This window comes from Otolemur garnettii, unplaced genomic scaffold (assembly GCF_000181295.1).
Source record: "Otolemur garnettii isolate 467f Iridium unplaced genomic scaffold, OtoGar3 scaffold00015, whole genome shotgun sequence".
NCBI classification, from domain to species: Eukaryota; Metazoa; Chordata; class Mammalia; order Primates; family Galagidae; genus Otolemur; species Otolemur garnettii.
This window is the reverse complement of record NW_003852410.1, coordinates 29126183-29196937: the sequence shown is the minus strand read 5'-3', so window position 1 is coordinate 29196937 and position 70755 is coordinate 29126183. Positions and strand designations below refer to the sequence as shown.

The window sequence follows — 70755 nt, the reverse complement described above, 5'->3', positions numbered from 1 at the left end:
TGCCTTGCATAAAGCCGAGGGCATAAGAGGTCACTAAATATTGGTGAATGAATAAATGAAGGAATGGAGTAGAGATGACAGGTATACAGCATTTGACCAAGAGAGGGCAATAATGAATATCTACCAATCATTTGCCATTATTATCATCACTATTCTCAAGGATGGATCTAAGTTTGAATGTGTTTTCTGTCTCTTTGTGGGGGTAGAAAATGTTTCTTAGCAGCCAGTGAGCAAGCTGCTCAGGGCTCTCTGAGCCTCAGCCTCCTCTTCTATCAAATGGAGATGGTAATCAATCAATGTCCTTGTAGGGTTGTGAGGAGTGAAGGAGCCACCACACAGTGCCCAGCACACAGCTAAACGCTTCCTCAGTAAAGCGCTCCCTCCCCTCCAGAGAGGCCTCTACTCCCTTCCCAGTTTGTAGCTGAGTGTGGTACAGTTATGAGGGCAAAGCATGTGGTACCCCGATGACTCTGACATGTTTGCTATTCCGGATAGGTTGAAATCTAGGAGTGTGAGGTTCACAGCTGCAGCGCCGGGATAAGGGGAACAGTCTCCACCTTGGGAGAAGATAAGAACTGGGTGGGGTCACTCAGGCCGAGTGTTTGGATTTGAAATCAGACCCGTATGATTACATCCTTTCCCTCTGTCTGCCCGCCTCTGCCAGAACTTCAGAGCCGTCTGATTACAGGGCTCCTTTCCCGTCTAAATTAGAAAGACACCCAGTTCCCGCGGGGACCGGTGGGGCACTGCAGACCCGCAGCCGGTTCAACTCGCGCTCTTGGCTCCAGGGGTCTGCGGGCAGGAGTACCGGTGGGGCGGGCTCTTTGCCGGAGGAAAGGGATGGCTGACCTGTGAGCCCAAGTGCCTTGGCATATTGTAATCACGAGCCCCCCGCTGGCAAGGACCGGCACCAGGCCGATCATCACCTCTAAACACCTCTCCCCGCACAGAGCACAGAGCACGCAAGGAAAGGCGCGGAAGGCTTGCGGTGGGCCTTCGTTTTCTTCTTCCTGCCTGCCCGTTTCCAAAATATTTGGAAACTGATCATATACTACGTTTTCTTTATTTCCCTAAAAACCCCTCTTATCGTCCCGAGTAGAAAGGTAATAGGTGCTCACCGCAAGCAAGCAAACCAAAAGACTTCGAAAATAAACACACCTGTCATCCAACCCCCATCCTCAAAGAATAAAACCACAGTGTTTCCTTCCAAATCGCTGCACGCAATACACAGAAAAACGGTTCCTCCCCGTACCTGTAACTTGCTCCCCTTCCTGTGTAACGCCCCACTGGATGCCAGAAGTCCTTCGCCGGCCGGCTACCCGGCTGCGCCTCTTTCCGCCCCATGGCTGGCTGCTACTGGGTGGTGCGGACCCGCTCTCCCGGCCCAAACCTCACGCCCCTCCGGACGCGCGCTGTGAGTTTCTGCAGAGGGGAACCTCGCAGGACTTTTGAAGTTAAGAAAGTGTGTGTGCGCTCATGTGTTAAGAAGAAGACAATATATGTAAGAACAAATCCCCAAAAGGATGAATGTAGGAAGAAAAAAGGAAAGAGGGAAGGAAAAAAGGAACGAAAGAAGAAAAGGGGGAAAAATAACTTTAAAGGATGGTGGAGGGATAGGAAAGCAGAGCTACACAGGACGGAGGCGCCCAGAGGCCGGGCCAGCCAAGGGCTGGCTCTGTGCACCCAGCGCCCTTCTGGTGTCTCCCTGTGGCGAGGGTGGGAGCGGAGGGCACTGCCCCACTTACCCGACCTGAGCAGCACGGCCCGGTACAGCCCGGTGGCCTCGGCGGGTCCCCGCGCCCACTCGCCCAGCCTCTGCGCCATGCGCCCGAGCGCCCGACTGCGGAGTCGGCACTGCGGGACCCGAGCGCACGGCGGGGGCGGAGGCCCAGCCTGAGCGCCTCGGCCACTGTGACGTTGACCTGCTGCCCAAACCCCGCCGCGGCTCAGGTTACCGCGCGACGGGAGGGGCGGGCAGGAGACGCCGCCGGGAGAAGGGGGGGCCGGGGTGAGGCCGGTAGGTATCTGCGCCCAGATAGTGGGCAGGGAGAGAGTGAGAATTTGGCGGGAGGACTCCCAAACCCGGGGTTTCAGCGCCAAGGTGAGAAGAGCCGAGTGCTGACTTCCAGCCTCTGGCTCCCGCCCACTCTTCTCTATTCTTTGGCCCTTGGCCTCGTTGAATACGACCAGAAGTGGGGTTCTGAAGTGCCATACCTGGGATCAGTTCCCAGTGCCACCAATAGCTGTGTGACCTCACAACTTAGTTACTTGACCTTGAAGAAACTGTTTCCTCATCTGTAAAACGGGGATAACCAGAGTGCTTCTCTCTCAGGATTGTGAGGTTAACCAGACACACACGCATACACACACACACACACACAAATAGTGGGATGTATATATATATATATATACACACACCTTAGAACAGTGGCTGGCATAGAGCAAACACTACTAGCATACTAGCACTTTATCAAAAATTATCCCAAGCATCTTGGGGTGGGTGGCACTGAGAAGGAGGGGACTTTGCGGGGGGGGGGGGAGAAGGTTGAGAGTCAAGGTCTGTGGGACTGCACAAGATTGATTTCCTAGGCTTTGATGACTGCCTTTAACAGTTGGAGACAGGAAGACCAATCAAAAAGAGTCTAAAAGTGAGAGGGGCAAAGTCAGATGGGTGGGTTGAAAGATGTTAGCTCTGATTATCTATTCTGCGTCTGGTGCTGTGCTAAGATTTGTTTAAAAAAAACACTAATGTTTATTGTGTGCTTCTTGTTTAATCTTCATGACCTTATGAAGTGAGTCTATTAGCAGTCTCACTTCACAGGTGAGAGAAAACCGAGGTTCAGAGAGGTTAAGCAACTTCTCTGAAGTCACACAGGGTGGAGCCAGGAAACGAGCTCAGATGGTCTGACTTTCAGACATAGGCCATTCTGCGCCTCTGTATCTTTAACTATTTTATCTCATTTACTCTTAGCATTAGTCCTGAAGGGTAGGTATCACTATCACCTCCAGTTTAGAGGTGAGGTAATTGAGACTTAAGGAAGTAAGGTGGCTTGCCCATGCTTGCAGTCAAGATCCAACCCAGTTCTCAGCCCACAAAACTTGCGCCCCTGAAATCTAGAGATCTCTGGAGCTGTCCAGGGTACTGGATAGTCTTCGTTCAAGGCTGTGCCTGGGTGGGCCAGGGAATGGAGCTGACTGTTAGGGGTCTCAGCCACACAGCACCACCTCCCTCTGCCTCTGTGTCATCTCCAGCCTTGGTGCCTCCTAAGCCAATTTCTAGCCAAGCCCTCTTTGGATGGTCCTTGGCCACTTTCCAGGCCCGTTTTGCTCTGAATCAGAGATCCTTGCACTTCTTTGTCCCTCTGACACCACCCAGTGTCCTGAGGATCAACCTGACACACCTTAGACACCACCCAGGGTCTCAAGGGGACACTTGCTCTTCAGGGGGCTCACTGATTGGTCATATTGATCAAGTCTCTTGTCAACAACCAGCCATCAGGAGTGCCAGGCATGATGCCAGACCTTTGCCGTTCTGAAACTATATCCAATTTACAGTTCATCTCACTTAATCCACTCAATAGCTCTTTGATCAAGCTATGGTTATGTCCCTTTTAGAGATGAGGAAAATAAGGCTCAAGTGACTTGACCAAGATCACATAACTATTTAGTAGTGGAGCTGGAATTTGAACCCAATGGAGCCAAAACTTTTGCTGCAAGAGGAAAACCAAATCAGCTATTGAGCAAAGGGGTGGCTAAGGGACGGGCTTTTGTGGAGCATGTGGAAAGAATTAACTCCAGTTGCACCGGAAGAATTCTAGGTGGGTCTGACTTACCTGAGTCATTTAGTTTCTGCTTCTCATTTTCACTATGAAATCTGGCCTGTGGAGAGTATTCTTTCTGTAAACAGAAAGAAAGTAGGTGGAGGTGAGGATCCCTTGTTTCTTGGCAGAGGGGGGGATGATGAGAAATTCATAATGTCCCTACATCTTTTGGCCACAGAAAGATCTGGCTGGGATCAAAGTCCCCTCCAGAGGAAAAAAATTGCTATAGTTCTCGGGATGTGTGTGTGGTGTGTGTGGCATTTATAAGACTCATGTTCTTTTTTTTTTTTTTTTTTAAATAGACTTTAGTTTTTAGAACAGTTTTAAATTTAGAGAAGAATTAGGAAGGTAGTACAGCATTCCCTTCTACTGTACACCCAGTTTCCTATTATTAACACCTTACATGTATGAGGCTGTACATGTATGTCGTATAATCACTTGTTATGATTAGTGAGCAAAGATTAACCATTACTAACTAAAGTCCACAATTTATTTATTTTTTGGCATTTAAAAGTGAACTTTATTAAATATTAAATAATATAGTAGTGTTGAATACATTTAATAACTGTATTGTGCATATTTGATTACATTTATAGTATTAATGAAAGAAATATACACAATTGTATATGTTTATCTTATAATGTTGCACACTAGGTTACTAAAATGGAAAATAGAGAAAATAGGAATACATCCCAGGGAGCATTTTTCTGAATATAAGGATGAGTAAGTGACCCTGCTCCTCAGGCCAGGAGCCTGGGTGTCCACAACCTCACAGTCATCAGATCACTGTGGCTTGGTGAGTTTACTTCCTGGTGAATCTCTGGTGTCCAGCCACTTCTCCCCAGTTCCTCATGGCTCTGCCTCCAGCCTAGGTGCCACCACCAGGTATGTAGGTACTGACCGTAGATGCTCTCCTTTGACCCATTTTCCACACAGACCCAGAGTGAGCTTTTAATCTATAACTCAGACCCTGATTCTGCCTCACTCAGACCCTTCAGTGCCTTCCCTTTCTTTGCTCTTGGAATCAAACCCAGGTGCCTTCCCCTGGCCCACAGGGCCTCTGGAATCCAGCCCCTCCCTGCCAGCCTCTCAAATCCTATTTCTTCCTTTTGCTGTTCAAGGGCTTGGGTTGCCTCAGTGAGCACAATGAAGGTTCCTGTCCTTGTGGTGCACACAGGGGGAGATGGACGATGAACATATTGAGTCGATAAAGTGGCAGAGAACAGTGGTTAATACTAGAGGAAAAGGAAGAGTACAGGGGGGAAGGGCGGGGCTCATGGAAGTGGGGACAATATGGGGTGACAAATAGGCCTCATTGAGAAGGTGAGATGTGAGCACAAACTTGAAGGAAGCAGAGAGTTGGCCAAATAAATGGCTGGGGGGAGAGTCAGGTCCTGAGGCTGGGCTGTGCCTGGCATGTTCTGGGAGCAGCAAGGAGGCCAGGGTGGCTGGAGTGCAGGGAACACTGGGGCAGTCAAACGAGGGAGGCTCAGGGAGGAAATAGGGGCTGGTTTCCCTTACATCCCACACTCCTGCCACTAACAACTACTTGGGTTCCCTGAGAGCCATGCTTTCTCCCTCCTCCCAGCAACTATGGGAGCTGTTCCCATCACCCGGTACACTCCTCCCAACCTGCTTGGCTGATGCCTTCTCATCCTTTTTAGGTCTTGGAGGAAACACCACTTCCTGAGGGAGATCTCCCTGAACATGTGCTCCCACAGCACCCCAGACTCCCCCATATCAATAGTCCCCACTGAATTGTGATCCTTTAAGGCGTGTTTTCTCCACTGGTCTGCACTCAGCTTGACATGGGGATTGGGCCGTGTTCCCAGTGTCTCCCCAGAGCCTGGCCCAGAGCTGGGCTTAGAGGAAATGTCTGATGGAGACTTGATGAAAGAATGAATGAATTATTGAATAAATGAATGCAGCCCCCTGAGGAGCTTTGTGCTGTTTGGTGACAGTGGGTGATTCCCCAGAGAGTAAGCCAGGGCCAGAGCAAGAAAGGCCCTACTTGTTGCACTCCAAGGATTATCCAAGGTGGGCAGAAGGGTCTGAGGTCCCACTTTGAGTTCTACCACCAAAGAGGGCACAGAAAGGGAGGGTGTTTGAAATTTGTCTAAGTCTCTTTTGTGTGAGTGTGTGTTTGTTTTTTAACAAAAGGATTAAGGGGACAAGTAACTTCATCTGTGGAAGAAAATTCCAGGACATAGAAAAAGAACCCACTCCAGAGGGTTCAAAGGGGATCAGAGCTGCTTCTCACATCTCCCCACACAGCCCTGAGAAGTAGGGCTGGACCCCAAGGACCTTTGTATTAACATCACAAAGCCAGAATTTCATAAGGAGCAGCTCCTAGACTTGGAGATTAAAGAAATGTCCCTCACATGCCTGCCAACTCCTTTGCATGAGAGCCTTGTTGGAAAATAAGGCCAACCTGTGTCTGTCTAAAACCTCAATGACCAGGTGGAGGCCTCTTTTTCCCTCCAATGACTATGGTTTGGTGAGTGAGAAAATTCCACCTGGCTCTTTGCTGACGTATTACTGATGACTAAGAGTCTTCTCCAAGACTTGTGCTAAGAAATACAACCAACTTCCATTTCTTCACACCATTTAGAAACTGGGAGATGCTGGCTTAGTTATCATTTTTTACAATTTTGGCTAGTGAAAGTTAGCACGCACAATTTTTAGAGGAAATCTTCTCGTATAATGTACCATACACTCAAATTTGGCTGAGAACAGCTCAATCTTGGCTAAAGCTGAAGACATTTGCCTTTCTCCCTACCTGGCTCTTTTTCACAGCCTGACTCTGTACCCTAGAGGCTGAGGCCTCAATTTGAAGTGTCAAGGACACCGTGGATCCGACCCGCATCCATCAGAGTCTTCTTTGCTCACCAGGCAACATTCAGGGGACTTGCTTAGTTTTCAAACATTTAAAATTGAGGTGTAGCAGACAGTCCACTATAGGGGTGTGCAGTTCAGTGAAGTTTTACAGGTGTTCGCCATATAAACTCTTCCGACCTTGAGGTATAAAATATCCCCTGACCCCTAGAAGGTTCACTTGTGCCCCTCCCCAGTAAATCCCCCCCTTCTCCCAGGGTAAGCACCTTTCTGGCCTCCATCACCATAGTTTAAGTTCTCTTGTTTTAGAACTTTACATAATGGAACAATAAAATTTACTCATTTGGATTTGGCTTCTTTCTCTCAGTCACGTGTTTGAGTTGCATCCATGTTGCCTGTATCAGAAACCGTAAGAGTATTGCTTAATTAAGTATTCCACGTTATGGCTCTGTCCAACATTCTCCTGAGAATGAACATTTGGGTGGCTTCCAGTTTGGGGCTATCACTAATAAAGCTGCTATGCATATCCTTCTGTGAGTTTTTGGGAACAGAGGGTGCTCATTTCTGTGGGGCAGATACCCAGTGGTGGGACCGCAGCGTTATAAGTTAGGCGAATGCTTAGTTACAGCAGATACTGCCAACACTGATTTATCAATTTGTATGTTGTGCTTTTGACATCTTCAAAACATAGAGATTTTGGACACATAGAGGTCTCTTGTATGCACAGCTCTTGGCACAGAGAAGGGAGATATTGCATCTGAAACACAATTCTGAACTTAAAAGAGATGAGAGTAGGACCTTAGGATATTTGTCTTTGAAACCTAGAGTGATGTCTCTGGGTGTCTTTATTTACCATCCGCAGCCCTACCTTAGACTTTAAAGACCATGAGAACGGAGACTGTGACTTATTCAGGGAGTGCCTTCAATTCAGCAGTTCTTGGTTCATAAGTGTTTAATAAATAAAAATTAACCCAGTATCGTGACACTGGTTTATGGAGCACATCCCAGTGCTGGGCACTGTGGTAAGACCTTACTGATATGATCTCATTTAAGCCTCATAATAGTCCTTTGAGGTTAAGGAAGAGTGAGGTTCTTGTTTTACAGACGAGGAAGGGAAACTGAGGTTAAGATACACAGCTGGTAGGTGGCAGCTTCATAAGTAGACTCAGGGCAGTCTGACTCAGGAGGCTTCGTGTATGTGTAGGGGCAAGAGTCTGCACCCCATCTTACAGAGGAGAAACTGAGGCTTAGAGGGGGTAAAGAACCCTTCTCCACAGTCCCTGGTGTCAACTGGGCCAGTCTCTTCACCAGGCTAATTCTTATAGGTTGAATATTTTAAATGCAGAGACCTGGCTACTCATCCTGTTATCCCCCAGCAAGTCCATAGCCCCAGGATGTCACGAGGCCCAGCCTGAGCCTCTGCCTCAGCACCTCATGCTCACAAAGCCATCCTGTTGCGTGAGGCGACACCTGCCACCTCACTCTCCTTCATCCCTAGGGACAGAGAGAATCAGTCTTGGTGATTCTTCTTTTAAAGTGCTGGGCACTATTTGGGGCAGGTGCCAAACCCTGGGACTTGTTCCTTTCCAGGGGTCCGTTTACATCACACTGGTGTTGAGTTCTCAGCCAAGGTGCAAGAATGAGGTCACTGTATTCCTTCAAAAGAAGCCTCCTCAATTCTGGTCTCCAGGGCCTTCTCACTCCACCATTCATTCAGTCCCTTAGGTCTTGGGGGCCCAGAAAACTGCCCTCCTGGAACCTAAGCTGAGGCATTGGGCAAGAGCCATCCACCCTACCCGAGGCAGAGAGGCAGTCTTCCTCTCCACATTGGGTCTTGGGGGGTGGGATGTTTTAGTCCCCTTAAACCTTGCAAAATAGTTCACCAATCCACTTCTGCTTTAAATTTTTGGAACAACCAAGTTGCTTATAGATTTTTAAAAGTAATATTTTTCCTCACTGTCCCAGTTGTGCCTAATCCCACCCCCTTCCCAGAGTCATCACTGTTTTTGATGCTGTGTGTGTGTTTCGGTCAGTTTTCTGCAGCTTGCTTTTTAAACTCCGTGTCTTGGAGATATTTCTGTGCCACATAGGTCTGACTGTTGCATATAGAATAGTGTGAGGTCTATAGGTTTTCTTTTAAATCCATCCCCCTTTTGCTGGCTATTTAGGGGTTGTGTTCTTCTCCAAACGCCCCTGTGCTTGACTCTCTGCCCACGTGTGTTTTTCTCTAGGGAAGACACTGTGAAGTGGAAGTGTTGGACCAAGAAATATGCATATTTTAACTTTTAGTACATGGTGCCGAATTACCCTCCATAATGGCTATACTCTTTTCCATATCTGCCACCAGTGTCTGAGATTACTGGATTGTCAACACCCTCACTCCCATTAGGCCTTATGAATGTAAGTTTGTGTACTGGTGGGGGGCAATAGTGGAAGGGAAGAGGCAGGAGGGGGCTTCTGGGGTGCTGTTGCTGTTCTGTTTCTTGATCTGAGTGGTGGTTACACAGGTACACAGGTATTTTCAGTTTCTCAAAATTTGTTAAGTGGTGCTATGGTACTGCACTATTTTATATGCAAGGTATTCTTCGATAAAAAATCCAAACTCCTCCCTCCTCTGCCATCTAATAGGTGAGCCTTCTTTGGTTGAAACATTGACCTTTTGGATCCCTTCTTCTGGAATATTTTACTTCTGGGTGTGGTGGGAGTCTTTGCCTGGCAGAGGAAACCCCCTTTCAGAAAGGGGAAGGGGGACTTGACAGTCCTGAGCATCCATTATGTGCTCTCTCATCCTCACATCAACCTTTCAGGGTGGCTGCCATTCACCCCATTGTATAGACATGGAAACGAGGGCTGAAAGCAGACCCGGTCAAAAAAAATTGTCTGACTGCAGAGTCCTATCCTCTGCTTTACCCATTAAGTGACAGCTGCTTGAGTGACACGCTTTGGGCTAACATGAAACAGGCATGATCTTAACTGACCCCTGCAACAGCCCAGTGAGGTAGCTATTAATACATGTGTATTGTCACCCCCTTTACAGATGACAACATTGAGGCCTAGAAAAGTTTAATGACTTACTTAGTAAGAGGTGGAGCAGGGTTTGAGTCCATGTCTACCTGACTCTAAAGCTGAGAAGGGCAGTGCCAGCTAATGGAATGTTCTGCGATAATGGAAATGTTCTATTCCTGTCTGATGACATAGGAGCCACCAGTCACATGTGGCTATTTAGCACTTAAAATATGGCTACTGAAACTGAGGACCTTAAATTTTAGACTTATTTAATTTTAATTAATTAAAATAGACTGTATTGGTTGGTTCAACTCTAAGGAGGGTCAGGAAGAGAAAAGCTGCAGGGCCCAGGCACAGATGACAGCAGCCTCCAGGTGGCTAACTCTCCAGCCCACCACAAAGGACTCACCCAAGGACCCTGCAGATCCTGACAAAGCCCTTGAAGTTCTTGCTTTGGGCATCAGAACCATGCCCTGTGGAAAGAGCAGGGTTTTGTAAACAGATTCTGCCATAAAAAGCCCCATAACCTAAGACTCAGTTTCCTCCTGTGTAAAGTAAGTGTCACAATAGGGCTGGTTTTAAGATTAAACGAGAGAAACACAGTGTCTGGTGCACAGTTGGTACTCAGTAAGCTACTTAATAATCATATTGTTATTACCATAATTATTATTATGGTACACAGGCTCATTTTTGAACTTTTAAATAAGTTTTTTCATTATACAAGTTGCCCATAAAGTTCATAGGTATATGCATGTATACATATATGGATACCATGTATAATGGGAAAGCATACTCACAGTAGTAATTTAAACGATACAGATGGGTGTAAAGTGCAATCTAAAAATCTCCAAGTACTTCCACCCCCTCATCTCTTTCCCAGATTAAACCAATGTAAGTAGTTTCTTTTGCATCCACCCAGGAATTGTCTCTGCTTCTGTAAACATCAGAATGATTCTGATCTACTCTTTGGACAAGTGCAAGTGGGGTTACACTAAATGCACTCGTCTACATGTTTCCCCCCTTGCACATTCAGATTCACCACATTATGTTAGTCTTCACATAATGGTTCATGGTTAAGGTCATTTGTAAATTATTCTGTGGGTCCTTGGTGATGGGCATTTAGGTTGTTACCATTTATTTTGCTGTTATAAACAATGTTTCAATAACTACCTCATATACCTGGACAAGCATGCCCACCCAGAGGAAAAGTTCTTATAGGTGGAATTCTTGGGTCAGTGGCTGGTGTTTTTCTAACTGTGCTAGATCTTGTTATATGGGCAATCTCATTTTAAACCTCTCAGGAGCTCTGGGCTGAAAAGGAATATTCTGGTAAATGCTTCTGAAAAGATTCCTCAAGTTATGCTAATAATCACCCCTGGAATGTATTGTTGAGTGGGTTTGGAATTTGAGAGAAAACAGATTTTTTTCTTTAAGCAGATCTGGTTTCTGAAGTCTCTGCAGTGTAGGGTTGTGGTTGGGGCCAGGAGAGGGGACTTGGTGAAGGGGGGCACCTGGCGGTCAAAGAACTGGATCCCACTAATCTCATCTTGGGCTGACTGCCGGGCAGAGGGTGGAACTCTGCCCTCTTGGGGTCCAGTCCTGCAGGAAACAGTCTTGAGAGCTTGTGAAGTAGCCTGCCAAGGAGCCACTGAGCCTGGGTTCAGGTTAGGGAAGGAGGAAGAGAGGAGACACTCAGGAGTGCCTTGCCAGCAGTGAATAGACAAGGGCAGTACTCAGCAGATGAAATCCAAACAGCCCACAAATGTAAGAAAATATGCTTGGCCTTCCAGAAACCAAAGAAAATGCACACTCAGGCCACAATGGAGTATTATCTTTCACCTATGAGAATGGCAAAAATTAAACATAATGCTATACAGTGTTGGAAAGGGTATGGGTAGTAGAGCCATCTTGCAGACGAATGTGTGATCAAAAGTCCCCAAACTGTGCATTCCAATATCTGTGCTATTCCATCTCTAGCAATTTGTTTTAAGAAAGTAATTGAACATGTACAACAAAGATACATGGTCAAGCATGTGCATTAAGCAGCATTATTCATAATAACAAAAAGATTGGCAGTAAAGTAAATGGGCAGGGATAGAGGATTGGTTAAATAAACAGAACTATTTCTATAGAATGTAACAGTCTGTGGCTAAAAATGGATATTGTAGACCTATGTTTACCAATGTGGAAGATGTCCACTCATTATGTATGAAAATAAGCAAAGAAAAAAACAGGTTACAGAATTGATTATGTATTTCACTACATATATAGTGTTACACTATATATTTCATGTTACATATGTAAGTTTACATGCAGTGTTACTGGTATCAATTATAGATACATATTTTTACATAGGAATGTGCCTGTGTGTGTCCATACATATGTATGTTACGTGAATTTGTACAGAAAATATTGAGAAAGAGGTGAGTTAAAATGCCCTGAGTGATTATACTTAAGTGCTGGGAAACTTTATATATTCATTCATTTTTGTAGTTCTCTACATTTCTTAAGGTTTTTTGCAGTAAACTTGTATTACTTTTATAATCAGAAAAATAATTTTTTAATACTAGTTTAGGAAACAAAGAAAGTTTTAACTCTGCCTCAATTGTTTTAGCCAGTCTAAATGTGATTATTTCCCCACACCAAGACTTCCCCAGCCCTTGTGCACATTAGAAAGCCCCATCTGATCCCAAGCCTGTCGTCAATTATGATAGTAATGAGATGTTCATTTATTGCCAGACATTGGTTAAATACTTTATGTGCATTTTTTTGTTGGATCCTCCCCATGACCTGAGGGGTAGTTACTACCATGTCTTCAGATTTCCCAGAAGGAGAGCCCGAGATGGAGATTATGTGCAAGTGACTTGCTGAGGGAGAGTGTTCATGGAGAAATCTGTAAAGAAGAAAGGGAGGGAGCAGGATGGAGCAGCAGGAGAAGTTAAGCAAGGTGCGGGTTCAGCTGACATCTACCTTCAGCTGGTTCCATGGGAAGTCTGGAGTACAAATGGTACCATGGCTTTGTCCCACATTGATGGAAGGGGGCTGGCCTTGTTTATCGCCATTTCAATTCATTGTTGGCTATAGAACAATGGGATGGAGGTATCCCAAGAGATGGGCTGCAGCTCCAAAGTATTTCTATGTGTGGCACCTCCCATCAGCCATGGGCAACTGTGCCAGGAAGGGTTCAGCTGTGAGCAATGAGCATGCACAGTAATGGGAGGGGTGGGAGTGCTGGACCAGTAAGAGGGATGTGAGTGGAGCACCAAGCTCCATTTTACAGATGGAGAAAATGTGGCTCAGAGAGGTTAAGCACCTGCCTAGGTTTACACAACTAGTAGGAACTGGGTTTTGAGCTCATGCTAAAGCCCTGAAGCTAGACTGCTTATAATTTCACAAAAGGGAAGGAGGTTGAGGCAGTCACCTAGACCCTCTCAATGTCCTCTGCTGCAGTACCCCTTCACCTGCTCTTCTGCATCATGTTAGCATCTCAGCTGGTAAGCAGTTTCAACCTGGGCTTTTGAAGAAGGGAGCAACAAAAGCCTTTGTGTTTCTGAAAAGGTCCCTGAAGGTTGTAATCTTGGTGGAGGTGGTTGCTAGGAGACATTTCTGAAGAAAGGTTCCTCTGGAAAATTATTATACCTGGAAGAGTGACATCCCAACGTGTGTTCCCTTCCAGCTATTTAAGGTTGATCCAATTCCTTTTCCAACTGAGCCTCCAGCTCAGAGCATGGTATCCTAGATGATAACAGTTTCTGTTCCAGACAGACTCAGAATCCTGGATAGAAAGGGCCTTTTGCGATGATCTACATGCCCTCCTCAATATATAAATAGGGAAGCTGAGCAACAGAGCATGGAGAGTCTCATTCAGTGAATTAGTGGCAGAATCATGATTTATTTTTAATGCACATGATGACCACATCCCTGCTCTCTGGTACCTATACAATCAATCAGCTGGAGCTCAGAGGATTGGGTGCATTTTCCTTTATTCTTTGTATTTCAAAGTCTTTCAGGGTCAATTTATTACTTTGCCCAAATCAAACTGAGCAGCTGGCATTTGTTGGGTATCTACTTTGTGCCAAACACTGAGCTAGGTGCTTTGGGGTCTTCTTCTGCTAACTATGACCTCTGGATTAACTTGGAGTCAGTATCTACTGTCTGTTTTGTGACAAGGGGTCACATTTTCCTGTTTCTTTGCATGTCTAGAAAATTTTGGTTGTATACTAGAGTGGGGTATGTGTTTGTGTGTGTGTGGTGAGAGAGAGAGTGAGAGAGTGAGAGAGCGCAATGTTGTAGAGACTCTGGATTATGTTATTTTCTTCTGAAGAGTATCAAGTTTTGTTTAGCAGGCAGTACAATTACTAAGTGATTCCTTAGAAATTCCGTGGGTTTGGTTTTGTACTTTTTTGGGGAGGACTTGTGCAAAGCCCAGGCTATTTCCAAAATCCTTCTAACTAGGCAGAACTCACTTCCAACTTTCTCTTCTGAGGATCTTGATGAATTTGGTTCTAGGCTTTGTTAGGGCATGTCTGGAGTATCCCTACACAAGAGCATGGTCTTCACTTCCGGAGTCTCAGCTTGGTGTCTGGGATGAAGGTCTCTCTAATGTCTTCCTACACTGTCTGACCTATAGTATTTCATGTTGCTCTCAACCCCATAATGGCTGCTCTCTGGTAGGTCTCAGATAATCTCATCCTATGTGTGCATACCCCAGCCCTTGGACAAGAATCTGTGGGTCCTGGGGATCCTCATGCAGATCTTTGAGGCCTTCATTTATGCAGTTCCCTCCTCTCCAATGCCCTGTCTTGCAGATTCCTCTGCTTTTGTTGTTGCCTCAAACTCCAATCTTTGCCTCCTGACCTCAGAGGAACTATCATGCTCTATTTGGGGTCTGTTATTCTGTGCCATACTTGTCCCAGGATAAGAGTGTGGGTGATGAGGGACTCACTTTGTGGGTCTTACTTCCCTCAGAGATCACTGTGCCTTTGTTCACTGCCTGAGAACAGTTGTCAAATGTCATGTTGTTTTGGTGGGAGGGCTAGATTGGTACCAGGTCCTCCACTGTGGCTGGAAGGAGAAGTCCAGCTTGTAACCAGCACCGCTCTGTATATAATCTTGGAATGCTACAAGGACCCTGAGAAAGGACCTAATGTCCTTGTTTAACTAGGAAACCAAGGTTTGAAGAGGCACAATAACTTGCCCACAGGGCATAGTAGTAGAGCCAAAAACCAGCTTTACTGGACTTCACAGCACAAGCTGTCTTTGTGCTGTCCCTGCTTTCCCTAGAAAAGCTAAAATCAAAACCAAATTTCACTGTCACCAAGAGGCAGCATTTTCTGAGCCAATTAGCGCATTTCTCTGTGTTTCATCTCCGCTTTATCCCTTTATTCCTGTTTCTGCCACTGGCCCTCTGCTCTGAGCAGTCATCACTCTTTACCTGCGTGATTACACAGTCACCTCCGCAAGGAGCGTCCCCTGTATTCTTCCCAGAACACTTTCACTGTCTTACTCTCTTGCTCCATGGCTTTCAGTGGTTCCTTTCTTTAAAAATTTCAGATTAATATGAGGGTACAGATGTTTAGGTTACATTGTTTTCATTTCTAAGGTAAAGTTCAAATTGTAGTTTGCCCTTCCCCCAGGAGGCATGTCAAACACCCTCACATTGTGCACATTAGGTGAGGTCCTGCCAATCTCCCTCCCCCTTTCCTCTCCCCTTCTCCTCCTCTCCTCTCTCCCTTGCTAGACTATACTTCTGATTTTCTTTCATGTGGATGTGCAGTTGTTTATATCCTGGTTTCATATTAGTATCGAGTACATTGGATACTCGCCCCCATTCTTGAGATACTTTACTAAGAAGGATGTGTTAATTCCATCTAGGTAAACACAAAAGATGTTAAGTTGGGGCAGCGCCTGTGGCTCAAAAGGGTAGGGCACTGGCCCCATATGCTGGAGGTGGCGGGTTCAAACCCAGCCCTGGCAAAAAAAAGAAGATGTTAAGTCTTCATTTTTTCTTATGGCTGAATAATATTCCATGGTATACATATGCCAATTTATTAAACCATTCATGGGTTGATGGGCACTTGGGTTGTTTCCACATCTTGGCAATTGTGAATTGAACTGCAATAAACATTCTGACACAAATGTCTTTGTTGTAAAATGATTTTTTCTTCTGGGTAGATACCTAGCAGTGGGATAGTAGGATCAAATGGAAGGTCAACTTTTAGTTCTTTGAGAATTCTCTATACTTCTTTCTACAGAGGCTGTATGAGTTTGCAATCCCACCAGCAGTGCATAAGTGTTCCCTTCTCTCCACATCCACGCCAGCATCTGCAGATTTGGTGGTTCCTTTTGACCCAGAGTGGTACTTGCCAAGGTCTAGAAATTGAGAGCTGCACCTTCAGGAATGCTATGGTCCACAGCGCTCCTCTTAGAGACTCACAGCTAGAAATGTGAGCGCACAGAGGCTCTGCAGAGAAGAAACCCATTTAACTGGGATTAGCCCAGTCTATTGAACCTGAAACTCTTGGTTCATCTAACAGCTATTAAAGTCTTGGGGAACACACTGGAAAATGTCAGACCACAAAGTAAAGGCTAACATTTTCTGTCTGCATTCCAATCCTTCTACCTTTCAATCTACTTTCATTTCCTTGACTTCTTGTCAATAAGCCACTCCCCCTACCTATTTCCCCCTCCAGCCTTCACATTCTTCTAGCTATACGAGTAATAAAATCCCACAACTGCAGGGCATTTCCATGAAGGTGACTGGCCCAGGAATGAGGGGAACCAGGGGAAAGTGGAGTGGTGAGGAAGACAAAGACAAGGTCCTGAAGGCTTCATTTAAAACCCTGGGTCCAGCCTTGCCTGAAGCTACTCCTCCTAGACTTTTAGCAACAAGAGCAAATACATTGCCTCCCCACCCCCACCTTAACTCAGGGCTCTTGCAATCAAAAGAGCACACGACTGGTGTATCTTTCCTACCTTTTGCTAAGTTTTCTGAGATTGAGCCCTATGTCCTGTCTACTTCTGTCACTCCCCACCCCACTGTCCTGTTTTTTGCACAGCATGGCACCAAAGGTTGGGGTTCCAATGTCTCTTAAATATCATGAACCACAAAGGCCACTTTCTTTGGTTCAGGATATGACAGGATGTTTGTAACATGGAGCTAACTTTGCAGCTACCAGCCTAAAGTGGAATTTTCTCCTGAAGAGTGGAGGTGCAGATTGGTGGGGAAAGGGGGGGAATGACAGTGGTGGGAAGAATCTGGGTGTGGGAGCCTGAGCCTGACCCTGAGGTAGCCTCCAGGACTCCCACCTCCTGCTGCTCCCACTTGCTGTGGCCCCCGCTGAGTGTGTGTGGGAGCTATGACAAAAGTAATGTGTGTCACTCCAAGTGATCATGCTAATAGATACAGAGGGTGCCAAAAAAAGTATATACATTTTAAGAAAGGAAAGAACTGTATTAAAATTGTAATACTCAAGTCACATTGGACTTGTGCAATTATAAGATATACAAGGTACAAAATACAAGATAACAAATGTTGGCATATATTGAGTATTACAATTTTAATAAATATTTTTCTTTGTTAAAATGAGTATACATTGTTTGACACCCTATGTATTTTTATATGTGTATGTGCCTATGTTCACACATATGTGGGATTCTGTGCTGTTAGCATGCAAGAGATTTTTCCTTGCTGGCTTGCTGAAGTCTGAAGCTAGGTATGGGAGTCCCCATGGCAAGGAACTGTGGGTAGTCTCTAGGCCCTGAGGTCAGCTTCCAACAAGCAACCAGCAAACCTCTGGGACCTTCTGTCTTACAGCTGGAAATAAATGCTGCCAACAACTCTAGTGAGTTTGGAAGTGCATTCTTCCTCGAGGTAGCCTCCAGATGACAATGCAGCCTGACTTCCACCTTGACTGTGGCTTTGTGAGATTGAGCAGAGGACCCAGCTGAGCCCTGCCTGGATTCCTGCCTATGGAAGCTGTGATAATGTGAGTTCTTTTAAGACACCAATTTTGAGTAATTTGTTATGCAGCAATAGAAAACCCTAATAATGGCCTTTGAAGTATGAAGGACTCCAGTTTGATTTCTGCCCCACTTACCAGCTATAATATTACCTCTGAGCCCTGGTTTTCTCATCTATCAATAGGGGGTGGGCTTGGGGAATTAGAGGTAATGCATGTAAAGCACCTAGCATGGGGCCTGGCACAGAGGAAGCACTCAATAAATAGTAGCAGTTATGAGTTACGACTTTTAATTTTCTTTATTCATTTGTCTAAATTTTTAATAGCGATCATGGATTTCTTTGACAAATAGAAAAAACAATTTTGCTTAAGCTAATGGAGTGGCACACAGACTTGTGTGAGGTCTCACAGCTGGTCAGCAGTAGGTCAGAGGAGAGAACCTGAGTCTGCCGGGCCAGGACTGTTTCTAGCACAACTCCTTCCTCATTCTTGGAATGACGACAGTAGAAGCAAAGGTGACAGTTACCTTAGAGCCAGGCACCTCCCCTATACCAAATCTGCAAGGTGGGCTAATTCTCTCTATTGTATAGATGAAGAAATTGGGACTCAGAGAGGTGGAGTCACTTGCCCAAAGGCCCATAGCCTGTGGTGGCAGAGCTGGGATTTACCTTTTGCACCTGGAAGGAACCACCAATCCAGAGCATCCAAACCTGGCCTGGGTTATCCCTCCCCAGGCCCCCTTGGAGGTGGCATGGGGGACATCTGGGCTTACTGGAATGAGGCAAAGGCAAGGAAATCAGCAGTGAGACCTGGCCCAGATCCCATTACGCCAGGCGAGATCGCATTTCCCCTCCTCTGGCGCCGTGAGCAGGGCAGAGGAGCGGGCAGGCAGCCACTTCCCTGGTTATTCAAGTAGAAAATTACAGGTGCCCGAAATAGCCTGGGCATTTCTTTTATTAATGAATAAGCAGTGAGTCGGTGGAGCTGGAATGGGGATTTATGTGCATGTCTTTCCACAGGACGCTGTCCTGAGATCTGCAGGGGTCCCTGGTTCTCACAGGGGATTCTCTCAGGAGTTGGGAGAGCTGGCAGAATTGGTGGGAGCATTTTAAGAACCTGGTCATGGGAAAAAATGACCCCTGTCATCAGGAGCTGGAAATGCCCCTGGTCCTGAGGGTCTGGGTTTCTAGCAGGTGCAGGTGAGAGGATGGCAGACACAGGTCCAGTCCTGCCACCTCTGTTAGCCATGTGATGGCATAATCTCTGGGCCTTGTTTCTTGTGTAAAATGAGGTAAATCTTAAACTCACAGAAAAGTTTGTTTTCTCTTGACCATAAAATTAACACTTGCTCATTGTAGACAATATAAAAAGTGGAGAAAAAATTACAAAAAATGACTATTATATCTTCCCTTTCCCAATTGGGAGAATCAGGGTTATGGTAATCCATGGTAGATATTTTTTCGGTCTTTTCCCTATGTGTATATGAAGAAATGGCTGGTACAGCCCAATACCTGAGCTGCTGTGCTCTAGGTATGGAACCATCACTTACCATTAGCCAATAATAATCAGTCATCAACATTCACTGCCCTGGGCTCTGGGACAGCATGGACATGGGTTTCCCAGCAGCCTCCACATCCTCGTTTTGTTTCTCAAGCCCTTTGGCAACAACCCCCCAACTTCAAGCTCTCACTCAGAGCCACTTAAGGGGTTGGGGAGGAGGGAAAGCCATTTTGTGGGTCCCAGACATGGATGTGGGGCCAAAATTGGGGCCCAGAGTCTCCCCATGGGGCCGTCTATGACCTTTCCCTCTGGCAGGCCTAGTCACAGGGGCTGGCCTGACCTGGGCTCACTGACTTTTGTCTCCTTCCTGGGTCAGAGTAAGAAGCAGCGGTCCTCTCTTGGAATTATTTCCTCAAGAGGTTATTAAGCTCTTGACTGGTTAATATGTAAAGTGCTTAGAATGGTGCCTGGCATACAGTGTGCAGGCAAATATATACTGGCCTCCAATGTGACCATTATATCATTATTGTTACTAGTCAGTGGAGCACTGCACGAGGCCATTCTCCTTTGGAGACCTGATTTGTAATGAACCTGAGGAGACAGTGGCTGAATTAATTGCAATATAGAAATAACTACAGCACTAATGACAACTACTTCCGTCTGTTGAGTCTAATACCATGGGCCGGACACTGTGCTCAGTCATGTCTTTTGCAGCTTACAACTGCCAAACTAAACGGTATCATTGGTCTCCTTTTCATAGATGAGGAAACAAGGGCTCAGAGATGTTAAGTAATTCTCCCAAGGGCACACAGCTGGCAAGTGGTGGTAAACAGGGACTTCATCCCAGGTTTGTCTATTGCAGGGTCCCTCATACACCCACCCCACCCCCCAGGCTCAGCCTTTTGGGAATAGGAAGCTCTGCTCCCTGCCCCCAAGGAGTTCACTGATGGGAGAGCCCAAATTTGGAACTTCACCTTGAGTTCCCTGGGTTTGCCAGGTGTGGAGGGAGAAGTGTGTGGGTTCTGAGGTCAGACTGCCTTGGTAGAGACCCCCACTCTGACACTCCCCACGTGTGACAGGAGCCAGTCACATGCTGCAGAGTGTTTTTTCTGTAGCAGAGGTTCCTGACTCTGGGAAATGAGCTTCCTTAAGGATCTGACAAGGTTCTCACTCCTTGGTAGGTCCTCATGTACACATAGCATTTTGTACCCAATTTTATAAAAACTCATCATCAGCCTAAAAGTGAAATTTATCCCAGAGAAAGAATAAAGGATATGCACCAAAATATATCCTCTAGGATCTGAAGGAAAGAAAACAACCTAAATAACCAGTTACCAGGGATGGGTCAAACAAACTGTGACATGGCCATATTGGTGGAATATTATGTACCCACAAAAAATGTCTGGCCTTGAGAGGAGGCCCCTGATGCATCAGCCCTGCCCCACGTCTCAGGTACAGCACAGGCAACCACAAGGGGGGCCAGCACCTGAAAGGATTCACACATAGTGTGACAGTGGTGACACTTTCTGATTTTTCTATAGTAAAAATGTATTATTTAAGGAATAAAAAATAAGAAAAGTTTAAAGATGGACAGAAGCAAAGTTTGTTTTTTAAAATAATAAAAATAAAGTGTTACGGAAAGTTTAGAAAATAAAGAGGAAAAAAGCAAATCACCTCTCACTCCCTGCCTGTCATGCCTATTATCACTCAACTTCAGGCACTGTGTGGAGCGGGTTTATTCTCATTGCACCAGCAACCGTATGGAGTCTCTTTCCCCCTAGGAAGCAACCCTGCTTGGCTCCCCATTCCCACTCTGTGGCAACTGGCGGAGTACATGGAGTAGCTTCCACCACTCTCCTCCATTGCTTGTTGACCCCTGTGCTGGGGTGTCAGTCATCACCTTTCTGGAAGGATGCACACTGCTGATGAAGATACTCCATACTGCCAGCCATGACGCTCCCATGAGCTGCAGCCCCAGGGAGCCAACTGCCTGGCCAGATCGAAATAACAAAAATAGCACCCATTTGTTGAACTCAGAATGCTTGCCAGTCACTGCACTCAGCAGGTTCTGTTATTAACCCATTTTATAGATGAGAAAACTGAGGCTAAGGAAGATCACGTTTACCAGGTGGCCAAGGTTACAAGCTAGTGAGAAGGGGAGCGGGAGCCAATGACTTCATGGCCCAGGCTCCCAATGCTGCACTAGAGCCACTCCAACCAGCTGACCTCAGCCCTCCCCTGCCAAGCTCCTCAGCCTGGTCCTCCAGCTCACCTCTGGCCCCTGTGTCCTCTCTTTTACAGCTGTCATCCCTCTGCCTGCCCTCACCAGTGTCTGCCTCCTGCTCTGGCCTGGCAGAGTTGCTCACAGTGCCCAGAGCAGCAGCATGGCCTCTCCCTCCTGGCTTTTGTGCAAGCATGTCTCTCCACCTGGAATGCTGGTGCTCTCCTCTTTGTCTGGCCCGTTCCTCCAGCACTCTGCTTAGATGGCATTTCCTCTAGGAAGTCTTCCCTGATGCTCCCTTCCTAGTGTCAGGTACCCTAGGGCCATGACCTTCCTAGGAGGAGGATCTAGGGGGAGGCCTAGCCCTCAAAGAGCTCAGCTTCCCATGGCTGCCAAATCCTTGACCTGGCATGGTGGAGAGTTTGCTGGGCAGGAGGTAGAAGGCAGGAAGCTACAGCCTTATTCCCTGACCAAGGCCTACAGCCTCAGACAGCCTTTTGGCCCTGGCTCCTGCAGGCACCACACTCTCTGCAGCTGGTGGCCCCTGGGGAGACAGGCCAGGGACAGAGGAGCCGTGTACCAGTGGGCTGGACTGGACACACTGCGTAAGTCATGGTGTTTACCTGGCCACCTAGATGGGACATCCCTGGAAAAACTTCCACTGGAACTTTCCACTAACTCTGGCCTGACTCTGGCTCCAAAGGAAAGAGAGACTGTGGCCATTTCAGGGCTGAGCTCGTTAGCTGCTGTCCTAGCTTAGACTCACAGAGAGAAGGTGTTGGTGACACACAGGCTAAATACAATTTCAGTGCCACCAGGTCCTGGCTGTGGGATTTTGGAATCCTGCTTAAGGTTGTTTTTTGCATCTATGTTCATGAGTTGTTGGCCAGCAGTTTACTTTTCTGTCATTGTCCTTGTTAAATTTTGATATCGAAGTTATTTTATTGTTATAAAATGAGGTGGATATATTCCCTTATTTTCTGTTATCTAGAAGATTTTATATAAAATCAAATTAAAGAATTCCTTTTATGCATAATAGAATTCACTATAAAACTGATGTTCTGATAGTAACTCGTGATTTAGTTTCTTTCTTTCTTTGTTATTTATTTATTTATTTTTTGAGATAGAGTTTCACTCAGTCACCCAGGTAGAGTGCTATGGTGTCATAGCTCACAGCATCCTCAAACTCTTGGGCTCAAGTGATCCTCCTGCCTCAGCCTCCTGTGTAGTTGGGACTACTATGCAACACCTAACTATGATTCAATTAGTTTGGCTGTTATTTACTATTCAAGTTTTCTATTTACCCGTAAGCCAATTTTTTTCTTTTCTTTTTTTTTTTTTAAGTGTAAATAATAGCTGTGTACATTAATGGGATCATGGGATACAGTGTGGTGTTTTCATATACAATTTGAAATATTTTCATTGAACTGGTTAACATAGCCTTCATGTCATTTTCTTATTGTGTTAAGACATTTATATTCTACTTTTAGAAAGATTCACTTGTACCCTTGTAAGATAAACTATAGAGGTGATCCCTCCAATAACCCTCCCTCCACCCATCCATCCCCTCCCCTCCCAAGCCAATTTTTTTTTTTTTTTTTTTTTTTTTTTGAGACAGAGCCTCAAGCTGTCCCCCTGGGTAGAGTGCCGTGGCATTACAGCTCACAGCAACCTCCAACTCCTGGGCTCAAGCGAGTCTCCTGCCTCTGCCTCCCAAGTAGCTGGGACCACAGGCGCTCGCCACAACGCCCGGCTATTTTTTGGTTGCAGCCGTCATTGTTGTTTGGCGGGTCCGGGCTGGGGATTCGAACCCACCACCTTAGGTGTACGTGGCTGGCGCCTTAGCCGGTTGAGCTATAGGCGCCGAGCCCCAAGCCAATTTTTTAAATTAATATTTTCTAGAAAGTCCAAAATTTTAGAGGCGTAAAATTAGCCATATCACTTTCTACTATCTTTTGAAAGGAACTAAATTCTGGCTATAGTGATTTTTTTTTTTTTAAGGCAGAGTCTCAAGCTGTTGCCCTGGGAAGAGTGCTGTGGCTTCACAGTTCACAGCAACCTCCAACTCTTGGGCTTAAGCGATTCTCTTGCTTCAGCCTCCCAAGTGGCTCGGACTACAGGTGCCCACCACAATGCCTGGCTATTTTTTCGTTGCAGTTGTCATTGTTGTTTTAGCTGGCCCAGGTCGGGTTCGAACCCGCCAGCCTTGGTGTATGTGGCTGGCACCCTACCCACTGAGTTATGAGCACCACCTATAGTGATCTTCCTTATTTTTTTTTTCCCTACAACTTTTGGATTGGTTCTGTTATCCTTTTATCAACTTCTTAACGTGGACATTTAGCTCCTTAATTCTCAGCTTTCTTTTCTGTATACATTCAAAATCACAAACTTCTCCTTAAGTACTGTTTTAGCTGTATCCTACAAGTTTCAACTTTTAGTATTTTCATTATCCTTTGAGTCTAAAGATTTCTTGTGCCCTCACAGAGCTGACATGCAGATTACGAAAGCTAAGTGGGAAATAGTCAAAGAAAATCATTTCGGATGGTGGTAAGTTTCATCTGGAAAGCGGAGCTGAGACTAGAAGGTGTCAGTGGAGGTGGGGGACCAGGTACAAGTGTACAGGTAGAGGGAACAGCAGAGGCCAAGGCTCTGAGGGGAGCAGGAGATTGCCCTGTCGCGGAAAGCTGTGGAGTGGAGTGTGGCTGGACTAGGGAAGAGCGAGGGAGCCCACAGTGCGAACACCGAGGGCCTGTGGATTTCCTTGTAACTGCTCTTAAAGGGTTTTACCCAAGAGAATAGAGGATCAGATTCCAGGTCAAAATAGCTTGCTGTGGCTCTGCTGTGCAGGAACCCACTCTAGCTGGATAGGAGCTAAACGGAACTTTTTTTTTTTGAGACAGGAGCCTCAAGCTGTCTCCCTGGGTAGAGTGCTGTGGCACCTCAGTTCATAGCAACCTCCAACTCCTAGGCTCAAGCGAGTCTCCTGCCTCAGCCTCCCAAGTAGCTGGGACCACAGGCACCTGCCACACAACGCCCGGCTATCTTTTGGTTGCAGCTGTCATTGTTGTTTGGCAGGCCCGGGCTGGATTCGAACCCGCCACCTTGGGTGTACGTGGCTGGTGCCTTAGCCATTTGAGCCACAGGCGCCGAGCCAGCTAAACTGAACTTGAGACCTCAGGAGAGCAACTGGCAGAGGTCGGTCCGGTCTCGGCCAGAGGAACATGGAACTTCGGCTGGCAAAGGAGACAGTCTACCAAGCCTAGAGGTCCAGTGGGCCAGATGTTACTGTTATGGGCTGAATTGTTTCCCCCAAAAGATGTGTTGCAGTCCTGGCCCCAGAACCTGTGAGTGTGACCTTATTTGAAACCAAGGTCCTTGCAGATGTGGAGTTAGGATGAGGTCATGGGGGTAGACCCTAACCTAATCTGATTGGTGTCCTTATGAGTAGAGATACAGCCACACACAGGCAGGGGGAGCACCATGCAGTTGGGGGCAGAGACTGCAGTGACACATCTATAGCCCAGGAATGCCGTAGCCTGCCAAGAAGCTAAGAGAAAGGCATGGGACAGGTCCGTCTTGGAGCCTCCAAGGGAACATGACCCTGCTGACACCTTGACTTCAGCCTCTAGAATTGTGAGAGAATAAATTGCTGTTGTTTTAGCCATCCAGTTTCTGGTTATTTGTCATGGCAGTCCCGGGAGACTAATATGTCACTTCACAGGCCTGGCTGCGATCAGAGTCAACATGGGGTCTTCACCAGCTTTGAGTGCTGCTGGCAGGACTCTATACTCCCACTGTTACCTTCCTAAGACCTCAGGTGCTCAGAGACAACCCCCTGCATAGACAGAGGGCCCCATTTCTGGCTGAGTTTCTGCAGGATCTGGGTACAACATCCCCTATGGGACAACTCAGGCCCCATCCTGGGTTTCCTTAGGAGCAAGATGTCACCACGACCAAACAAGGCTCTGCTAGTCTCTCTGGGCAGCCTCAGTCAACTTGGGTTTTAGACTGAAAAGAAAGTTCCAGTTTCTTGCCCTTTCCCTCTGCTCCAGTCCCTGAGATCTGATCTGTCACTTAAACAAAGCCCCTTGTTCATGTCAGTTTAGGAGACACAATGTTCTGAAAGCTGATCCCTGGGGCCCAGCGAGGGAACTGTGTTTTTGGACTTTTGCCTGCATGAAAGCAGCTTTTGATTTGGCCTCTCTGGTCCCACCTCCAAACTCTTTCAAGATAGAAATTAAATTCTTCTGAACTTTAGGGCTCCTCTTCAGCCCTGTTCCCGGGGGATTAGAGCCACCACCTACTTTTAACTCTACTCAGATTTATTCTGGCTTGAAATGAACAGCTTTAGTCCTGATGCTTATAAACGTTGATGAGCATGTGGGCTGTGGAGCCAGGAGGATCCAGGTTCAAGTCCTGGCTCTGCCACCTGCAGGCTATGTGATCTTGAGTACAAATTCAACCTCTCTGAATCTGGGTTTCTGTCTTGGTAAAATGTGAGCACTGGTACCCTTGCGACTGGGGTTGTGGTGAGGATTCCATAGGAGTCCAATTATTAGAAGGCATTCTTGTTTTTATCTTCAGGAAGTGCCTATTTTACAGATGTGAAGGATGGAGTCCAGCTAGAGGGTGTAGGCCCAAGTTGAGCTGCATCGTGCAAGGTTTCCGGAAGAACTTGACTTTGGGTTTATGTGGGAGGAATGTGAACACCAGCTTATTTTCACACAGCATGATCTTGTCTGTCCCCTTCACAGCTGTGAAATGGGGATGATAACCTATTACAGGCTACTAAGAGGGGCTAATGACATGGCTGTATAAGGCCCTGGCTCTGCATCTGGGGCAGGGTCGGCCCTCAGGAGAATGCCCTCTCTTCTCCCCTGCCTCACTTCATCCCTAAACCAGTGGGTAGGACAGCTACCACCCAGGCCTGCTTTCATGAAGTTTGGACCCTAGAGAGGGAAACTGCTTTGCCCAGGGTCACTCAGGGCCTCTGAGGTGAAGAATTTTTTCTCATTAGTAGACAAGGAAGATTGAACTAAGAGGAGATGGACTAAGATTAAGGTGGATTTAAAAAGAATTAAAATGATTTCCTTCTCTCTCCTCCCCCATTGGGAAATGAGATTTGCCCCTGTGGCCCTAGGAGAGGGTCAAGGCAGCCACCTCAACTCCTTCTGAGCTTTTCTTCTCGTGGGGGTGGAGGAGAGGCCCAGGCGGGCACCCCTGGGGGTGAGAGCGGGGATGGAGTTGGGAGGGCGGGCTTGGGGCCTCCTCATTCTTTTTGTGCCTTTTGTCTCTTGAGTCTCTGTTTGTCTCTGTGTCTCTTTTCCCTCTCAGTTTTTCTTTTTCTTTCAGCTCTATTTTGAATAAGTGAGCAAAAAAAAAAAAAAAAGGAGAGGGAAAAAAGGGTGTGTTCTTTTTGATCAAGGACTCTGGGGAGGAGACTGCAAGTTGGTTTTGGAGGAGAGGGGGTTACTGTGACAGGATGAGTGGAGGGGTAGGTAGGGGGGAGGTTTAAGGTTTCACTGGCCAGCCCCATGGCAGTCCCCAGCCCCAGAACCAGGTATCACGAGGCTCCCACAAGGCTCTTGAAGAAGAGGTAGAAAACCATTAAATTCTTTAAGGCCCTAGGATTTTGTGGCAGTCTCTTATACCTCCAACCCTTGGCACATGCTGTTTGCCTACCTCAAGCTTCTCCCTGACCCTGGCCTGGTTAACCCCTCTCCATCCTTTAGATCTCTGCCTCATGGTCCCCTTCAGTGACCTGGGTCCTCTGGCTTCCCTCATCAGAACAACCAGCCCCACTGTGTCACTACTGGTGGCTTATTTGTCTCTGATTGTGTTGTCCATCGTGAGGGCAGGGCCTGTGTCCCATTCACTGGTCTGTCTCTTGTACCTGGGACCCTGGGACCCTGGGACCCAGGAGGTGCCAGTCATCATTTGTCGGATGAGGGATGAGCAAGTCATAAGAGATTTTGCATTTGGCCAGGAAGTCATGCAGATGGAAGGGGTGTGTGTGTGTGTTTGTGCAGGGTAGAGGCAGGGTAAGCAATGTGGGGATGTGGATCAGAGCCCTCACTGGAGGTGAATGTGGGTGCATGTGAGAGAAACTAGGGGACCCTGCCTATGCCCCTACCCAGTCCGAGATTCTGCATCAATCCCACTGGGAGCTTGGCTTTTGATCCTACCTTGGAGTTTTTTCATGGGAGATCAGGCTTCTGCTCTCTCTCCCTTTTTTCCTCAATTTATTGAGCACCTGCTATGTGCTAGGTGCTGGGGACCCAAAATCAAACACAATCTCCCTTTCTTCATGACTCAATCATAGAACTAATCATGAAATCGCCACTGTGCTTAGCAAAGTAGAGAAACAAGAGAGTTTTGAGAATATGATGGGATTTGCCCTCATCTGGGCGAGTCAGGAGAGTAGTGGTGCCGTGGGGTTCCTGAGGAGCTTGACACCCCCTCCCCCGTAATCCTACACAGGCTTAGTCCAGTTGTGGCCTGAGATATTGCAGCCCTGAGACCGAGACAAGCTTGCCTGCCTTCCCTGCTCAGCCAAGTCCCTCACTCTGCACAGACATTTGAGATCCACTGAGGGAGTTTTCCTTTGGGAGCAGTGTCAGTGAGCTGCCATCTTTCTTCCTTTCTTTCTTTTGTGATTTCTCCTCTCTCCCAAGTGGGGCTACTAGCCCCAAAGGGTGGTCAGGGAAAGTCTGGAAAGAGGTGATTGAAGGGCAGTAGGTGATGACACTGGGCAGTCCTTCGCTGGGCCAGCACCTGAGCACAAGGTTCGACTGGCAGAGGGTGGGCTGAATGTCCACCCCACTAACTCAGCCTTTGTGCAGTGCTCAACCTGTACACCTGGTTGAAGCAGTCCTGGGCATTCAAGCCCTAAATCCAGCTTGGGGAAAGCTAAGGATGAGGATAAGGAAAGCCCCACTGGGAGGTCTTGGGGGACGGGAAAACTATGCCCTTTCCCTGCCTTCCAAGGTCACTCTGCCTACCTTCAAAGGCCCCTTTTGGCTGCTGCCTTTTTAGCCCTCCTCCACTCCCCACTGTCCCTGAAATTTTCCAGGGAAGAAGTTTCAACTTTAACTTTTCAAGGGTTTCAACCCAGACCATTTTGAGGGCAGGTGCACAAATCACAGTGAAGAGGAAAATGTGTTTACAAATTTGCTCAGGCTGTTGGGGGGACACCTTCAGGGACTTTTGAATCCAGGGGTGAAATGATGGAGTAAAAGGGGGAGCCTGGAATTGAATGACAAAATTCAAGGTTTGGAAAATTGTGCTCACAACTCTAGCATGTATGTTTGTGCCTCATCCCAGAGCCCTCAGAAATCTGGCATTCCGTGCTTGCTATCCTTTCGGCTGGCACTGTGAACTGGGGCCTGCTTTCTGGGCATGTGACCCATGCAGGTGCACAGGGCTCCACACTCAGATGGGCTCTGTGCTCAGTTAATTGCTCTGCTGTTGCTGTCTTGAGGTTCTTCATAATTTTTGAATAAGAGGCCTCACATTTTCATTTTTCACTGGGTTATAATAAGCACAAAGTGACAAGATTAGTGCCCTGAACCTCATTTCCGGGCTTCAGACAAAAGGTCCAGAAGGGCATTTGCTGCCTCCCAAAAGATAGCTAGAGTTTGTCATTTTTACTGTGGTTGGGGAGAGGCTTTGGGAATCATTTAATCCAATTTAATGGATCCATTTAATCAAATGCAAAGAATACGTCCAAGGCGCTTAAAGAATTTTCTCATTTAATTCTCACACCATTAATACTAAAGTAGCATCTATCCCCATTTTATAGACGAGGAAACCAAGGCTTGGACATGTCCCAGAGGGTGAGTTCCAGAGCCTCAACGTGACCCCAGTCCTCTTCTCCCTCAGTCCAGATGCTTTTCAGATACTCTCAACTCTGACATTTGGGTCTCAGTTTCTTCATCTGTATAATGGGAGTTGCAGGGGAATGCTAGAGATGCATCGTGCCTGGTCTGCACACTGGAGTGCTGCCTGGCTACGCAGACCTCAGTGCAACCCCTGGCCCTGCCACTTCCTTGCTGGTGACCTCTGAGCTTCAGTGTCTTGGCCTGTGAAATGAGGACGAGAATAGTAGCCTTTTCATGAGGCATTTGTGAAGATTACATGAGAAAAAGTAGAAGAAGGCCTAGTGCAGCGTCAGGCAGGGCAGAGGCCTTAGGAACTGCCTAGAGGCCCAGGTGATGACCAGCCTTGGCACAAAGGGCAGAGTGGCTGAGTGTGGTTCCTCCGTGAAATGGCTGTAGCAGCCTCTGCCTTGCTGGGCCGCAGGGGTCCTGGCTTGCTGGCCTAGTGGCCGGTGGTGTCCACGCCCGTTAACTGATTCCCTCAACCTTCTCCTCTTCATCCTTTTCCCTCCCGCCTTGGGTTGAAATATCTGATTCAATGCACATCTGGTCTGAGGCTCACAAGAGCAAGTGGGGTGAGGGCTGGGCCTTGAATGCAGAGACTTGTGGAATTATGGATAAAAGTTGGAAGGGCACTGTAGGCTGCCCCTGGGGAGTGAGCAGAGGCCAGAGGCTTGGGTGGTTCTGGGAGACCAGGGCTCTGTGGGAGGTGGCTGGGGAGGAGCAGGGGCTTTCCTTTTGTTTGGGGATGTTTCTCCTCTCTCCTCACCGTCTCCTGACAGACTTCTCTCATCCTCTAGCCTCCCACTATAGGCCCAGGGGTCCTCTGGGGGTCCAGCTGTGGCCTTCCCACAGCACTGAGGAGTGGAGTGCTTGGCCCTGCTCCCCTCCGAGAAGCAGTGTGAGGTGGTGGGCAGAGTGGGGGTGATGGGCCAGCATGGGCTGTGAGGGCCTCCTAAGGAGGTCTTCATGCCCCACTGAGCTGGGCATACACGGGAAGCTGAAACCTCCACTGGGCCCGGTGGCTCTGGGCACCAGGCAGGCCCATCCATCATCAGCAGGGATAATTGTTTGGGGAACCAGTTGGGCCCAGCCAGATGCGTGCCTTTTAGGTTCCATCAGAATGAACACTCCCTTTCAGGCCATTCATCAGATTTAGCCACATCTCCCATATTTTTTTCCCCTTTTGTTTCAGTCAAGGAAATTTTCTTTTAATGAAGATGAATGCAAAGTGATGAGCATCTTGCAAACATCAGCAGGGTCGGAAGACAGGACTCTGGGGGCTGTGAAAAAACCAGCATGGTGTCGAATGTGGAGAAATGTTTTAGAGAATGAAAGTCAAGCGTGCAAGGCTTCGAGGGGTTACACCGTGGACTGGGGACACAGCCACCTCTCTCCCTACTGAAGCTTCACCTGCAGTGTTAGAATAGTGGGAACAGCACCCCTGGCTGTCCCCTGAGCACAGTCCTACTTTGTGCCAGGCCCCTTAACCCGTCCTTCTGTGGAAGGTAAAATCATCTTCCCGTTTGAGAGATGAGGAAATGGAAGCTCAGAGAGGTTAAGGAAGATGCCCAATAGAGGTCCCAGGTGGGATCTGAGCACTGGTGTGCCGGCCTGAGAACCCAGCTTCAGCTGTGGAGTTCATTGTGTGAGAGGTCAGGTGCTTTACATGGCCTGGGTCAAATTTTGACTCCATCACTTCCTAGCTGGGTGACCTTGGCCCTCTTGCTTAACCTCTTCAGGCCCATGGTTTTTTTGAGTAATAATACTTTCCACCTCCAAGAGCTATTTCAAGATTGAATGAGTAAATTGGTACAAAAGCCACAACGCACGTGAGCTGTTATCAATAACATTTTCTCTTTAGTATTTGGGTGTCACTGAGTATCTGTTTTTAGGCTTACAGCCCAGGGTGCTGGACTTGTGTAGGGAAGCCCCTCAAAGCTTATGGCTGTGTCTCTATCCTGGTGGAAGGACATTGGCTGCTGCTGTTTGTGGGTGGAGGATGGAGTGCCCAGACCCTGTCAGTCTCCGTGAGCCTTTGGTGGGTGTCTGAGGTCCACGGGGGTTGCTTTTCCTGAACTCAGTGCTGCCCAAGGAACTTTGGCCTCCCCACGTAATGCCGGGGCTTAAAATGAGGCTCCCATCCAGGGCATCTTGCTTGTACTCATCTCTCTAGTATCAGTGCATGCCCAGCTTCTGGAATGTTCCACATGGTGTTAGAGACATTACTTCCATGTATTAAAAATATCTTAATTTGATCCTTGCAAAAATCCCGATAGTGGCAAGGGTACCCACTTGCCTACTTTGCAAATTACAACATACCAAGTTCAAGGGAAGTTCATACCTTGTCTAAGATGAATAAAAGCAACATCTCTGTTTGGACTCCCAGTCTAATGGCCTTTCTGTCATGCCCCCACACTTTTCAGTGGTTTTCCATTCTCTATGTTCACACCATGGTTGGAGGGAGCATTGCCTTTCCCCTGGGGGGCCATTTTGACCACACGTCTAGCATCCACCCTACCCCTCTTCTGTTGAGTAGCAGCCATGCCTTTGGGAGATGGATCTCCAGTTCCAAGGGTGGCTCTGGGTGGCCTCAGCCAAACACCTCCATCCTTCACCAATGCAGGTTTAGGATTCCTCAAGCACAAAAGTGGCTTCACCTAAAATTCTCATCTGACCGGTCAGCCCCTGCCATTGTCACAGAAGCCTGCCTGTCAGCCTTTGTCTGTGGCCCAGCTCCAGCACAGGGCTTGGCACAGGGCAATGAGGACCCAACCAACAGCATTCTGTGGGATGTTGGGTAGGGGACAGATGGAGACGTGGTGGGCACTACAACCAGGAGAGGGTGGGGTGGGCTGGTTGTTGGAAGGTTTGAAGTCAAGCAGAATGGGATCAGAGTTGTGGCCCTTCCTGCACAAACTGCCTGGCTCTGGCTAGGAAATCACTCTTGCCTAAGTCCCTTCATCTTTAGTGTAACAGACCATTACAGCTGGTCTGAGGACCAGAGCCCCCATTTACAGGGACCCTCTGGGTGTCAGGCAGGGTGCTGAGCACCTCACAGGCCTCATCTTGTTGGACCTCCCATGAGGTGGGTACCAGTACCATTTTACAGACAAGGAGCTGATGTCCAGAGGGGTCAGGTCCTCACCACGGTGACCACACTGCTGCCATTACAGTCCTGGGTCCTTGTGGGCTACAAGCAGGAGCATATGGGAGAATCCCCTGAGCGTTGGTGACTAAATTCAGGACACCATCCTTTGCTCCTAAGAGACTCTGATCCAGGAGGCACGGGTGGGCCCCCAGCAAGTAACTATTTAACAAACTTTCTCCTACTCCCCAGCCCCCTAATGTGGATGCAGGGGCTCCACAGACCACATTTTCAGGAACAGTGCATAGGGTGTGCTGTCCGTAAGCCCCTAGCTGAGAGCTCAGACCTAGAAAGTGAGGGATAATGATAGAATTCTACAATAACAGGGCAAAACTTATATACAGCCACGTGCAAGGTAGGCTCTGTTCTAAACACCTAAGTTCATTTAATTCTCACAGCAATCCTCTGAGGTAGTGATTGTTACTGTCCTGATATTACAGAAAGCTTAAGTAACTTGCCTATTACGCTCCATCTAGTAACAGTTAGTTCACCAACTTTATTACAATTACCATTACTTTTTCTCTATCTCTTGCACCCACCTGTGCCAGACACTCCCCTGGGGCAGGAGGAGGAGTTGCCCAGGGAGTCTGAATTCAGGGAAGTGGAGACGTGTGTGGTTAAGACCAGGGAGCCTGAGAGATTGGGCTGCCCAGGTCTGCTCTAGAGATGGGCAGATCAGATACTGGGTTGCTCTGAGCCCCAGCCAGTTTTCAAGATGCAAATCTCTGTGGTGGGCTCCAGAAAGGTGGCCAGTGGGCAGTGCCGGCTGAGGCTGAGGTGGGTGGGGGCTCCCACTGGGTAGGCCCAGTCTCCTTTCCCACATCCACCTCCCCAACAAGATGCATGAGGGCTCCTACCTTCTTCCCCTGGGCTGCTCCCATGGCATGAGGTGGCACCAGTCCTGGTGGGCTGCAGGGGCTGGGCTGGGGTCCTCCCTGCTGGCACTGATCTCAGGATCCAGGGCCCAAGGGGTTCCCAGGGCCAGGGCCCCCCGTCCTCTTGCAGCTCATTCTCCAGGGCACAAAGGCGGCTTTCACAGCTGCTCCTAAGCCCAGTGCCTCAAACAGGCTTAGGGCGATTGATTCTGACAGAGAGGCCGGTGTCCCCAGGCGGCCTGTGTTCCTTCTTGGGGTTCCTGTGGTTCCTTACTTCCCAGGCTCCTGTCTCCCTCAGAAGGGGAAACTGAGGCAGCCAGGAAGCTAGGGGACAGGCAGGGTAGTCCTCTCATCGCATACCGGCAGCTCAGGAGCGGCGGGTAACCTCTAACTGGTCTGGCGGGCAGGACTTGGCCTTTTCGCCTGGCTGGGCTCTGCTCAAAAGACTGGGCCAGATAGTGGAGGCTGCGTGGGGCGGTTGGGGTGCAGGGCTGGGGCGGACTTGTGTGGGGATGTCAACCTAAGCTGGACAGCCGCATTAATAATAGATCTTGGAAGACACGTGGGGTCTGGGACTCTCCCAGAACAGAAAGTTTGAGAGCAGACTCCTCCATGCAACAGCATGGCAGGCCGAGCAGGAGGGCTGGAGGGCAGCTGGTCTGGGCTCAGGCCAGGAAAATACCAGGAGGCCAAATTCCAAGCCTGGAGCCAGTTCTCCAAGTGTCCCTGGTAGTCACCCTCCTCCTCACTTACCATCTCCTTCCTTCTCCTTGATGCTAGTAAGGGGCAGAGGGTAAGGCTGGGGTCACCTTAGGCTTGAACCGTTATTCTGTCCCTGACAGCCATGTGACCTTGGAGACACGTTTGACTTCTCTGAGCCTCAGTCTCTTTGTGAGTGATAATCTTTCACACCATGCAGGGCTCAAAAGGATAAGTTGTATGCAGCTGAAGCCATTATTTAGTTAAATCATAAATTAGCTCATGTCCCATTTGACCAAAGGGAGATAATAAAGGCCTTATCTCATGGCACCATGAGGATAAAATGAGGCAGTTCATGTAAAGCTCTGAGAGAACATCTGGAAAACAGCCCTTCTCCATAGAAGTTTGGTGCTGCTATTAATAATACAAATGATAAATCTGCTGCGCATAGGGAAGTCTCAGATAACCTGTTTGATTAAACACAACAAGCTCTCTCAGGAGGTGGGGAAACCTTAGCGCCCTCCCCTTTCCTCTAGTGCCTGGCACAGAGAAGGTGCTTAGGATACATACACAGCTGACTGTGAACTGGCAGTTGGCGGAGTGATGTTCTAGATCCGTGGTTCTCAACCTTCCTAATGCCACAACCCTTTAATACAGTCTAACGGGATCACAACCCACAGGTTGAGAACCGCTGTTCTTGGACAACAGAATGAAATCCCCTATGGTCTATAAGGTCTGATTTATGCAGTCTCTCTGTTAACAGAATGAAATCCCCCATGGTCTACAAGGTCTGATCTATCCAGTCTCTCTTGCCTCCAGGACTTCATTCCCACTCCCCTCTATCTCCAGATAGTTCCTGAATCACAACACCTTCCCCAACCTCAGGGCCTTTGCACTTGCTAATCTCTCTCCCTGGAATATCCCCCTCTCCCTCCATATATTTTGATCTTGGCATGTCTCTTTCCTTTTTTTTTTTTTTTTTTTTTGTGACAGAGTTAATCACCTCAGCTAGAGTGCAGTGGTGTCATCAAAGTTACTTCAACCTTAATCTCTTGCCTCAAACCCTCCTCTTGCCTCAGCCTCCCGAGAGTAGCTAGGACTATAGGCATGCACCACCATGCCTGGCTTATTTTTTCTATTTCCTGATAGAGACAGCATCTCACTCTTGTTTAGGCTGGTCTGGAACTCTTCCTGCTTCAGCCTCCCACAGTGCTAGGATTACAGCATGAGCTACTGTGCCTGGCCATTTCTCTCTTTTTTCATTCCTCAGACTCAATGATCACCTCCTAAGAGAAGCCCTTCTCTGACCCCCTGTGCAAAGCAGCCTCTCAGATCATCTGTTTATTATATTTTCATAGCATTCATTAGCTACTGAACTTTTATTTCTGTATTTATTGCCTGTCTCCCCCTGCCTGGAATGGCAACTCCACAAAGGCTGAGACCTGGCCTGTCTTGTTGAGTGTAGTTGCTCAACAAATACTGTGGGAAAAGTACATGATGGATGGGCAGTGCCTGTGGCTCAAAGGAGTAGGGCACTGGTCCCATATGCTGGAGGTGGTGGGTTCAAACCCCACTCCGGCCAAAAACTGCAAAAAAAGAATACATGATGGAGGATTGCATGAAATAGTCTAAGAATGTAGCATGTCTAACACAGCCCTGGCTCATTGTAAGTGCTCACTTACAATTAATTAATTATTAATACTGTTGTTGTATTTCCTTGAACACTCATGGCCCCTCCAGCCAAGCAAATATGTGGCTTCTTCCTCTGCCCCCTCTTCTGGGTCCAGCCCTGCCTCATCTGTTCCCCACTTCTCTCCCTGTCCCAATCGTGACTTGGGCACAGCTTCTGATTTCCTGCAATCAGGAGAGAGTCTACATAATTGTAAAGGGCAATGACTAAATTGACTGTCAGCAGGAGCAGTAAAAATGCTATAAGTCAGCCCTGAAGATCAGACTCCTTTGGCAGCTATCCCCTAATTATCCACCAGCTTGGCTCTTGGTGGGATGGGAGGAGAGAAAAGAAATTTTACACATTTGTTAATTTTTTCGCATCTGCTTGGAGTCCTGCTGAAGTATGACTTAGTACTGTGCTGAAAGCCTGGCTGGTGGAGCCCTCAGTGGGGCTCTGAAGCCCAGCTCCTGGCAAGAAGGTTCCAAATGCAGCTCTCAGACCACATGGCACCAGCAGGAGGACTAGGGTGGAAGCCCAGAGCCCAGCACAGTGCCTGGCACAGGGGAGGCACTTGGAAGACATTCACAGAGGACTTATGGAGTGAGGGGGAGGGTGGAGGGCCAAGGATCAGGTGTTACAGATTCATCCTTGCCCATACCTCTGTGTGGTCTGGGTACATCTCTTAGCCTCTCTCTCTCCATCTGTATTATGGGGTTAAGCATCTGCTCCTCCTTGATCCATAGCCTTGTGGCAGGAAGCAAGGCTCATAAAGCATGAGTGAGCTTTACAAAGAGGCGTTTCTAATCCCTAAGCCCACTTCCCCCCCATCTCCCCTAGAGCAATGATGGTGGATATGGAGAAGGTTTACTCAGGATTTGTGTTCAAGAGGAGCAGGACATGGAGGAGGGGAGAAAGTGTAGGAGGAAGGGAAGTGAGAAAGGAGGGAGAGGAGGGCAAGGAGGAGAGGGAGGAAGGAGAAGAGGTGAAGAGAGGAAGGGAGAAGAGGAGAGGAGGGGGAGGAAGGGGAGGAGGAGATACACAGTTTACCTCAAAGTAGTTTTAGTTTCTGTTTCATTTAGTGATGGAGACAGCCTGGGATTACAATCTTTATTCTGAAGCTCCTTACCTGTGTGACTTTGGACAAATCACTTGGCCTCTCTGAGCCTCATTTCCCTCATGTGTGAAAGGGAATAAAGAACAGCTCCCAGCCCATGAATGAGGGGCTGTGAGGATGAAATGAGATAATTCATGTAAAGCTCTGAGCAGAGCATCTGGAAAATGGCAATTTCACATAGAATTTAGGCATACGTGTTGCAGTTATCGCGCTGTTAACATGATAATACAAACGTAGGGTGACCAGACGTCCGATTTTGGCGGCACAGTCCCGCTTTTCAACAATTTGTCCCGCATCCCGCGGCATTTTAAAAAAGTCTCGATTTTTGGAAAGAATGCACGAATGGGCTGGAGAACAAGAAGGGAATATACGGTTTTGGGCCACCATATGGCTATTTCGCCAGAATATGAGTTTTATATTATTTTTGTTAATTTTATAATGTTAAACTGTAATAAATAATTGCTGAGAAGTGATTATCGAGAACTGCTTATCAAAGTTTGCATTGTTGTCAGGCTCCGCCCCCGCCCGCCCCCGCCCCGCCCCCCGGCCATGTTGTCCCGCCTTATAGATGTTAAAATCTGGTCACCCTATACAAACGGCAACTTTGCAGGCCAGTGGGAATCCCGGCTCCCCGCCAGCCAGGTCCTGGAGCGCATCGCCCTCCGGGGGAGGAGGGAGGGTTGGGAGGGTTGGGGGGAACCTCGCCCTTCCTTTCTAGCTTGCGCTGACACCTACTGGCGAGAATCAGAATTACATCTCCTGGACCGTTCCCCTGAGGCGGAGGGAACAGACACACGCCCCCGCTGTCCCCTCCTCACTCGCAGGGTCGGGGGCTTCATTGCAGGGCCAGGAGAGTAAATAAAACCGCAAATTCTGAGGCCATTATTAGCTTGCACAGACTGCTGAAGGCTTGTCTACCCCAATGGGTAGTTCCAAGTGTTACCCATTTTACTTATCGAATATCCGTGGGAGGCCCCCATTTCCCCATCCCCTACCCCCTATTAGTCTTTGTCTACTTGCGAGAATAAACACTCAGCAAGGCTCTACCTGGGGCTGGGGCGTTTAAACACTCATTAGGTAAAAAATAGACTAGGACTTGTCAGTTTTCCTCTACCTCCATGGTTCTGGGTTTTTTTTTTTTTTTTTTTTTTTTGAGATTAAAGTCTCACTTGCCTGGCGTCACAGCTCACAGCAACCTCAAACTCTTGGGCTCAAGTGACCCTCTTGCCTCAGCCTCCGGAGTAGCTGGGTCTACAGGCACTCGCCACAACGCCGGCTAGAACTCAGGAGCTGAAGCAATCCACCCGCCTTGGCATCCCAGAAGGCTAGGATGGTCCCAACTCTTCTTAAGCAAATAGGCGAGTTAGTCTTTCTCTCCTGGGAGGGGTCTAGACATTCATTAAGCAAAGAAGACTCTCAGTATTCCTTCTGGTTCTGTGACACATTCCTTCCAGGTTGTAGAAGATGCACAGTAGATAACCCTCTGACCTACACCAGGCCTCCAGCAGATGACCTTTGGTCTTTTGCACCACATTGGGAGTTACTGGGTTATGACTGGCACACCCACCACCTCTGAACTACACATACCTCACCTCCTGAAGGGCACCAGAATGTTCATTAAACAGGACTCAACTCCAAATAAAAGAGGCCCCTTACCCTGATCCACTCTTTTCATTGTAGCCCATCTCCTTGTAAGATGCTCTTAGTAACTCTGCTGTTTACTCTCCTTGGCCTGGTTCTTTGTGGCACCTTTCCATCCGTGGACATCTAACACCCTCTCCTGAACTAGACTGCTTCCCTCTCTCCCTAATGATACAGCAGCTTCCTCACTGGTCACCCTGCCTCTACTCCTTTTACTGAATGGAGGCAAGGAATACCCCCCCCCCCCAACCAAAGGCAGTTCTGATAAAGTCACAACCCAGTTTAAATCTCTCAGTGTTTCCTCCGCTTGGGGACAAAGACCAAGCCCTCTAACTGACTAGATGTTGCATCTCCCCACTCAGTTCAGGCTAGAGTCCCATCCATCTGGCTATGCCCAGTGCCTCTCTTAGGTTGGGCCCCCCAGAAGGCAACTTGGGGATGAGGAGTCTCATGCAGGTCTTGGTCCCTGCATAGGGGGACACAGGTAAGGAAGTGAAGGATCAGGAAGAGGAAGAGGAGGTGGCCACTAAGGGGACACTTTCAGGTCAAGTACCAGCTTCAGCCTGATTCTCCTGGGAAACTTGGAGGGTAAAGCACACCTCAGAGTTGTCTTGGCCTGAGACAAGAAGCTGGGCTTTCTGGCCAGTCATCAGCTAAGGACCATCCTGGGGTGCCACCCTGGCACTTCTTGGCTTCTCTTTGTAATTATAAAAAGTATGAGTAGCATGAGGGCAGTTCTCCAAAGAAGTGTGTGGACTGACCATTAGGAGGGAAAGCTGGGAGAGAGGGGGGCCCTGGGCAGCCCCCTGTGCTTCACTGTGCTGCTTCCAAGCTTCCTCAGCTCTGTGAGACCCTTTCCCCAATTCTCTGATTGAGCCAATTGACATGTTCTCACCTTTATAGTGCCATGCAGTCTCTAGAAAAGTCCTATGTGTCTTCTCTTACTATCAGGTGGCTGTCCTGTGTCCTCTTAAGATAGTGGCCAGTGCCAGGAACTCTCTGCTTAGCTCTGTCCCTTGCCATGAGCTCCCAGTTTAGAAGTCTTTATTCGTTCTTTTAAAATTTAATAGGTTATAAAGGAAAATTTCTAAGCATACAAAGGTGTTTATGGCAATAATGGAAATTTCCTGCCGCCTTCATTCCTAGAATGGGTTTCTGGCCAGATGTTTCTCCAAGTATTATGCTGTCATGGGTGTAAATGGTTATCTGGGATGCCAGCAAGCTACCCCTTTTATCTGTGAAGGTGACTGAAGGTGGGTTGGGGAGTTGTGGCATTGGCATGGGGTGGCCGACTGCCTTAGCCAAGCCTATTCACTGCTGTCCAGCCAGGGTCTGGGCCTTGATTCTGACTCCACTGCTACTGTAGCCCATACTCCAGCCCCCATGGCCCCATACTATGTTCCTCTCTGTCCCAGAGAAGAAAAGCCTGTCTTGTCTCCAGGACTTGGGAACTGTGTGCCCCAGCCACTGGTGGGGATTGGATTTGCAATGGGGACTGCTTCTCCATGAGGCTTGCAGTATCCTGAGTATACACACTGGGGGCTGAGGACCAAGGCTTTCTACTCCCATGACCCCCTCCCACGACTCACTCCAAGCCTGGGGCCTGGGCCCTTCTCAGAAACTCCAGGCAGGTCTTGGCTCTGTATCCTTTGGACCTTCCTCATTGGTGTGCCCCAGTGTCTGCTAGCTGCTGGTATTGCCACCTCTCGGTTGATGGCTCACTGTGAAACCATAGGCGGCCACTCTTCCCTAGGTAGGGCAGATAAGAAGTGCCTCACAATTCACACCACCCCCAACACCAGCAGCCCTCAACAAATGGCTGATGGGAGTTGGTAGATAAATTCCCAGCTCCTCAGCCCCTGGTGGGGAACCCTTTAAGTCCTGGAGGTTTCTGGGGGTACTGAGCTCCAGTCACCCACAGCAGTGGTTGGTTGCCCACCTTCTGTGTCTAACCCCCACATCCCCTTACTGGTGTTAACTAGAGTCACCTCCTGACTGGCTGCACGGGCATTCTTGTCAGCTCTGCTACTGGGCACCACCAAGGAGGCAGCTAGGGGGTGCTTTCCCTGAAGCCCACTTCACAGTCACCTGTTCTTCTCAGTTGGTCTCAAATCTGCCCTTTCCTTGCCCTCTGCAGCCCTGGGTTTTCTCCAACTTGCTTTTACATCGCAGCTAATGACACTATCCTCTGTGTGCTGTCCTCCAGTGCTATCTGTCCCCTCCATCTCACACATTTTGAGACCGAGCTCCTTGCCAGCTTCCCAATGCTGAGCTCAGAGCTGTCACCATGCCACCCTAACCTGTGGCCAATCTAGCTAAGTCTAGCTCAGCCCAATCCTGCAGAGAAACGTGGCAACTTGACTGGTCAGAAAGTTTGTTGAAAATCAACAAAAATAAAATTTAATTTTGCTCACATGTAGTCAGTCCTTCAAAACTGGCCGTCAGCAGTCCCTGCTGAAACCACACCTGTTCTCTCCACAGACAGCTGTCGCAGAAGGACACTCTGAGGCCAGTCACCTCCCGGTTAGCCCAGCAGGAGGGTTTGTTTCCAGCGAGGGAAGGCGGTCACTGTGCGAGGGCTGTCAGACTTCCCTCTGTGCTGCTAGGCCGCTCCTCTTCCTCTCAGACCTGGCCAGGGCTCTGACTCCTCAGTCAGCCAGGAGCTTCTTCAGGCCCCTGGCCTGGGAAGGGCCGTGGCCACCCTAAGCTATCTTTGAGGGCACACAGCCTTCCAGTTCCAGCAGCTCTGGCCATCCCTCGTATTTGTTCATTTGTGGGTTGTTCTTTAACAACTGGAGAGAGAAAGAAGACAGAGAAATACAGACACTAGGGGAGGCTGTAGGACTCACATTGTGCTTTAAAACCTAAATGCCTCACTCCATCCTCACCAAAGCCCCATCAGGTGTGGTGTTGGCTATCACTGTCCCATTTCACAGATGGGAAGCTGAGGCTCAGAGAGGGGATGCAGCTTGTCCAAGGTCTCCGGGATGGGATCAGACCCCAGATCCTGCTGTTATACCCTGTGGGAGCACCAAGTATTGGGGGAGGGGGCTTGGAGAGCTTTACCCGCTCCCCTCAATTCACCATCAGCCCCCTGGGATGCTCCAAATAACAATAATAGTAACAACAACAAAAAGAAGACTCCCAGGGCAGTGCCCATTGCTCAGTGGGTAGGGTGCCGACCACATACACCGAGGCTGGTGGGTTGGAACCCAGCCCAGGCCAGCTAAAACAATGACAACTGCAACAATAACAACAAAATATCCAGGTATTGTGGGAGGTGCCTGTAGTCCCAGCTACTTTGGAGGCTGAGGCAAGAGAATTGCTTAAGCCCAAGAGTTTGAGGTTTCTATGAGCCGTGACGCCATGACACTCTACCCAGGGCGACATAGTGACTCTGAATTTTACTATAATGATATGTTTCTCTAAAACCCAGTGTCCCATGTGTGAGAACAAGGACACATTGGTGTAGTCACTCATGGTCTTTGGTTCATTTTGGATGGTGGGTCCCAGCGAGCTGATTAAAAAGAGATAAAAGACGGTGCTAAGTTTCCTATGCTTGTGAACTGTCTTGGCCACTTTTGATGTGTCCGGAGCCTGCACTTTAGGGGAGGCCAGTGGACCCCTGCTGGTGCTGCCTCAGGCCTCATCCTAGGGCCTTGTCCAGGTAACCCCAGATGTACCCCTGGAGCCCCAGGCCTCCTGTGTCCTTTAGTCAGAGGGTATCAACAGGGTCTCTCTGCTTTTTCTCTTCTACCACAGGTTCCCCAGAACGATTCCTTATTTTAAAAGTAATTTCTAGTTACCCAAATACACTCTCTTAGAAACCAACATTTTTGGCCTGACGAGGTGGCTCATGCCTGTAATCCTAGCACTCTAGGAGACTAAGGCAGGTTTATCACCTGAGCTCAGGAGTTTGAGACCAGCCATAGTAAGAGTGAGACCCATCTCTACTAAAAATAGAAAAACTAGGTGGTGGTTGTGGCAGGTACCTATAGTCCCAGCTACTCAGGAGGCTGAGGCAAGAAGATCATTTGAGCCCAAGAGTTTGAGGTTGTTGTCAGCTATGATGCCATGGCACCCAACCCCAGGATGACAGAGTGAGACTCTATTTCAAAAAACAAAAAACCAAAACCCCAACAAAACTCCAGACAAAGAAAAAAACTCCTTCCAGCCCAGCACACATTCCTGGTGTCTGTGCTCTGTATCCTCGCAGCCCCTGCTCCCAGGCTGCTGCACCACCTCCTGCCTGCCCACTGGACTTGGTTCCCTTCCACTGTGTTCTGCACGCTCAGCCAGGGAGACCATTCTAAGGGACAAGGACAGGATTGTCTGTGGAGGCAGGCAGGCTTGGGGGAGAAGGGCAGCTGCGGCTCTGAGTCACTCTGGGATCTGAGCAAGCTGGTGAGAAACTCTCCAAGCCTCTCTCTGGTTTCTTGTCTGTGAGGTAAGATAGTGACTAAATGACTCTTCTCAGAGAATGCTTAGCCCGAGCCTGTACAGAGCCAGGGCTTGCTGGGTGCTGGTCTTTCTTATTATCAATCTGACCTTGCCACTCTCCTCATTAGGTCACCCAGGGCTCCTCTGCCTTCAGGTCATAGTCTGCCTTGCTTAGTGTCCCATATGTGAGTCATTGGTCCTTATCTCCCTGTTTTGGGATCTAGGCAGAGATAAATGCTCTCACCACTAGAGGCTGGCCTACTTTATGCCCGGGAAGGTCTGGCCAGTTCTCCCAGGTTTCTGGAATTGCGGGGGTTGTGCCTGCCAGGGGGGAAGGCACAGCATTTCCCTGGGGACCCTTGAAGGACCTGCCAACTCCTTCCTTTCTCCAGTGGGTGCCCCTCAGATACCTCTGCTGAGGGCCACTCATGTGATGGTCCTCCAGACTCCTTCCACATGCCTCAGTGGGCTCTTCCCATCCCCCCTGGGTGCAGGTTCATTCCCTCCACACGGAAGCTTTGAAGGGGACTCGGGCTCCCCTGGCCCAAACCTTTCCTTTTTCGGGGGGGAGACGGAGGCCTGTATGGGAAGGGGCATGCCAAGGTCCTAGCTGGGGCCAGAAGCTAGGTGTCCTACCCGTGTTTTGGCTCGCCCTACCATCGCACAGCCTGAATTTCTGTCATTCCTCCTCTTCCCTCCATGCCTCACTGTCCCCTCGTCCTTGTTTTCTCCTTTCCCTTCTTCTCTTATTTCGTACTTATCTAGACACCAGTGTATTTACATATGACCCACTTCCCTCTGGGGACTGCCCAGTCAGACCTCCCTGCCCTTTGGAGTGAATGACAACCAGGTGATGCTCCTCAGAAACCCCTCTTAACAAAGCCCCTGTCCTTCCCATCCCCACCCAACTCCTCATCCGTCCATCCCCAGTGCCCTCCACCCTCTTCACAGGGATGGGGCAGTGGCCAGGAACCTACCTGCTCAAAGGGGCTTTTTGTCTTGAGGCCTTTGGCTCCTAAGAAGACCCAGCTGTCCCGGAAGCCCAAGTTGCTTGCATGGGAACTCCCCAAGTTGGAGAAGAGCTGTCTGATTTCATCATTCATTCTGCACAGGACCAGAGGGGATGGTCAGGATGCAGGGATGGGTTGGAGGGCACCGGGTGGAGGGCTCAGAACACACCAAGGGTCCCGCCCTCTGCAGCCATGTTCATCACCTGCCCTAGGTGAAGAGTGCAGGGAATGGGGCCACACTTGGGAAGGACGAGAAAAAGTCCAAGCTTTTCTCTCTAAAAGGGGCTTTGATAGGGCTAGAGAGGTGCTAAAACAGAGCTGCTTCTGTTTATAAATATAAAACATGTCCATTTGGAAAATACAGAACATCAAAAAGGAGTACGTAAAAGATATAGTCTTACTCTCTTCCTTTGAGATAATGATCATAAAGATTTTATTTATTGTTTGTTTCCCCCTCACTTAGAACTAGGGGATGAGTATTCTTCCATGTCCTGAGTATTTTCTGCACCATCATTTTTGATGCAGTATGTCTTCATTTATGTCTATATAACATATACCACATGTCACCACATCATAATTTCTGTAACCAGTTAGCTATTATTGGACAGGGAGAGAGTTTCCAGTTTTACACTGTTGTAACAAAGGCTTTGATGAACCTTCTAGGATACTTTGTGCACTTGTCTGATAATTTCCTCAGGATAAGTTGCCAGAAGGTGCAGTTTACAGGAGAGAGGGGAGGCATGCAGAGTTTGGGCTGCATCACCATGGAGCTTGGCAGGTGGAGTTTTCTACTTACTTGGTCCCTGGGTCATCATAGGAGGCCACCAGCACCAGTGTGCCCTCTGCAATTTCTTTAAGGAATTTCACCAGGTGAGTAACATCTAGGGGAGGAAAGAAAATGAGATGCTGGTCATTCTCACTCTATCCTCTGTTGAATGATCCAGGAGTGGCCTGGGTTAGGTGGATACTGAGCTCAGAAGCCAGAAGGAGGGTGCATCCTGGGGCAGAGTCCCTTGCAGCCTTTGTCTTGGGGGGCAGTGAGCAGTCGACAGTGAGGGGTGATCATCCAAGTGATCTGGGATAGCTTTTGGACACTAGTTCCATCTGGTGACTATGAGGTGGAGCTGGGGGTAAGAACTACTGGTGAATGGGGCTTTGTGGGCCTACCCCTCAGAGGCAAAGCACCAATCATCTCAGGAACTCTGGGTTCTTGGCACACTATTGGTTCCCTTCTCCTTTGGATAATGTCTAGATTGTCTATGCTGAGTTTAGAAGGAACACCACATAGTGTCAGACAACCAAGATCAGTGAGAAAGATATGCGTCTAACTCCAGCTCTCCTGCTATATCAAGAAGCAAGGCTCTGTTTGTGTCTTTAACACCTCCCTAACCTGCAAAGCTCTCTATTTAACTGAGAGCAGGCCTAGGTTCATGCGCCTGGGGAGGCATCAGCATCTAACTTGCTGTGAGGATGCTGATTTGTTTCTGTTGTATTTATTTTTGTAATCACCTTGCCTGAATAACAAGTAATAATGGGTTTCTACTTAAGGCAGTAACATACATAGCTTCCTTTCAAGACATGATTTAGGTGAAAAAAAATCCAATTATAGGAAAATACTAATAATTCACTGGTATTGTAGATATGGGGCAACTTAGGCTCTCAAATGCTGCAATTTTGGAAAGAGCGGCCCAGTAGTTAAATCAGAGACTATATCTGTCAAATGAGGATGAGCAGTAGCCTTGTAAATAGCATCTTTGTAAGGTACAAATGTGAAAATGCTTCAAGAACACATTAAGTATACTCTAATTGAAATAAAATTTATTAGCAGAGCCATATAATTTGTGGGGCCTAGTGCAAAATGAAAACAAGGGGTCTTTTATTTAAAAAATCAAAAATTCAGGACTGAGATGGCAGAACGTCAAACCAAGTATGACATTCTTCTAAGCACAGGACCTTATGTCACTGCCTTGCCCACAGGTCCAAGGCCCATAGACTAACCTTGATTATTAGTGTTCCAGTGGGGATCCCTTGGACGTAGGGGAAGAATCAGCTCCTCAACTAAGGCCAGCTGCCAGTCATCTCAGTGACACAGAGCCCTCTAGTCAGCCACTGCAGCTGAAACAGTCCTTGAACTTTTAAGATGAAGAGAGGGTGGTGGTAAAGCACCATTGATTTGTTTGTGTCCTTAGCAGATATTACAGTTGGGTGCTGGTAGGTATTTGGAGAAAATGAAGTGTGGGGCGCTGCCTGTGGCTCAGTGAGTAGGGCTCCGGCCCCATATACGGAGGGTGGCGGGTTCAAACCCAGCCCTGGCCAAATTGCAACAAAAAATAGCTGAGTGTTGTGGCGGGTGCCTCTAGTCCCAGCTACTTGGGAGGCTGACGTAGGAGAATCGCCTAAGCCCAGAAGTTGGAGATTCCTGTGGAGACTCCACAGTATTCTAACAAGGGCAATAAAGTGAGACTCTGTCTCTAAAAAAAAAAAAGAAAATGAAGTGTGCCTTCTGCTAATTATCACCTCACTTAAAAAAGTCATGGTTCTCTTTTGTCTCCTGAGGGAGAGGGCTATTTGCTTTCAAAATGCTTCTGTTTCTGGGTCCCTATCAGCTATAATGCCAAATTCATAATAATTCATTTTAAGGCTTAGTTTGATCTTTGAATTTTTTTTTCCTTTTTCATTCTAACTGCCTTGCTTTTGAATCGGCTGGATGGAATGAAGGAGGCAGAAAGAGAAAAGACTAAATTAGTTTCTCCCAGCCCCTCCACCAGCTAGGCTGGGCCCCCTCCCACTAGTTATTCAGGTTATTGAGTCCTCACTTTAGTTTTATGGACTGAACACTAGGGTCACCTCTGCTTTACATGGGAAGAAACCGAGGCTCCCAAGCTGCCAGCTGCTTCAGGGCATGCAGTCTGAAGTCTCTGACTCCAGAGGTGTCAGCCTTGCCTCAGCTCTGTCATATACTCCTGTGGAAAATAAGTGTCAGGAACCCATGCCGAATGCTCCCCTGCTCCAGAGGTGGGACCTTTTCCATAAATGTGCCCTAGGCCACCTGCGCAGAGAATGAATGAAGGCCCTTGGCCCTTGGCTCTGGGCCTTTCCCCCTCTCCTCTCAGCCCTGTCTGAGCTCTGTCCTGTACCAGGAGGGCCTTGCCTGTGTGTGGACACTGCAAAGTCCAAGTTCCAGCCACACCATCCTCCCATCCTGCACAGCTGTCCCCTGGTCACCGGCATGAGGGAAGGGCATGCCTGGGAAGAGGCCGGTGTGGGCCAGGGTGCAGGTTGGCACATCCCCTGGCCCCACAGACTCCTCTACCATGAGCTGGGGTATAGCTTGTGGAAGGCCAGGCACAAGCTGAAGTCCTGGGCTCATCTCTGAGGGGTGCTTCTGACCACCTTCTTGATATTCCCCATTCCCCACATTCCAGCCCCTTCTGTTTGCAGAGCTGAGAGGGCTTCCTGCTCTCTGCTGCCTGGGGACTCTCTCACTCCTGGGCTTATATGTTTAGGTAGGCAAGGTGAGGTTTCTATGGGGGTTGAGGCAAAGGAGGGATTCAGGAGAGAGGAAACACAGCTGTTGGCAGAAGCAAAGTCCCTTCCACTCTGTGAGGGGCTTTCTGGGGTCAGTGGTCACACATGCTCTGCTCCCATGGTGGCCAAATCCAGAGCTGGCCCTATTGTCTCAGGAAGATGGAAGGGAAACTGTGCCCATCTGGGCTCTAAGAAGGGGTTGGTGCTCAGCTCATCTCCCCTGATGGAATCTGGTCCTTGCAGAGCCCAGATCTCTGCCATCAGCTGCTTTTCTCCTCCTTGAGCCCCTGTGTTAGAGGGGGGCTGGCTTAGCAGCTGGGTGCCAGAATTGGCCTGCTGGGCCTGGAACTAATCCCACCACACTTTGACAGAAACTGGGAATGCTGAGTGAAGGTCCCATCCACCCATAGGAGGCTAGTTGGTGAGGAAGCTGCTGGTGGGATCTTAGATGTCTAGAATTTCAGCCTAGGTAGGTCAGTGCCCTGTCTTGACAGGAAGGCAGAGACTTCCTAAGGGGCAAGCACGGGCACAGAGAAGCTCAGAAAGCAGAGAGAGAAGAAAGGCATGTGCAGGCAGATGAGAGCTCACAGCCCCAGAGAAGTCCTTTCTGGATCTCAGGAGGCCTTGACCTGCCCTTGGGTTTATTAGGGATCTAAATGCACTTTGCCTAGTAGAGCTTGAGTGGGCGGAGCCACACACGCTTGTCCTCAGCACTTTAGTGACAGTGCCTGGCCCCTGACTTCCAGGACTGGCTTTCCTACGCCTGAAGGTCTTCTCTGGGCTCCAGATCCACTTAGCCCCGCTGAGGGCTGGCTAGAAGTGCTGGGAAGTGCCAAGGAGTTAGGGGTATGCACCGCCCCTCTCTTCTCTGAGGCATCTCTGAGGCACGGCTTGTGACACATTCTGCACTGGCTTCCTTCCTTCCACTGTCTTGCTTCCCTGCTCCCCTACAGACATTTCCTGAGCTCACCTCCCAAGTAAACTACTGCACTTGGATTCTTGTCTCAGGATCTGGGAGATCCCAAATAAGACAACAGGGAGAAAGAGTTTCAGAGGCAGCAGGACAACTGGCAGCCTCCACGGTGCCTCTTTCTGGTTGTCTCCTGTGGAAAATAAGTGTCAGCAACCCACTCTGAAGGCTCCCCTGCTCCACAATGGGGCTCAGCCCACCCTGTGACTTCAGTGCCAGGAGAGGTGCCTACCTCCAGAGTACATGTCAAAGATGCTCTGTTTCATCACCGTCCCGGTGGTTCCTAGGGGTCAAGAGAGCAGAACTATTAACTCCTGTCATGCGTTATTCTGCTTGTCAGTTTGCTGGAGAGGGCTCATCTGTAGTCTATGGTCTAAGAATAGAGTAAGAATTGAATGAAATCAGGTCCTGTAAGGAATGTGCAGGACTAAAGCTGGTGCCCAGTGACTGCTGGGCTGTTCTGAGAGGGGTAAGAGCATAATGACTGAGGGTGTCTCTGGAATCGAGCGGAATCTACTCAGTTCAAGTCTGTGCTCTGTCCTGCCACTTTCTAATGCATGGCTTAGCATTTTAGCCTCGATTTTTTATTTGTACAATGGGTTCTGTAAACCAGATGTTATATATTTAAAATTGCGTATGACATGAATTTTAGCTGCAAAATCATAACAAGAATAATGATGATCTTCATCATTATTCTCACATAAGTAGGTAATCTACAACTTGAGTCTTCCAACTCTTTTTTTTTTTTTGAGACAGATCCTCAAGCTATCCCCCTGGGTAGAGTGCCGTGGCTTCACAGCTCACAGCAACCTCCAACTCTTGGGCTTAAGTGAGTCTCCTCCCTCAGCCTCCCAAGTAGCTGGGACCACAGGTACCCACTACAACAATGCCTGGCTATTTTTTTTTTTTTTTTTTTCGCAGCCATCATTGTTGTTTGGCGCGCCTGGGCTGGATTCGAACCCGCCACCTTAGGTGTATGTGGCTGGCGCCTTAGCCACTCGAGCCACAGGCGCCGAGCCAAGTCTTCCAACTCTTGAAGGCAGAGAGATGTGCAGTGAGTCAATCTGAATTGTATTTTGGGGTTTTGTGCCAGGAGTAGGCAAAAAGCCACATTCTCCAGGAACCCGGGTGTTTGGAGGAAACTGCAATTCTCCATATCTGACACTAGATGGAGGTGTTGCAGAGGGGATGGCAGCTCTGCTTGTGGCTTCCGGAAGCAGGTGGGGACTAGCCCTGGACAGTGGCAGCTGGCAGTGTGGCAAGGCTCATGTAGCAGCCTCTACAGCACTCTTGGAGCCACATAGTGTCCATTGAGGCACTTGGAAAGGGCCAATGAACCCTTCAAACTGCTTTGTTGACCACGTGTGTTTGTGGATATTTCTGTAGCTGTAGGGGAGATAATGGCATAATTTGAACAGTTTCTCAAAGGAATCTCTGCCCCACTAAAAGGTTAAACATTAACCAAATCTTTAGCAATTCTTTTGTTGTTCTGGTTCGTTGTGTAGACAGGGCCCTCAGGCTCTGAGGTGACTTGTTGGACTCCCCAGTTGGCATACAGGTACTGTATATATGCTTGAGGCATTTCTAGTCTAGGGAGGTAGTTCCCTGAGTGATTAGGAGTCATCAAGATCTGGGCTCGAATCTAATTGGTTCTACTGGCTGCGTGATTTTTGGTAAGTTGCTTAGCTTCTCTGAGCTTCCATTTCTTACCTGGAAAAAGGGGATAAGCACAGATCACTTTATTTTAGCAGAGTGATGAAATTAAATGAATAGCATACAATAAGCACTCAATAACTGTCACCTCTCTTGGCATTGATGGTTACGTTCATCTTTTGGCTTTGTGAGAAGTTGTTAAGGAGGCGCTACTCTGGGGCTATCTCCTCAGGTACTCACAGTCATCCTGCGTCTGGTATGTGCAGATGACCATCTGAGCCACCTGCATGGAAGGAGCCACCATGCCACAGCACTCTCCTGAGGCTGTAGCAGAACAGGCCTGCACTCTCTTAGACTGAAGGAGCAGCACTGAGCTGTGCCTCTCCCACCCCACCCCCACTCAGGCTCCGAGGAAGCTGGCAGGCTGTCCTTTGGTTCCCATCTGTCCATGCAGGAGCCCATCTCTGCAAGCCTCACTTCTCCCCACTGCCTCTTACAGGTTTCAGCCAGAAAGACACTGTGCTGCCCCTCAAGTCCTTATCCTCCCTCTCCCTTCCCTACCCTCTCCGCCGTATTGCCCCTACCTCCCCCATTTCCTCCTGGCAACTGCTACCCTCCTTTAGGCCTCAGCAGACCACTGCCTCCTTCTGGAAGCCTCCCCCCGACTCTCCCTGGCCTGCTTTGTACCCCAGTTCCCGCATTGTGCCTTCTGCCCCTCCAGAGACACAGTCCACTCTGGGATTGTCTGTGGGCTTCACTGACACCTGTGGGCACAGTGAGGCCAGGGCCTGTCCTTCTAGTTCCTGGCTGAGCCCAGTGCCCCATACAGGGCCTGGCCCACAGTAGTTGCTGCCTATATTTGTTGAACAAATGAATGCATGAAGTGTGCATTCAGCATGTGATCTCACATTGGTGATCCCAGGGCCTTGTGGTTGTTGGTTTAAGCTCAGTGGCTTTGAGGATGGGGTCATGTTTTAAGAAGTGTGTCCTCCCAGGACTGGAGAAGAACTGGGTCTTTCAGAAGTTCTGTTCTCCTGGGGCAGCCATGCTACCTCCTCCTTCCCCAGTGCTAAGAGCCTGGTAGGAGCTGTCTGGGGGCTGAACAGAAACTCACCATTCACCAGGGCAATGTTCAGGCCTCTGCCCACGTTGTTTTTCACAGCACTCATGATCCTGAAGATGAAGAAGGAAAATAAAATACAACAGTCAGTCCCAAGTGTAGAATAAATACTCTGCTTTCGTGACTGGGGAACTCCGAAAGGGCCCACATGGTGTATGCGGAAGCATCAGGAACATGTGGAATAGTCTGGACCATCTGCTTTCTCTTGGAAACTAGGGGAGGTTAGATTCTCTGAAGAGTTTCTTGTGGCATCTTTGGACCAGAGCAGTCTGCTCGGAGAAGAAGTAAGGTCCCTGCCCGGGGCTCTGAGCTGCTGGAGGTGGGGCCAGCCCACCTGCCCAGACTAGGAGGACTGGCTGCTGGGAGGAGACAGAAGCCAGGAAGCTCCTGCCATCCCAGGACATCTGGGTTCCCCACAAGGAGCACAGCCATGTTCTGCTGGCCTGGCACACACATCTTTATCTTCTGGTATTCCCAGGAAACTTGTCTTCTCCACTCTCAGGCTATATAGTTCCTGGGACTGACCTCTGTCCTCCAGGCTCAGATAAGCAGAATGTCCTATGTCTCAGCCCCCACAGTAGTTGGGCTAGGAGTGGTCATGTGACTGATGTAGGCCAGTCAGTGAGATCCAGTCTTAGGGCTTTGTAGTGGTTATTCAGAGAGGAAAGCTCTCTTCCCATTGGTGCCTGGCTGGACTAATCTATCAAACTAGCTGGTGGCCTCTCTTTTGACCACAGAAGAAGTCCATTTTCAGCAGAGAAAAAAACAGACAAAAATAGAGCTGAAGATGGTGTGAGAGGGAGCTCTGACACATAGTTTGAACCCCTGGATCAAGCTGGTCCTGAAGTCCACCACTTCTGGACTTTTAAATATGTGAACCAGTAAGTTCCTTGTTTTGCCTAAACAAGTTGTATTTAGGTTTTGAATCCTGGCTTAAACACATGTGTTCTTTTGTAGGGTGAACTTTTTGCCTTGGGGGCCTTTCCTGAATTGGATATAGTCTTTCTCCTATACCTGGATGGAAGTCCTGGCAACTTCCATCTTCCAGTGAGAAGTCCTGGCTACATCTGGGCTTTGATGCCTGGGTCTTGATCTAGAGCCTTCTCTACAAGCATCACCTTTTGTGGGAAGCCCAGCAGCTTGGCTGATAGACAGACCTGAGGTCAAGTCCTGGGTTACTCTCCATATCTTTAATAACAACCTCACCTCTCAGGTTACTGGGGGAAGGAATAAGATGTGCTGGACGCACTTAGCAAGGTATAGGCTGACACAGAAGCTGTTTGGATCATTCTTTGTGACTCACACATTCTAGTAAAAGGAAGCCTAGAGAAGGTGTGGACTGGTCTCATAGGCCTGTCCCCTGTAGCTTCTGAATTTTTAAATGAATGAATGAATGAAATAAAAGAAACACAGGCCCTCCTGAGGTACTTACATGTAGTCTTCAAAGCACATAGAAGGGCCTACAACATTGGCTGCCCCGCTGGTGATTTTAAATGAGAAGAAGTTGGCTGGGCAGGACTTGCTGAGGCCACACTTGGTCTTCATGATTTCTGGGGAGGGAACAGATCAGCCTTGGTGAGCAGCAGCTTAGGAAGGGCTCTGTGGGGGAGGGCAGAGGGGGAAGAGGAGGTGGGAAGATGGGAGAGACAGGGCCACAGAGCAGGCTCAGGACAAAGCTCAGAGGCCTCCCCCAGTAGGAGCCTTTGGGACCACTAGTCTGGGAAATCTACTGTTGTCTCCCATCAGAGCTCACAGGATAATGGCTGCATGACTGAGTACCCCAGAATTCATTTTTGGGTTCCTGTCACAGCTCTAGACCCAGCACAGCTGAGTGTAACTAGAGGTACCTCAAGTAAGGAATTCTCTTAAAGAACCTCTCTCTTGAGCCACAAGCCGCTTTGTGAGTTTCTAGAGATTCCCAGTGACAAGCTCCTGGGGGCCCCAGCCTGGTAGCTGGGAGCACCTCACTCTAGCCAGGCTCCCTTTAACCTCCCTGCACCTCATCTTCCTCATCTATAAAATGGGCTAACTATGGTGCCTTCCACACTGGGTTCTTGTGAGGAACAAGTGAGCTTGGGTCAATGTGCAGTGCATGCTGGGTATTTGTCTCATCAGTCATGTGTGCCTTGTTACTGAGCACCTGCTAAGTGCCGGCCCTTGGGCTACAAATAGGGAGCAGGTGGGCGGTTCTGGCTCTCTCACTCACAGCTCAGCACGGTGCTCAGAACCCACTGGGCATTATGTGGCACCTCTGGTGACTGCAGATGTTACTAAGACCTGCGTCCTCTCCACAGCAAATTCAGGAGGCCCGTGGTCAGCGGGAGACAAGGGCTCCAAGACACAGCTGCTGAGTGGCTCAGCCCCCAATGGGCTTTGTCAGCTGCAATGACATCTGGGCTTTCAGCTTGACAGGCTCTAATTTATATTAATTCATGATTTTTAGCACCACCCGATAGTTTGGAGGGCAGCATATAGAGGTCGGGTAAATGTGGAATAAGAGAATGTTCCCCTGAAAAGGGGAAGCAGAGACTGGGGAGCTTGTCTGTCCTCAGCCCCTGTGTCAGGCGTCCAGCCCAGGTCTGCCGGTGTGTGCTTTGGAGCAAACAGTGGGCTCCTTAAGAAATCTGGCAGATACCAAGGACGTACTGGGTGCTGGGCACTGGGGCAATCACTTTACATTTATTATCTTGTGATGGGGACATTGTCCCCACAACTGTGTGCCTGGCATGTAGTAGGCCTTCAATAAATCTTTTCTACAGGAACACAGACAGCCTTTGGGCCAGGCTGGCCTGAGGCTGGGAAGGACGATGCAGTTTCCAGGGCTCTCGCTGAACTCAAAGGGGCCTTTGGGTGAGTCAGGAAAATGTGCCCCTCTGCAGGGGACACAGCCCACTGGTGCAAGGCTTGGCAAGCCCATGGAACCACTGAGTAGGTAAACTAGAAGGGAATGAAGCCTGCACCAGGCACCTGCTGGATTAGAGTCCCCTTGGCTGGGCTGAGCAGGCAGCTCTGAGGGTCTGAGAGGAAATGCCTCTCCTTGGCTCCCTCTGCCCAGTTTTAGCACATCTACCTGATAGGTGTGACCGAGCTCAAGCCAAGATGTCATCACCCAGTGAGCAAGACAGGGAGTGGAGATCCCTGGGAGGAGCTGTACAGGGCAGAGTGGGCATCCACACTTGGGCCTGGAGAGAGTGGGCAGGATGCTGAGGAAGGGCCCAACTCTGTGGGGTTGCTGAGGAGTGTGGGCCAGGGCACTCTCCAGCAACCTATATCCATCACCCAGAGGCCAGTTACTCTTGAGACCAGAGGGTCTCACCTAAGTAGCGAGGGGGAAGGTTCTTCCAGGCCTCAGGGACCACCCTTGGAGTTTGCCAAGAGCCTAATCAACTGCAGCTAAGTCTGATAAACCTGTTGTCAACAGGCTGGCTTAGCAGGCTTTTCTGGAATTGATTTTCTGACCATCCAGCCTTCACGGCTGAGCTGCTGGATGAAGGTAGGTGATGCCAAGGGGGTCCCTGCCACAGGCAGACAGGGGATTTGCCCTCTGGGCCCTAGCTTGGAAGACTGCCTCATCAGGTGCCTCACACCCCAGGCCCAATCCTTTTGGGAGCTCTTGTGCCATTGCCCAGGGTGTGGTGCTGGTGTGTTAGTTAGAGCCCTGGGGGTGGGGGTGGGGGTGCCCAGTCAGGAGACTCGGGGTGTTCTTCCATTAATCTGCTGTGTGACTTTCCAGAAACCTCTCCATTTATCTTGGGTAACTGTGAAATCAGAGAATTGGTTTAGATCAGGATTGTTAAACAAGTTTCGTCTTAAATGTAATTTTGGACTCACCATTAAAGGTAATGATAAAGTCCTGAGGCTGCCTGTGGGCTTAGAGGGAAAGCGTTCTGGGATTGATTGGTGATGTCTACCACAGGGTAGCCTACAGCATGTGTGCTCGAATTTGCCATTTCCCCAGCAGGTGATGTCTAAGTATGTGTTCAGCACCAAAATGCAGTGATACTTATGTCTACTCCAGAATATGACTGAGGGGGCTTCAGGGAGATGGGGCTAAGGGCATGCTGTGTTGATTCATAGGTTTCACTGTAATCCCACAGTGCACTGAGCTACATGCTCTTCTTAGTCATGTAAAATCCTGCTCTGGGAGCTGCAGCCCTCTTCGGAGTCACCATCACCTTGAGAAGATGGAGGGGACTTTTACAAAGAGGGGTTGAGGGGGTTCTGGGCTAGAAAAGAGGGTGAGGGTTTGAATCTTGCTCTGCCATTTAGAGCTGCATGACCTTGGCCAAAGGATTTCACCTCTCTGAGCCTTAGTTTCCTCACTTATAAAAGAGGCTCATTATAGCACCTGCATAGGGTAGTATGTAGGGTTACCTGAGATGCCTCTGAAGTTCTGAATACAGTGTCTGGCATGCAGTGGGCACTCAGTCATTGCTACTGTTACCATCACAGCTCTACTTCTTGTCTACCTTCTCTGCCCCTCAGGAGCTGAGGATCTTGCTGAAGCCCTGTGCAGACCTCCACAGTGGCTGCTGTTTGAGGCCCGCCCAGAGCTGTCTCCTGCTCTTCATCCCTGCCCGTCCAAGCACAGTCCCCAGGGAAGCCCCACACATGCCTGTATCTGGGCCTTTGCACAGGCCGTTCCCTCCTCCAGGAGGCACAGCTGGGAGGCCACTTCCTTTCTGAAGCCTTCCCTGACCCTGTTCCCTTGGAAAGAGGTGACTCTCCTGGAACCCAGTGTGCTTCCCCCACCCTTGTCAGCACATGTGGAGCTTCTACCCTCAACAGACAACTTGCTTTCGTTTGTCTCTGGGGGCCTCTGTAGGGCCTGATATGGCCCCTGGCACTTCAGAGCAGGAACCCTGAGCCCAGCCTGGGGTCACTGAGTGATGAGAAGGAGCATAGTCCTGGCCCTCTGTGCTCCCAGCCAGGCAGGGGCATAGGAGAGAGGAGGCAGGGCCTGGTGAGGTCCAGACTGGGGGGTGGGGTGGCGAGGACCAGGGAATGCAGAGAACCTGAATGGCTAAGAGGGAGCCAACCATGCCACACAGAGTTTGGGGGCTTCAGAAGGCACTGTAGGAGGAAAGGGCTGGGAAGAATCTGGAAACCCAGGTCTTACTGGGACCCGGGGCCTTTTTGCTCTAGGGCAGACAGGAGCAGAGGGTGAAGTGGGTAAGGCAGGGGTGGGGTGGTTGAGCTGGGTAGATACTCACTGGTCTCCTTGGAGGTAGAGCCACCTGGAGAGAAGACAGAATTTGATTAGAGAGAAAGCACTTTGGCATTCCTGGAGGTTGGGGGCTGGGAGCCGGGAGATGGTAGGAAGGGAGTTTAAGATGGCACTATTCAAATGGAATAAATGTCCCTCGCCTCTGTCAGCTGTTCATACACAAGTGCATGCATGTACACAACACACACACATGCAGACATACACATGTGTGCACATACACATGTACAGACACACATACACAACTCTCTTGTGGTTAAAAAGAAGCTGGAATGTGTTTGAGACCCCTAGTTCAAGCCCTAGCTCCTTGTGTGTGACTGTATGTGATAGTTTACCTCCTTGAGCCTCAGTTTCTTTGCACATGGAGACTATCACAGCACCCTCACTGGGCTGTGAAGAGGATCAGTGAGCTCAGTCTTAAAGGCCAAGCCCAGTGGCTGAGCCCTGGGCCCCATCAAAGGGCAGACTGTGCTGCTGGTGGTGGCTGGGCCTGTGTGAACACATCTCTTTTCTGACTGCCTGTAACACCTACTGTCTCGCTGGGTTGCAGGGTCTTGGACACTTGCTGACATCGCCTCTTATACTATGTCCTGGTTGTTTCTGCTGTTCTATGTCAGGTCTCCTACCAAACTGGCAGTAAGTCCCAGAGGACAGGGCCCCAGTGGAAGCAGAAATGCCAGGAGAGGGAGCCCGCATTTTCTGGGGGCCTCCACACTTCCACACTTTCTATTTGGTCTTCAGGGGGCTGCCCCTGCCTCCAAGGCCCCAGGAGTTGCATGTCACCCAGGCTGAGCCAGTCTATATAGCCCGTGCTATAGTAATATATGTACTTCAATATTCATGCATTAATTAACAAAGTGGGGCTATGTGCACCGAGGTTAGGAAGCTCTGAAGTAAATGAAATTTACTCCTTTTCTGGTGCCAGAACACAAATGGTTTTGATGGTCACATAGCCCAGTGTTATATTTCCTGCCACTGTAAATGGCAGGAATAATGTTACATTCCTCTGGAGGCAGAGTCCTTCCCTGGGTTGCTATATGGCCCTGGGGAGAGAGAAAGAAATGCCTTTTCAGCCAGGCATCTGGAAGCCACCATGCTACCTCGGAGAGGAGGCTGTGTGTGGAAGGAGGTCCTGACCTGCTGAGGTGAAGTAGCAACACACAGAGCCCAGGGATGTACGTACAGACACAGGTTCTAGGGGCTTTGAGGGGGTCCCTCAATCCAGCCACACCTGAAGTCAGAGGCCCATGGTGGACATCAAGACATCCTGTTTTGTTGAAACCAGCTAGAGCTGAGATTGTCATTCTTATCTGAAAGAACCCCTCCTAACTTGTCAGATAAATCAGCGTTCTTAATCTCCCAATTTCTGTGCCATGGATCCATTTGGTAGTTTGGGAAAAGACTATGAGCTCCCCTCAGAATAAATTTTTTCCCACTTAGTACTTTCTACTTCAACAGACTGCAAGTTATTAAATGCATAACATAAAGGAATTATATTGGTATAACAATAAAAACAAAAGATAAATTTGTGCTATAGTAATATATGTGCTTCTATATTCATGCATTAATTAACAAAGTGAGGCTATGTGCACCGAGGTTAGGAAACTGAAGTAAACGAAGTTTACTCCTTTTCTGGGGCCAGAACATGAATGGGTTTTGATAATCATGTTGCCCACTATTATATTTTCTGCCACTGTAAACATTTCTTGAGACTCTGGATCATGTTCATGCACTTTCATTTTTCTGTATTCTGTAACCAAGTCTGTTTGTCTCTCTGACTCAGACCATGAGCAGAGGCCTCGTGTTCCTCATTTCGGGGGCCCTGGAACTCCACACAGAGATCAATACCCAATGGGCATTTAATGATTGTTGGTATTGACTTGCCAAACCCAAGATAGTTGAGTTCTAGGAGAGAAATAATTACTGGGGTCTCCTTTCAACCACTGCTCTTCTCCCACCTGAGCTTTCTATACTGACCCAGTTTCTCTCCTCTGAGGCCATCAGCACAACCAAGTCAATCTCTAGTCCAGGGGTCCTCAAACTACAGCCCGCAGGCCACATGCAGCCTGCTGAGGACATTTATCCAGCCCGCTGGGTGTTTTTGCCACCACTGCCTGTCCTGCTTAGCAGCCGACTCGTCCCGGGGCCCATAGTCCAGCCCTCCAATGGTCTGAGGGACAGTAAAATGGCCCCCTGTTTAAAAAGTTTGAGGACCCCTGCTCTAGTCTATAAAAGTAGTACCCAGGGGCTGGGGACATGGTGGCCACCAAGCGTCTACATTAACTTATAAGTAGTTTTAATGTGGACTGTGGATCATGCTTGATAAAAAGAGATGAGGTAAAGGATCTCAGACATTCCACTCTGGGGTTGTGTTAAAGATGGGGCAACTAGTTTTTTGCTGCTTTAGGAAGCTGTGAGCTGGCCTGGGTCACTACAGACTACATGTTTGACCCTGTCAGTGGAGGTGGTTCTTGGTCTTCAGTAAGGACAATCCAGAAGTACAAATCCCTTCCCTTCCCTCCTTTCTTTATCACAGAGGATTTGAATCTAGATCTGGGTTTTCATTTTTGCTCTGACATCTCCAAGGGGAGCTTGGGTGAGTTTTTAAACCTCCCAGAGCTTCTGTTTTCTCAGACCACATGTGCAACCACATCAGGGATCATGCTAGAGTCCATCCCATAATCACACCGTGGATCACTCCATGGGGTATTAGTGCAGAATAAATGAGATTGTGCATATATAGCCACCAGCATCCATCATCCACTTGTGCATCTGTTGATTATTCCATTTACTCATCCATCCACCCATCTATCCATCCATCTACCCACACACCCATCTATTCATAATCTATCCACCCATCTACCCATCCATCTATCCACCCACCTACCCATCCCCTCATTCATTTTTTTCATTCATCACATGTTTACTAGGCAAATGCTTTGTGCCAGGTGCTAGAGAGACAGAAATATACAAAATAAAATCTTTGCCTTCCAAAAGCCCACATTCTAGTGGTGGATAGAGATAGGCAATAACCAAGAAAACAAATAACCAAGCAAACATGATGACAGATGATGGTGGTTTTCTGAAGGAAATAGGTTGACACTAGAGAAGCTAAACTAGGTGGAGTGTGGCTGTAACTGGGGGGTCAGGGATGACCCTGAGAAGGTGACATTTGGGCAGACACTTGAAGGCTGAGAAGGAGCTGGGAAAGAGAGCAGCAGGTGAAGGCACTCAACACAGAGACAGATTTCTTTCTTCCTTCTCTGCCTCCCTCCCTTCCTTTTCTTCTTCCTCCCTCTGTCCTTCCTTTCTTCCCTTCCTCCTTGGTGTCACCTTTCCAAAGAGGCCCTTGGTGCAGGCATGCATGTTTCCCAGGGCTTTGAAACCCTTCTCTGATCTTTGTAGGCTCCAGCCTTCCTAACAGCCTGGGGATGTCCTCCCTCAAGTCTCTCCCCTCCCGTAGGCGGCTGGGGACCCAAAGGCAGGTGCACACCTTGCCATGTTTGTCTCCTGGGCCACTTAGGGATGGACTGAGCAATATGTCTTCAGTCCCCAGCCCTGGTCTACAGAGCCTGTCTCAGCAGTGAGCCCCACTCACCCAGCCAGCGTGGCAGACGGATGTTTTTTATGTTGAAGCTCATATAGCTGTGAATGAAGAGCCACGTGGTGACCAGGGCAAGGATGAGGGCCAGGAGGCGAAGCACACCTACAGAGCGGGGAGACACTACCAGAAGATGACAGTGTTAGGCCAAGCCATGAGGCCATGTTACAAGACCATGTGAGTCCTTCCCAGATCCCCATAATGAGGCCACATCACAAGACCTCATGCTGTAGGTTTAGACACACCAACCCTGTGGACCAGACTGTGGGACCACCTGGTAAGGCCCCTTGTGAATCCATGCAGTGGTCAAATGGTGAAATTATGTGGGTCTCCTGGGAGAGATAGTTAAAAATGTACCTTCCTGGGCTCCCACAAGAGAAAATCTCTAGGAACAAGGCTGGGGAATCTCCACTTTTATATACCCCCTGAGGTGAGGCCTGAGAACTGCAGCAGAAGAAGAGCAGGCAGGTTCTGGGAGGCCCTGGAACAGGAGGCAGGAAGGCTGTGGCCAGTGCTTGGGGTAGCCAGCGGCACTGGGTGACCCTGAGCAGGAGCTCAGCCTCTCTGAGCTGGAGGCTCTCAGTCACAGAGCACATGGTAACGCCCTTGCCACTGAGCTCATGGCTTGCTGGGAGGGATGTTGTTATCAACAGTAGGCATCCTCAGCTGGGTGCCCATAGTTCAGTGTTTAGGGTGCCGGCCACAAGCTCCAGGGTTGGTGGCTTCAAACCTGGCCTGGGCCTGCTAAACAAACAAACAAAAATAGTAGGAAGCATCTAGGGTGGCTTGGAGGTGAGGCTGTCCCCCTCTATCAATCCCCCCCAAAGCCACCACAAATGGCCACACACTGGGTTTGTCATGCATTTCAATCAAGCCACTGTTCCCAGCCTCCCCTACCTCACCGCCAGCTTGCTCCTTGATCCCCCCATGTTATTGGGGAACAACCCCACACATAGGGGTGAGCCTCCTGGCACTCCCTTTTCTTATGAGCTTTCTGGTCCATTTCACCCACCCTGCTGTCTTCCAAATCAGGTCTGCCTCTTCTACTCCAACCCTCAGAGCTTAGACCCAGTTCTGGGTCTCCCTACCTCCCCGCCTCTTGCCATGTGAGTCGGCAACCTCCCTGGTGGCATCACTCTGGCTCTGATTGCAGCTCTGTGGCCTTGTGCTAGTCTCTGGCTACTTGGGGTGAAGGAGAAGGACCCCTGGGTTCTGTGAGGTGGGGCATGGCTCTGTGGGGTCCTCTTGTGTACTGGGGCACAGTGTGATGCCCCGAGTTCCTCTTGGATATCAGCTCACATTATACAGCTCAGTTTGTGCTGGGTTCCCTGGGAGCAACTTTTACATACATGATGCCAGTTCATCCTCCCAGTGGCCCTATGTGCGGGATACTATTGATTACCATTATTTTACAGATGAGGAAACTGAGGCTTGGAGAAGTCATCACTTCCGCAAGATCACTTGACTAGTAACTGACAGAAGTAGGGTTTGAACCCAGAGAAGCAGGCTGACTCCCAAACACTTGCTGCTGGCTCCTCACAGCTGTATGGTGATATTAACGAGGCATGCGCCTTCCCTGTTTTCTGCCTCAGTTTCCCTATCTTTACAAAGGCCTTTGCTTTCCTCAGGCTCAGCCCTATGGATTCTAGAATAGCCCTCCTTGAGATAAATATTTTATCCCTAATTTCTAACCAGGGCCAGGTGTTTCCAAAATGGGACCAATCCCTAAGATCCCAGCCAGGTGGGGCCACTGTGCCAGTGTTACTCCTGCCCTTCAGCCTAGTGACAGGGGGGCACCTCTCCCACTCCTCTAAGCTCCTCCTAGATTGGATTCCCCCTGGAATTCTGGCCTGACAATTTGAGAACAGATACAGCCAGACCACCTCTGAGCCCAGGATGTGCAGACACTGCTGACAGAAAGATGAGTCCAAAATCAATTTCAGGGCCCAATTGGAGAATCCTCAGGACCTGGGCCTACCTGTTATTCTCATCCTGTCTGGGTGAAGTGCAGTGTGGGGCCAGAGGAGAAGATCAAATTGGAAACTGGCGTCAGGTCTGAAAATGAACAGGACTGAAGGTTAGAGATAGGAACCTCAGACTGAAGAGCTTGTAATCAATCCTGTCAGTGGGTTCTCACTACCTGCCATGTGAGTCGGGGTAATTTTCCTCCTTCCTCTCTGCCTCCACCTCTCCTTCATTCTTGCCCCTGGAATTGTATATCTAATTTACTATGTCTTTTTTAAGGGCAGAGATTAGAAAGTAGAAGAAAGTGCAGCCTGGTAAGCCACTGTTTTTTTTGAGGCTTTGATTTAATCCATCCATCCATCCCTTTGTTCATCTCTCTGTCCACTCATCCATCCTTCCTTTCCTCCTCTCTCTCCTTCCTTCCTTCCTGCAAATGCTGAGCTAGCTAGCCAACATCAGTGAAACCGCCACAGAGCAGAAGCTTATGTGATCTTTGTCAATGTACCAAAATAAAGAGTAACGAAAACTCACATACTACAGGTGAGTTTGCACCAGACGCTGTCTACATGTATTTTTTTTTTAATCTTCACAGGCCCCATTAGAGGGAAAAGTAAGCCAGACTCAGAATAGTTGAGCCAGGGTTATTCAGTTTGCAAGAGTGAGAGCCAGAATTTGGGTGCAAATCTCCAGCTGCTAAGCGCTCCCTGACACTGGTCTGACTGTCAGTACTTTGTGTCTCAGAGGCAGGCTGGAGACAAAGTTTCCTCCCTTTTTGAGTCCTGGGAAGGGGCAGGGTCATCCTCCCCATCTCTTTTTTTGCGTCACCCCCAGGTCCTGGGCAGTTACCAGTGATTTGGCAGCTTTGAAAGCCGCCAGGAGGTCTGTGGAGACTGTCTTAGACCCACAGCCAACCTGGGGGTAGCAGGGGGGTTTCTCTGAGTTCAGTGACCTTGCTCCCATCACTCTTCCTCCCCCTCTCACCCCAGAATCTTCTTTATCCTAAGAATCCATTTCAACAGACATAGTCTCCAGAGCCCAACCGCCGAGGGCTCAGACCTGTGGCAGGAGACCTGGACTCACGCCTGGCACTATCCCCAACACCCTCTTTGACTGTGGGCAAGTCTCTTCACCTCCCCCTATGTACACATGGGGTTCTTGGCCGGATAAGTCCTTAGCATTTAAACAACAACAACTGTATAACCACTTCCCCTTTTGTGGATTATATCAGTCCTCCCACCTGGCCCCACTCCTTTAGGGCCTTCCGGGTTAGAAAACTGAGGTGTCCTCCTGGCTCTACCCACAGACATTTTGGGAAACTTTGACTTCCCAAAATTCAAATTACCCACTTCTCCCCATACCAGATACAAAAGTATACTATTATTGTGATAGTACATGGAGTGTGGCCTACAGTCCAGGAGCCTGGGCCCCTGCATGAGATTTGAAGGACATTGTGTGGGGTCCCCTGTATGTAGAGGAGCCAGCAGAGGTGGGACAGACCAGAAGGGGGGCAGACATGGATATTGTCAGAAGGAGTATGCACAGAGAGGGAGTTGATCCAGGTCGATTCAGTCTAGGACAGGGATTCAGGGGATGAGGAGAGAGAGGGGGAGACAGAAAGAACACAACAGAAGCACAGAGATAGAGACAGAGACCGAGGGGGGGGCACAACCTTGTGCAGGGGCTAGCCTCTTGCTGTCATTCCCAGGCTGAGCAGGTTTCCTGGCTTCTGGGGAGGGACAGAGTTCAGTCCTGGCTGGGCTGGGAGGGCTCTTCCCACCTGCTATCTTTCCTGGTTGAGTCCCTGGCTACCCAGCCAGCACCTGCAAGGCTTCTGGGTGTCAAACCTGCTCACCTTGGCAGTTCATGGGTGATCTGGAGCTGGAGCCCAGGCCAGGCCTGCTAGGTTAAGGAGGGGTAAAGACGCCTCTGACAGGTAGACAGAGTGGGGCAGGTATTCCCTCTGCAGTCACCCAAACCTGAAACATTTTCCTTTCTCCTTCTTCCTGTTGGAGATTGGTACAACCTGTTGTTCAGGTTGGAAAGTTGCCTGGGGAAAGCACAGGGAGGAAGGTCCTATTGCCCTGGATACATACTGAGCCGGCCTAGGCACAGTGTGGCCCCAGAACAGCAGTGTTCACATAGGTGGGTGGGGAAGTGGTGGCGAGGGCATGAATCGCTAGGAGATACCTCACTCCTCCCTGAATGGAGAGCCTATTAGCCTATTATCAATTATCCTATCTTCACTGTCCTAGGTTCTCACCCTGTGCCCCCCCCCCCCCGTTTCTGATTTCTGGCTGCAGGTTAGCCATGCACATAAGCCCCAAGTGTACCTTTCCTTTCCATGCTATGCCTTGTCTCCTGAAGTCCTAGGGTGATGAGCATGGAGGAGGTGCTGGGCGCATATTTATTTAGAGACTAAAAGAATTGGATTCTTGCATAGCCCTAAGGATGATGAAATCATCAGATAAAGAAGGAAGGTGAATTTCAGAGATGGCAAGTAACTTGTCTAATGCCACATTGCCAATTGCAGACCTCATTCCTGAAGCTCTCTGAGGATCTGCAGGAAGGCAGGTTGGGCCCCAGGTCTGGGGGATATGGCTGTGAATAAGGCACGCTCTGGGTCATCCCCAGGCCTTTGCACTTGCTAGTCCTGTCTGAATACTGTTCTCCCTTTCTTGGCTTGGGACACTCCTCCTCATCTTTCAGGGCTCAGTGGAGAAATCCCTTTTTCTGAGAAGCCTTCCCTGACCCTCTAAGCCAAGATTAAACACCTACCTAAGGTCCTAGATGTGGGCACCCCCTCATGGCACCCTGGCACCCTTCCCACCCTGTGGCCAGCCAATCAGTTTTGGGATTTCCTTGTGATTAGTTTAGGAGTGAGCACATGACCTAGGTAAGGCCAATCAGCGTCTCTTCCCTGGGGCAGTTCCGTGGGAACCAGGGAGAGGAACATTCTTTACTTCCCAGAGATGCTAACTAGCCATCTGCAAGTCTGGGGCTACTGGGTCCCTTTTTCATCTGCTACACACCTCCTACTGCAGACATGTTCTGCCAGAAGACGTAAACACCCAGGGCTGAGACTCTGGGGCAGTGCACATGGTCTTGGTCTTGATAAAATCGATTCAGCAGAGGAAGACTGTGCTATTGGGAAAGCGTATGGATTTTGGGATCTGACAAACCAGTGTTTGCCACTTACTAGTTGCCTATCTGGAAGGGGTTTGCTGGCCTGCCAGCACCTGTCCCCCGCCCCCCACCCCCGTCCCTGTTGATAGGCCCCACGTGTCTCTGCTAGTACACCTCCATGGCAGGATTCCTACAGGGATATCTATCCTTTCTATGGAAACAAAATGCCATCATGGCATCTCTCTGCCTATTGGTCTGTAACATTTCCTAATGTCTCTGCAGGAGCGAGGACATTCGTTTTTCCTGTGTCCTGAAGGTCTGGGTACATAGGTGCTTTTCATCTCATCCATGACTTGCTGTAGGGCCAAGATGGACAGAGAACTGGAAACTCTCTCTCCAGGCTGGGAGGGTTGAGCAGAGCACCCTGGTGGAGAAATAAGTTGCTTAAATCCCAGCTCCTGGCCCTTCCTTAGGAATCTCAAGAATCCCTCCATGAAGGCACCTTGTTGTTCTTATGGTTAACCCTGATTTGGGGGGCCAGCTTCTCCTCCCCACAGCAGCACTCAAGGGCCTTCTTTATTAGTGGCCTGGTGTTAGCACCAAGGTACGTAGTAGGTGTGCAGGAAGTGTTGTCTGAAGGAAGTCAGTGGCTTTCTGTTCAGGAAAGGAAATTGGCAGGAAGAATACTAGGAGCTGCTCCCTCAAGCTAAGCGGGTTTTCCCTTTTCCACCGTGCACAATGTTCTTTTCCATAGTGGAACTCTGGCCAGAGGACATGCTCAGACTTTAGAATCTAACCGGCCTCTTCTGGAAATTCAAGCTCTGGACATTTTCTTCAACATTTGTGGAATTCATGTAGACCACGCATGGTCACCAAAGGCCAGGGACAATATTTGTTCTCACTCCTTTCTGTTCTACTCACTTCTGCCAGTGCCCCTCTGTGGGCAGGGTTCACAGCAAGGGGTGACTTCTCCATGCACAAGTGTGGGAGATGGAAACTCCACAGAGGAGGTGACAGGGTCTGAGGGAGACAAACTCAGAAAGAGACAAGACTGAAGTGGTGAGACATAAACAGAATTAAAAAGAAACAGACACCAGAGATTGGAAGTGACCAATATATTGACAGACACACAGGCACATACATACGTGTATGTGCACACACACATACAAGCTCAAATGAGTCCGGACACTGCTGAGGGTCCCACTTGGAGCCAGGGGATGTGAAACTCTGTCTTGACCTAGTTGTCCCCTGACTTGAGTTTCCAATCATCCCCCAAAGCCATCTTGAACATCTACCCAGGCTTCCATGAAGTAATCAAAGTAACAGAGGCCACAGTCCATTCTCTAAATGGTCTTTCTGGACCTCCCCCCCAGTATTTATAGGCAGTTATTGATCATGTCACTAATACAGATGGAGGTTAACAGCAAATAAATTCATAGACAATAAGGCTGGTGGCTCGGACAATTTGTTCCAGTGACATTTATTTTGGAAGGAAATAAACCCATTATTTCTATCATGCCCTATTATAATTGTGTTGATGAATTTTGATGGTTTTCTCAAGTTCTGGCCAATGGTAGAAGTACTGGGCGAGTCAGACCAAGAAGCAGGAAATGCAGGAAGGTATGAAAAACATAAGATTCTGAGGGGTTTTGCTCTCCAAGTTTCTGAGGTGCTTCCCAGAATAAGACAACAAAGGCCACATGCCAGACATTGCTCTGAGACTCTCCCTTATTTTAACTAATTTAATCTCACAACAGCTCAAGAAGGAGGAAGGGGAAAGTGAGGCACAGAGGAGCGATGTCACACAGCTGGTAATAGAGATACAAAGGATCCATGAAATATTATATAAACCCAGGCAACATGTACCAGGGTCCACATTCTTAACCACTTTGATCAATTCTTGAGCACTGGTTAGCAGTTCTGTAAAGGACCAGATAGTAAATATTTTGAGATTTGCAGGCTGTATGTTCCATTACAACTACTCAGCTCTGCTTTCATTGTGAGAAAGTAGCCATAGACAATAAAGGAATGAATGTGGTGGTGTTCCAGTAAACTCAATAAAAACATGTGATTGGCTGCGTTTGACCTGTAGGCTGCAGTTTGCCAGCCTCTGCTCTAGACATAGCCTCTTTTAGCTCAAGGTGTACCCAAGTCCCAGGTGCTCCCTGTTCTGATCTGCAGCCTGCCTGGGTTTGGCTCAGCCAAGGTGATGGAGAAAGAAGGCTTCCATGGCTTAAAAGAGTTTCTTTTTCTACTCACCAGCCAGTGCTCTCTCTGGTGGATCCATGAGCAGGCAGGTAGGCCTGTTCCCTGTCTGCACCAGGGTGTTCAGGGGGACTTTCCTCCCAGGAGGCCCTTAGTCTATAGTAGCTCCAGTTGTAATCACACCCTTCCACTTGCAGAGGCTCCTCTGGCCTGGAATTGGGAGTCTGTATGACCCAGTTGTTGAAAGTGGGGGTGTTGGTGTACCCTCTGGGTTATGCTATGGAACTGTGGACCCGGTTCTCTCTCAGCCTTGGTTTCCTCACACAGGGCCATCACAGTCTCTAGTTTAGTGAAGATTAAATTCAAGAATGCACCTGGGTGGAGGAAGTGCTCTCTAAGTGACAGCTTTGTTACTCAAGCAGTTCCCTTGCCTTCTGCCTTGAGGATGTCCCTTGTACCCTCTGACCCCTCCCAAGGAACCTGAAATCCCTTTAGGCTGAGAGAATAGGGTGTTTCCTGAGAGGGAAATGGGTTCCTCCAGGTCGTCACAGAGTAGCTGGAGAAGGGAGGGATCCAGACACCCAGGCTTTCCCTTCCTCCAGTGTCTGAGGGGATGGGGCCATCTCAGGCTGCTGGACATTGTCAGGCCCATTAGCCCTAGAGGCTAGTTTGTGTCACCAGAACTTGCAGCAAGCCTGGCTGGGAGCCACCAGAGAGGACTAATTGGATCAGAGTGGGGCTGCCTGCAGCACTCGGGTTCTTCCCCTGGCCAGGACAGGCTACTGCTGGCCTGTCTGGATCACTTCGGCAGGTTAAGCATGAAGAAATTTACCTCAGACCCAGTGGGCAATTCCATTCCTATCTGCTGATGGCAGCTAGGTCTCAGCTTCTTAACTGAGATGGCAGCTACAGCCTCTGCAATGAGGTCATCAGAGTCTTGGAAGGTATTAGGAGATCAGTCTTACCTAGAAAGCCATGGGATCCAGACATCTCAACTGAAGAAGAGATAATCTTTATAACAATCACAATAATGATTCTAGTAAGTATTACTAGTATTCTGCCAACACTGAGCCCTGTGTCTTTTCATTTAGTATTTCCAATAATCTTGTTGGCAGATTCTTTTTATGAACTGCTTCTTTTGGAGAGGAACTGAGGTTTAGAGAAAGTAAGTGACTTGCCCAGGGTCATATAGGTAGAAGGACCTAGGTGATATTGCCATCTGTTACTTTAGTTACTGCAGTAAAACAAAGCAGGGGCAGTTGGAGTCAGGTTGTAGTGGACCTCTGTTCCCCTTCTTCTAGTGGCCACCCTGATTTTCCTTTGGGAGCTATCCCCTTTCCTCTCTATGCAGGTGGTAGGGTTGACCTTCCTCTCTGGCTCCAGGGGTGGCCATGTGATTCAGGTCTGGCTTATGAGTACCACTCATAGGAAGCATCTGCCCCTGTGGAACTCCAGGTTGGGTTGCCAGCCCCCCATACTGGCTGTCCCCTGCCCACCTGAAGTCATGCCTGGCTTGCTAATACTGGACAGGATGGTTTCATCCAAAGAGCAGTAGCCCTAGCCCAAGGAAATGTTGGCAAACCATGACTTCAAGCATCCCTTACCCCAGGAAAGTGCCAATGAGGAGGTTAGACCCCTTGGCTCTGTAGGCTACAAAATTCCTATTTGATGAAATTGCTGGGTAAGCAACTGTGCATATATGAAAGTGCAGAGTTGAACTCAGAAAGAACTGCGTAAATGATGACCATTGACGAACCCCCTAAACCCTCAGATGCACAGGAGCAGACAGAGAAATGGACAGACTTTCTGGGATAACCACTGAGCAGAGCTGAACTCCTCCCCATGTTGCACTCCATCCGGGGCATGACCATCTGGATGACTTCACGTCCAGCTCTAGCTCTTACCCTCTTGTGCCTGAGCCGCCCCCCCCCCCTTTTCTCCCCTCCTCTCAATCTCCCTTCTCTAAGATTCTTTACTGGCCTAATGCTTCCCTCCCCAGGCCTTCCTTAGCAAATTTAATCTCCTTGGAGCAGCCTGCCCTGACTTCCAGGCTAGCTCCGTGGCATAAGTCAAAATGACTTAGTTTTGAAAATGACTACCTATGCAAGTTGTTTTTACTGTCTGGCTAGAACCACCTGTGATAGGTACTCTGTCCTATTACTCATTGTATATAGTTTACCTGATAAGCAGGGACTACTTGATTAATATTCATTGGGTGAATCATCTGGAAGGATACTCCTGCACCCAGATTGCTGGCTTCTAGCTGGGGACTGAGAATGAACTGCATCATAGAGTCAGTGGAGCACAGTATTCAGGCACTCAGACTTGGCAACCAGGCTGCTTGGGCAGTTATTAAATTTCTCAGTGCCTTGGTTCCCCATCGGCAAAGTGGGAATAACAATTATACCTTCCTCCTAGAGGTGATATGAAGAGTGAATGCTGTTACCTAACACATATTAGGTGTTATTTTACATGTCATAGTGATTATTATCATAGATGCATAGGTAGTGAGGACTACAGAGATTGATGGGATATTCAGATTATCATTTCCATTTTACACATGAGAAAATTGAGTATTGAGTAAAAGGAAGGGACTAATATGACATTACACAGCTAGAAAAATCTCTCAAGCCCATGTAACTATGCCATAACTTTACAGATCATTATTTTCAGAGAAATAATGATCTCTAAGTGACAGCTATTGTTACTCATGGGGGGCAAGGAACCCTGTTCCTTTCTTTGTTCATTCTTCAAATATTTGTGATTCTCAGAATGTGTTTTGGATAGAATGAATAGATGGGTGAATGAAATGAATGAATAAAATGTCAAGGGGCCCCTGTAGCTATGGATAAAAGCCTGCATTGTGGGTTATCAAATTCCTGGCTCAAGTGCCTGATGTCTCTTTATTGTGCCCATGGTAGTATAACTAATCAATCATTGCATGCTTTTGCACTGAGCCTGAACTCAGCCTCAGAATCCTTCTTATCATAGTCTAGTATCAGTTGATCAGGCTTGGGCCCTCAGATAAATATGTTTGCTTTTCTCAGAGAGAAAAGAGATTTCTCTATCTCAGAAATCTCTTTGATTATGTGGTTTCTTTCCTCCTTTCTTTTCATCCTTCCCTTTCGGGTTCTTTGAGTTCTTGTTTTCTACCTGTCTCACTTTCATTTCCCTTTCCCTTTCCCTTTCCCTCAGTAACGTGGACCCAGCGGAATAGCCCTTTCCATTCTGGAGGACACGTACCTCAGGGTTCAATGTTCCCTCTTTCCTGGTTTGGTGGAGAAGGTGAGATGATCCAGCAGGTGTCTTGGATCCCTGCTAAACGTCCGGCCTCCGGGTTCTGGGGGGGAAGGGCCTCCCAGGCGGCCCTTCTCTAGATGCAGAGGGCCTAGAGGGAGAGTTGGGATGGCTCCTGGCCTGCGAGTGGGCTAGTTGCTTCCTGCTCAGCCCAGGTGCTGCCCTCCTTCAAGGAAGTTTGCCATAGGCTCTCCCTGCCCTGTTAAACAATCTTACTAGGAAGGAGGAAGTTTAACCCAAGTGCTCACT

General features: G+C 48.8%; 2 protein-coding genes across 2 annotated transcripts in view; both read right to left on the bottom strand.

The window, feature by feature from the left end:
- FAM107A (family with sequence similarity 107 member A) overlaps positions 1 to 1824 on the bottom strand; it is an 18850-nt gene extending 17026 nt beyond the window's left edge. Inside the window, exon 1 of the mRNA XM_003785532.1 lies at positions 1746 to 1824. Within this exon, the coding sequence (XP_003785580.1) occupies positions 1746 to 1824 (79 nt within the window). The remainder of the gene's footprint in view (positions 1 to 1745) is intronic.
- A 39079-nt stretch (positions 1825 to 40903) lies between these two features.
- On the bottom strand, positions 40904 to 63746 carry FAM3D (family with sequence similarity 3 member D). The gene is made up of 9 exons (XM_012802502.2): positions 63734 to 63746; positions 59914 to 60021; positions 56305 to 56328; positions 52524 to 52641; positions 51086 to 51144; positions 48551 to 48601; positions 44617 to 44701; positions 43788 to 43914; positions 40904 to 41162 (listed from the first exon to the last, which is right to left on the bottom strand). The coding sequence occupies exons 1-9, from the start codon at positions 63744 to 63746 to the stop codon at positions 41073 to 41075; spliced, it is 675 nt and encodes a 224-aa protein (XP_012657956.2). The 3' UTR covers positions 40904 to 41072.
- Between the last annotated feature and the right edge of the window lie 7009 nt (positions 63747 to 70755).

Bases quoted from the DNA above. Each gene is read 5' to 3' on its own strand.
- FAM3D (XM_012802502.2), bottom strand. The intron at 52,642-56,304 runs GTGAGTATCTAC...TTCCCTCCCCAG, and splicing joins CTCTACCTCCAAGGAGACCA to AAATCATGAAGACCAAGTGT. The intron at 48,602-51,085 runs GTGAGTTTCTGT...CTTGACCCCTAG, and splicing joins GAACATTGCCCTGGTGAATG to GAACCACCGGGACGGTGATG.